The sequence below is a fragment of the Amblyomma maculatum genome, chromosome 10 (assembly GCF_055883805.1).
Source record: "Amblyomma maculatum isolate TAMU_Amacu chromosome 10, ASM5588380v1, whole genome shotgun sequence".
Taxonomy (NCBI): Eukaryota; Metazoa; Arthropoda; class Arachnida; order Ixodida; family Ixodidae; genus Amblyomma; species Amblyomma maculatum.
The window spans coordinates 178395843-178467931 of NC_139353.1; the positions used below are offsets into that span (position 1 = coordinate 178395843).

The window sequence follows — 72089 nt, forward strand, 5'->3', positions numbered from 1 at the left end:
AACGACTTCTGTACCTAAGAGATAATCGCCCATATTTTTTCTTCTATGTTAAAAAAATCCCACCAACGCCGATAGTCGTTGAAATGCAAGAGTGTAAGCTAATATGTATTGCAATTCTATTTCATACAGACCTCACCGAGGGGAATAGTTTGATACAACCCGGTTGTTCTACGACTAGTGGTTCGCCATGTACGCACCTGACTGCAAACACTAATTTTGAGCTTTGAAACCCCAAATGTCGATATTGGGATTCTTACATCAAACTCAGAATATATTTAGTGCTGGGCTTTTAAGCTCTGGTCTCTCTACCACAATCCATAAGGTTTTAGCGTGATGACATCTGTATATTAATATATATTTGAGCGCCCTACCGATCGATGTTCGACTGAAGAGGATTAGATGTCCAAAGCGCTTGCCCACCGAGTGGTAGTCACATTCTAATTTTACTCCTAGGTTCCAAATTTGGGTTCAACAGTTTGAACACGTAACGACGGTTCCTTTTTTGTACCACCCACGTCCTTCTGCTACTAGTTCGCCCGCCATACCCGGCACGGTGGCTGTATGGTTAAGTTGCTCGGCTATTGAACGGCATTATCCGGCTTCCGTCTCGACTGTGGCGGGAGGTAGGTCACCGCCGCTTGCGGCGGGGGCTAGCTTGCCACCGAATTTTTATCTGTTGTAGGCCGTCATTGCGGCGCGCGTCTTTCTTTCCCTCTTCCTTTTCTTTCTTCTCTATATTCTCTTCTATCTGCACGAGGCAGCGGAGGTGGCTCAGCTACAGAGCCAGTAGCAGGCCCGTGCATTTTCTTTTCCTTCTTACAGCTACAACAACAACAACGACTGTGGCGGCCGAGTTTCGACGGAGGTGAAATGAACAGGCATCCATATGCTGCGCAATGCCAGTACTCGTTAAAGATCCCCAGGTGGTCGAAATTACGCGAAGCATTCCACTACGGCTCCTCTTTACACTTTTCTTTCGACCTTCCTCCATTTCCTTACGACTGGTTCAGATGTCCACAGAGAAAAGTGTGACAGATAAATGCATCCTTGATTTCCTCTAAACCATTTATTAGTTATTTTCAAAGGTAAGAGATTACACTCCTTAAAACCTTTGCATCATCTGAAATCTGAAATGATATTCCACTTCACGCCTCGGGGTTCCCAGATTGTAGCGGCAACTATTCGGTCACTTAAACAGCCGAGGTAGTGCGGATAATATTCAACCATTATATGGAACGATTTGAACAGTTCACAAAATCATGAAAGTGCTATCAATAATAATAATAATAATTGGTTCACAGGAAGGGAAAGGCGCAGTATCTGTCACACTTGTGTCTGTGGACACCTGAATCGCGCCGTTAGGAAAGGGAGGAAGGTGGGAGTTAAAGTGGAGAGAGAGAAAGAGGAGCCGCAGTGGAGGGCTACGGAATAATTTCGACAACCTGGGAATCATTGACGTGCGCTGCCATTGCACAGCACACGGACGCGTCCTCGTTTCGCCTCCATCGAAACGCAGCCGCCGAGGTCGGGTTCGAACCCGGTTGAAAGTGCTATCAAGTAAACTACAATGAAGATGAGAACACAATTGAATATTTTAAACATGTGGTGCGTAAAAAAATTATTGATAAATATGAACAAATCGATCAGTTTGAGCTACAAAGACAACATATTTTATGGATTATTATAATTACTGGTAAATTTATAGCTGAGCGAAAGACACATTGATGGTAGCAATATCGTAGGAGATATCTTACTAGGAAGTCATGGAAACAAAAAGCTGCAGCTTCTGAGAGTTATATACTTCTACATCTAAATGGGAATTACGCGCGAGCAGTTTTGTATCACTCATAATTATTTTCATTCCCATCTGGTGTTGCTCCTTTTTCCACAGGTGGATTGACGTCATCTGCACTGGATGACTTTGATTTTCTGCTGGATCCTCTCTTAGACGAGGTATGCTTGAATGCCTTCTTTTTATGTCGTGGTGATGTTCCCGACTTCATTTTCTTCAATGAGGTTGTCTCTTTGGACGTCGACTGGCCGATACGCTTATCGCTGGTTGACGGACTCGCGCTGGCACTCTGCTCGTCAGGAGACTTCAAAAGCTGTGCAGCGTCCGAAGGAAGCCCCAGCTGTGGTGACTTGACCCCTGAGGGAGGTTTTTTTGTCTTCTTTTCTTCTGTGACGTCCGTTTTTTGCTTCGTTTGCGGTGCCTTAATTGCTGAAGGAGATTTCTTTACCTTCTTTTCTTCTGTGACTTCCGTTTTCATCTCAGCCAAGGGTGTAACAATGTTTGTAGGCGAAAAGGGCTCGTATTTCGGCTCAGCAGCAACCACAGGGGATCGTGCCTTTGGCACCGCGTCGTCTTCTATTGCCTTCCGAATTTCCTCAACGTCTTCTTTCGAAAACACTTCAGCGGGAATCTCTTCCAGGTTAGAAGTTATAACAGGCCCCTTGCATGGAATGGTCATTGATGAATCATCGAGGAGAAATCCGGGCCCGAAAGTGGTATCCGGCGTTATCGCACGCGAAGAGCGCAGTCCGAAGTGGCGGTCCAGCATGTCGTTGAAATTCTCGGTATAATGAGGGGTCGTCAAAACGTCCGGTGCAAAGGTTACCGACCGCTCCGTTCCCGCTGCTATCTCTCGAGGGTCTATGGTCTCCGCGACGGTCACTGTATCACCACGGCTACCTGCTCCACCAACGCTCGTCTGGCCGCTGGTGACCCCACTTGGTTGCTCGACGCCGAACAGTGCCGCACTCTTCGAGGCATAGCCGAAATCTCGGAGCAGAACTCGATACTCGTTGGTCGCCGCCTTGTCTCCGGGAAGCCGAGTGACTGCAGGAATCATCAGCTTCTCCCAAGGATAAGCGGTCAGAAGTGCGATTAGGTAAGAGGGAATGAAGCTGACTGCGAACGCGATGATCCATACCCCAAAGAGCTTTTCTATGGTGCTGAATGTAACATTTCTGTATCCATCAATACTCGGCTGCATCACCTCTAGTATGACTAGAAGACCCAGCTGTATAGGTATACCAATGGCCCATGAGATGCGTGTGAACAAGTTCGGGTAGTGTCCCACCATGGCGTGGTAGTCGATCATCATGCGGTCAAGTCCGTAAAGATGTACGCATACCAACACTTCGAGAAGAAGACAAAGCGCTGCGATTATCTCGACATTCGGCCCCAGGAGTTTCATAATGTATGGTCCTGGTGTAGTAGTGAGACCGAGCCCGAGAATGTAGAATAAGCAGCAGCCAAGGAAACAAAGTTCATTTCGGAACCATGTAAATTCGGGGAATTCAAATAACACCGCCTCTAGAAAAACTTCAGGGCCTATCAGCATGTAGCCGAGGGCGTGGGAAAGCAACCAGGTGAAGTACAGAGTACAACCGATGCCCGTACTGTCCAGAAATATCAGTGCCTCTGGCATCATCACGTGCTCAGCGTCCACTGCCTGGAGGATGTGCTCAATGTCCGTGTCCATAGCAGAAGACAAATAGCCGGCATGAGCAAAGAATAGTAGACCGTACAGCCCCGTAGATAACAGTTGCAGTATCACTCTTAAAAAAAAGAGAGTCGAGTGTGGGGAGTCACAGCAATTTGACTCCTTTCTGCCACTTTGCGACTCCTTTCTGTACGAAAGGAGTCGCAGAAGGAATCAATTCTTGCAACCCTCTCTAATGCGGGCGTCTGACTCTCCACGTGGCCTTAACGGAGTCACGGCCAAAGACGGCGGGTAGGGATTAACACGGCTGCTGAAAAAAAAAAAAGAACTTGTGAAAGCACTTTATTTTACGCTGTCTTGCCACTTGTTAGGCCATTGTTAGATTTTGCTTACATTTAGAATGCAACTCCTATGCGCCCGTTCTTGGCTTGAGCTGCGTTGCCGTCGGCGTAACCGGTGGGTTCTCATTTACAGTGCACGTAAAGGATCACAGATGGTGCCGTACTAAAAATGAAGCAGCGGAAGCAGCATACACAACCACGCAAGACATACCAAAGCATCACGGTGCGGAAACATGAAAAGGCCATGGAGATACAATTTAGGTATTGATAGCTTTAAAACACGATTTAAACAAAAAGCTCCCCTCGACAGAGCAAAGAAAACGTCTATTCAAGAAAAGACGAGTAGATGAATGGCAATAGAGAAAAGAACACAAAAATTCTTCAATTTTGTTCTCTAGGTAAGAAGCGTTTCCACTGGAATTTCGTCAGCCAACACAATATCAACGATTTCTCTGAAGAGGAGGCAAATCTCCCAATCCTCGTTGCCTGCAGGAATGCTTGAGCCCAAAATCTGACCGAATGTCATTAAAGAGGTCGCTAAATGAGTGCAATCCACTACTCCACTCATGCATTCTGGCACGGTAGAAAAACACTTAACGAGTTCACCTTTTACAAGATTAGCAAATTGCTTCAAGGCCGACTGAATTATGATCTCGATTTTTCTAAACAAACTTTCGCAGAGTAAGGGAGTTTCCTACTTTCACCAATATCAAAGAAGAGTTTAGGAATGTTTTCCTTCAAGAAGGTCACAAAGCCATGGAAAGACAATGACTCCGGCACCTCCTTGCGTCCTGAACCTTGCGGCGAGTATGGCTCATTTTGCAGAGCTGATAAACTGGCAGAGCGTTCATCGCTGGCCACCACTGAGGTGTCCGAGCCAGCAGCATCAGCACTACAGCTCGATTCTCCGAGTTCAAGTTTCGCTGCAGTTTGGTGGTCACCGGACGAAATGGTTTGCGATAAAGGCTGCTTCGGAAGCTCGCCATAACTTTGTAGTGTTTTTGACAACCATCGATGCCACACGCGATCATGAAACTTGGATCCGAAGAGTGATCATGTTCCAGATGCCACACGACAGTTATGAATTTACTGGCCGAAAACGGGCACTTAGGGCATCGAAAACAGCAGCGGAAGTCATAGTCACTGAAAGTTATCAGCGACACATCGGCGGTGAACACGCAAGGCAGACAATTGCGAATTTCCAAGCAACGAACGGGAAGGAACAACCACCGACACACACCTGGGGAAAATCGAGCACCGCGCAGCTTAGCGCAATTTCGCGGATAACACTGGCGCCGACGAGAGTGCAGTTTTCTGCGCGTTCTTACGTTAGCATCTAAGCCAAGCTGCAAAGTCTTAGCGCTCAAGGTCTGTGAACCGCGCGAACCGTGCGTCGACAGACCTGTTCCCTTTCCGATAGCGTAACTCAATCTTTTCGCGGCGCGATCAGCGCATCCTGTTCATGCGATATCCTCGCCTGCCAACCGTGCGACGCGCTTCTATGGAAAGTCGAAACCATGCCAAGGCACTGATCGGGCTGAAAGTCCAACGCGGTGAAGAAGAGAGGGGTGGAGGATGTGATCACGTTGAGGAGGGAAAGAGCACGCTTAAATCAAAGGAGGATGAATGCGCAGCAAACACCTCCTTGCCTACCTGCCCCTTTCTCCCTAGCGAAAAGGCGCGAAAACATTGCGTCAGCCGTGGGTTGTTTGCGCCGGTCACCATTTTCGGCGGTGGCGTGCGGTAGGCCTCGCTGTGGAAGTGCGGGCACGCAGTAAGCTGGGAGAAGTGTCAGATTCGCTGAAAAGGGCGGCATGGTGCCGAGCAAATTTCCATGCAGGTAGTTTGTTTGGTGTCGTGCGGGGAGTCGAGAAAATGATCACATTATCAGGCACCCAGAGGCTCGCTGACTTGGCGCAAGCCTTCTTGACAGCGAGTTCGCCTACTTGGTGGATGACCGCCTGCTGATTCAGGTGAGTGCTCGCTTTGCATGCTGTGCGTGATGTGTGTTCCGGATCTTTGTCAAATCGTGCGCACGGGAGACACATAAGACCATGATACGTTTGACGAGAAAAAAAAAAGAAAAAAAAATGAACGTGGTACCGTGTTTTGCATACCGATTACTGCTTGCGCATGAGCACCACGTACGGTCGTCAGTAATTAAAACTCGCTAATCGGCTGCGCGGCCATGCATGTTCTTTTTATCATGCCCTTGAGCATTAAACATGTAAGCTCAATCGTCGAGGAGAGATGACTTGAGGCCAATCACTGGCACTATCGTGTTGCAATCGTTGACGCGTGCGATGCATGTTTGCGATACCTTCTTTGTTCACTGCGGGATAGACTAATATAGAATAAAAATTAGTTTGTTAATTCCCCTTCCGTCTGTTAAGAAACGGATGATTTTTCGCCAGCGTACATTCTTATTGCAAACACAGGAAGGCGTCGGGCGCTCGTTAATTTGGGTGCCATTGGACTCGCAACGGTTAGTTTGTACAGGTTTATAGGGGAGCATGTTCTCGATCGTCGACGTGTCGCTCGGCGTTCTTTCTTCATACTCCTAAAGCCAGAACTGCACTGCGCACTCACGCCTGCGAAACTCTGCGGAAAGCGTGAGGATGACAGGGGAACCGCCACCTCTAGGCCTAAAACACTACAGCCGCATAGTTTCATTTTCGGAGCTTCGTTTCCATGCTCGTGGCTATGGCCACCATCAGCCGTGTGTGAGCCAGCCGGTGAAGCCGAGCTACGCAAATTTTAAACGCTAATCTGAGCGTCATTTTTCTTTCCGGCTCGCCGTCCACCGAGGCGTTGTTTCCATCGCGTCCGTACGCGTTGCTCTTGCACTGAGTGACAGCCGCACGCTAATTGTTGTCTTCTATCCTTGCGATGGAATTGTAAAAATGCAACTGCAGATTGTATTTTCGAAATGCATACATGCACTCAAAATTATGCCCATAGTTCAATTTTATTGCACGTGCATAGTGCGTGCTTTACAAGCCATTTGTTGAAAGCCAGTTGGCACTTTCAGAACAATAATTGTAACACGTGGCTAATGGCTGTTATCATAGCTTATCTTGTGCATCCTTTTTTTCTTCTCTCCCTCTCTCTCTGTGTATGCGCGTGCGTGCATGTGTGTGTGTCCACTGTATGCTGATGCTCCTTTTTTGTTGTGGAATTGGTGTAGGTTGGAACTGGCAAAATTTTCAATTGCTTTTCTCTTGCTTTTCTCTTGTGGCAGCAAGGAAGCAATGTCTAGCCAAAAATTAGTGCGACCTAAAATATATACTATGAACTGCTGTTTCATGGTTGACATGAGGGCCATATATTGTTTTAAGATCAATAGGAAAGGGCAACCCTCATCAGCATGACATCAGTATTTAGGTAATGCCTTTGGTGTCATCCTATGAGCTCACCATAATCAGTGCTCAATTTCAGGTATACAACTACCGATTCAAGTGTTTTGTTGACCTTGACCCTGTGGCCTTGACCCTGAGACAGTATTGGAGGACGGGGCATGGATTAACCGCCTTCTTGGTGAAGCTCCTCATGGCCCGCCTGTAGAAAGGTATAAATGTACTCTTTTTTTAAGGGAAGCTGTTGCGGGAGATATTGACATTTGTATCAAGTTATTCATCTATTCTGAGAGTAACTAGGATTTATGTACTGAATTAAGAAGAGAATGCTTAGAGAAGTGCATACTTCACAATGTTGGGTAACCTGAAACAAATAATGTCTTTCCCTTTTGGATAATGTTTCATGATCTGGTGTCATTGCTTGTCTGGTGACTTGCTTTCCAAATGAATTGCTTCTAAATTTTGAGGGAGCCTAGAAATGTGGAGCTGTTTGCTTGAGCTTTGTTTTTGATCTTATCAGTTAGTGCAATGGCCGTATCTTTACTATCACATTTCAGGCCTATCAACAGAGCACTCCATGTTCTGCCTCAGACAGAGAATAGGCAGGACGGTGCAAGAAGTGCGGACCAATACACCTTGTCACAAATGCCTTTATATATAGCTTCAGAAGTTCGAAGCGTAAAGCAGGGTGACATGCCTGACAAACTCGGGAAGAAAATAGTTGACTGGACTGCCTTTGACATGTCCACGCATCTAATGTAAGTGGTGAATCTCTGCTGCCGTAGTTGTATTTACCTTCCCCTGTACTGACTGCTGCCTCAGTTATATTTACCTTGGCCTAGAAGCCACTCTGTTACCAAAACAGATGGTTGGGTTTCCCTGCATAACACATCTTCCTGAAGTTAATTTCCTCCTTTTCATGCACACGAGCTGAAAATTTGCTTTTGAAGAGAAAGAACTGGGAAGAAAAGATTTGACAGACCACTTAAAGAGGACCTGCTGCATTGGGAATGTAACATCCCAGAATCGAGCCGTTGATATGTTGCTCATGCCTGCTGTGCGCTTTGTCTTTCTTGTGATTCAGCGGATTTGGTTAGTTAAATGAAATATTGGAATTAGTGTCACTAGTGGAGAGCAAACAACCTAGCCAGAGCTGAAAATCAAAACTCATTACCAGTCTGAAACAGTAACGTATCGAGGACTAATGACAGCCAAAACCAGGCCTCAGACGTGCACTTATAAGCAGATGGGTAATTAAACATAGGCCACTTAAGGCATGCAACTATCTAACTGTGGTATTTAAAAAATACAGCCTAATTTAGTTGGTGCAATTCAAATACTTCAAACTTTTTTCAGCTTCATCTTGTAAGTGCTTACACTAGACTGAATGTTTTTTGTGCATTGTAAAATTGATTCTAATAACAAATAGAGCAGGCAAATTCACCTACTTAGTTTTATTGATGTCAGCTGGTAAAATAATCTTTTGAAATATTGCATTGTAATTGTAATATGCAGCATTGGTAAGGTTATATTTGCTGTTATTTACATGCTGTTTTAGCACATATGCAGTTTATGCACGGCACAGCAGTTTAGTTTTTTATACGCAGTGCATGCAAGAAAGGATTTGCTATAGTTTCCAAAATTTTTGATGGAAAAGTGGAAAAGTGCATAGTTTTACTCTAGAGCAGTATTTCAGATATGAGCAAGCATGTTATTACCCACCCAATTTAGGACACTTTCCTTCGGTATTTAAGTCCTAAGGTATAGTAAAGTGACTTTTCTTCTAATTTTGAGCTTCCTAATTTCTTCAGTTTTTTGTTTACCCTGAAATGATTATGTTCTCTTTAAGTTCTACTTTATTCGCGTGTTGTTACTCAGAATAGTGGCCTTCACTGTTCTGGTTCAAAGCAGAATCTGATCATTTGAAGTGATTTCTGTTGTGTGGTGCACCTTTTGAGGGTCGGTCACCTGTTCTGTCATACGTGAAGTGATAGTATTACATGGGTGATGTATATTTTAGCTTCACATAAGCTACAGCCAGTACTCTGTTGCTATCATTGTTAATTACGTTTTAATATATTTCAGAATAAGGTATCTTGCATTGAAAAACTGAGTTCTAGTCAGTTGGTCTTTATGCAGGCCTCCTGATACTTGTCCCTGAGGAACAAATTCAAAAACATTCGAAAAAGAATGCAGCCTGGCTGTCCAGAAGTGAACGCACAAAAGGAGGAAGTCAAATTGAGGAAGCTCGCTTAATACACTCAGTATGAGAACTCATTCCGCCGCGAGGTAATGAGTGCACAACAGCATGTTCATTACTGTATACCCCAAATTTTTCGTCTGATTTTCAATCTGGCTTACACAGCTATGTATTCCAAGCATGATTTTCAGTGTATGAAGCATAGGCTTCCACACTCTGGCATCCTACAGCTCTTGTTGCACCTTTGAAGACTTACTCCGAAATGCAAGAAAATTATTTGCATGCTGAAGAACTAGTGCAGTATGCGCATTTTCACGGAGTATCTATCTGCTTTTCGACAGAACATTAGGCAACGCGTTGCATCATGATGCTTTTAATTTCAGACTGGGGTGGAATCCACATTTGAAATCTATCCCATTTTTGTGAATGAAACCGTAAACTTCATGAAAAAAGAACTTCAGAGGACAATGCCTAATATAGAATTGGTGAAGGACGCCATGGATAGGACTGCACCGGCAAGGCGCCGAGCTCTCGAAATTGAGAAGATTAACCTGAATGACTTCTTAGAGGTGTATCCAACGTTGAAGGTTGACAAAGAGGTGACGTTTCTAAACTAGCAGTGCACGAATATTTTGTTCAAGCAAAATGGGCAATTTTATGGCTCCTTTGTTCATTTTATATTTTAGAGCACGGGCTTCTGTATATATTTGTGGTTGATAAATACTACCATCCTGTGCATATACCTCTCCTTTTAAGGACTTTGTGAGCTTTGTTGAGAACACTGCGTAGGATGAGGGGACGTATATTATGGTGAGGCAGCCCAAAAGTAACTTAAAATAAAATGCCTCTGCTCGTACCAATTGTATAACTGGCTTAAGATGAGGGGACAGTGCAAACAATTGCAATGTGTTAATAGCATCAATGTGAACTTGAATTACCACGTTCGTATTGGAAACACAAAAAATAGAAGTCAGCTGTGCTGAGGTGTCTGTTGTTGTACAGTGCAATGTAGTCAGGCTGCACAGTGTTTTGGTTGGAAATAAATGTATGCCTGTTAATTTAGCTAATGAGGGGGCTGCGGTAAGGAAAATCTTGCAGATTCAAATTCTGAGTACAAGCTTTGCATCCAGATTTAGGTATTTTGGTCTGAATGTATTTTGCATTGTGGAGAAAATATATTGTTATAATTTACACCTGAATGTCATTCATCAAATACACTGGGCATGTATTTTTTGGATCTGTTGACAGAATATGTCAATTTACAGCTGCTGAGCGTACGTTTAGGTCTAACAAGAAGCATGAAATCACGATGCAAATTAAGTTATAAATAATAAAAGTTAACAATTCTCATGTAACTAGTTTGGCCAGATCTTATTCAAGAGACTGTTTAATATGGATAAACCCCTGTTGTGTGCCATAGATGTGAACAATATATTTTTTTTGCATTTCTGCTAGATCTGCAAAGAATTCTATCGACTCACGGGCATTTCTGTGGATTTGAAATTGCTGGAAGCACTGAGAGAAGACAGTGATGGCATTTTTCATGCGGCAAGATGCAAACAGTCAGTATTGTCCGGAAACTGCAACGTGATGTCTGAAATCAAAAATGCAGAGGTGATTGCCAAGAACTGTAAGTAACAGCCTCATATTTGAATGAAAAATGTAAGCAATGTTTTGTCATCAAAGAAATTAAGGTACCAGTGGTGTGTGCAAAAACCGGAATGTCTAGCGTACAAGTGCCTTTTATTTTATTTTGCATCAACATGAAATGACAAAGTGAAACTAAGCAATATCCAGCTGTGAAGCAACTGCTTTTCTGCTCCAGAGGATGCTAACAGTTGCAAGGAGTGTAAATGCACTTCTTTACAACAGGGTTGAAATTTTGGGGACTGGTGGCTTCAGTGAGAGATCTGAGAATTTTGGGGAATGGTGGCTTCAGTGAGAGATCTGAACACTAGTTTGTTCATGATGTAGCTTTTATGTAAAACAGTAAACTCTGCTAGTAAGTGTAGCATTCGGACAGAAAAGTTTGACAGACAACTAACACTAGCTCAAAATTGTGAAATAATATTGTTAAAAAATTTATCAAATGCCCTGGCTTTGTGATTCATGCATTGCTCCATTATCTTTTATGCTTCATACATTGCTTTAGGGAAGAAAATGCATAAATGCATGCACTGTTGATGTCTGTTCTTTTAATTTTAATTAAACATAAAGTTTTAAATTTGCTTCTTAACTGCTATGTACAGTCAAGGACAAAACTGCAGGATGCGGATTCACAAAAAAGAAATTATTTCTGCATTGCCTCGCTAGTCAGTCTGCTGATATTTTTTATCTAACTGGAACAAGCGTGTCCTTTTATGATTCAGTTCATTTTACTCGCCTGTTTCACCTGACTGCACAGAAAAATAATTTTTTTATTGAAACATGCATTCTGCAGAATTTTGTCAATGACTGTACATGTTTGCAAGAAGACTAAAAAGCTCTTCTCTGCCATTTTGCATGTTTAAAAATTTTTTTACTAAGCGTTTTGTATCTTTCTTTTCTAGAGTAAAGAGTGTGCACTATGTACACTGGTAAGTGTGTACATAGTGCACTGTATTGGTTACCGGTAGACAACTTAGAAAGTCAGAGAATATTTTTACATAACTTCGTGCTGTGCATAGTGCTATAAGTTCACACGACCTCTGTAACTTCTTTGGAGAAATATTATTTGTAAGTACAGTTATGTAAAAAAAATCTTAAAATTTTTTTGTGTGTTACTTTTATGAAAAGAAATGTACCTATATTTGTCCTTACACTAATGCCACAATAGCCAAAAAGAAATAGGAAACTCTATTTGGTGAAATATTGTCTAGGTATTTTGACAACTTCATTTTTCTCCATTTTCTTTCGTTTCTTCTTTTTCAGTGTGAATATTCTTACATAGTTGTACAGTAAATGCTAATGTTTGAGAAATATATCTAGCTGCCATAGGCACCATGCCCAAAATGTACCACAAATCATTTGCAGCTGTTTTGGAAACTAATGTGACAGAGTTAAGGGTTGGAAGCTTAAAGTGTCAAGTTTATTTCCATGATGTGACCAACAGAAAAGGTCACATTGTAGCTGCAGCAGAAAGGATAACATGAGCATGGTGACTGCTGAAATTCATCTTCCACTGTCATTAAATGCTCCTTATCAGATTACTCATCTCGAGTGGAAATGTTGGCTAGCTTTTTCAATACTTGAAGGCCTTTGCAGGCTGCTAACACCCAGAGCAGTTCTTATATTGTAGCAATTTTGGGTGTGTAAGGAGTTTAATTGGTGTGCTCGTTCTACATGTTCTGTTTATTCTTTTCACTTATTTTTGGGTGTGTAACGAGCTTAATTGGGGTGCTTGTACTACATGTTCTGTTTATTCTTTTCACTCAATTTTTTTGCAAGAATGAATGGCTAAAAAGGCGCCAGCCTAACAGGTTGATGTCAATGTGCATGAAAAACGATGTTTAACCTTCTGATTTTACCTGACCCAAAGCAATTTATTTCACTGACAGTGTAATACATTTTCATTTGGCAGGTACCAGGCAAGCGGTGTCCATACCCAACAGGGTATACAATGAGAGTAGATCGCTTACACCTGAAGCAATGCACGTGGCATTTGAAGACATTTTGCATTAATGTCCTTGACCTGACAGAGGGATTTTGTGTGGTTTTCTGTATGTACTAGGCATATAGCATTGAGTACGCGCCAGCATTGAAGCATATGTTTTGTGTGATTGAGCACCTGCTTGGAATAAAAAAAAGCAAAGTTGGGTGCAAGAGCCCTTCACTGCTAACAAAACTTAGAGCCCAAGCTGGCAAAAAGCATAAGACTAATTTAGTGTGTTTTACAGCTTTAATTAAAGTGCCCTCATAAGTGCAGTGCACATTTTCAGGGCCACTGGTTATTTTGCACTCTCTAAGTGGCATGAATAATCCCCCACCACTCCCCACCTTTGTGAAGACATTCTGCTTTCATGTGTTGGTGTTTTTTTCGTCTTATATGCTGTGTGTTAGACACACTCAGTATGTATAATCATTTAATAAAGCTGTCAGCTTTTTACAGCCTCGTCTTTTGCAGAAATATGTTCATCTAAGCATGCACTGCATTATGCAGACACTCGCAGAACTGCCACACAGTTAAATGGACGATCCTAGTAGAGTGGATTTTAGAACCATTCTTTTAATGATCACCCAAACACGTCTTAGGGGTTTAGCAAAAGGCTCAGAATAAGGATTGCCTTTAGCAGTTTCACATGAGCTATCCGACGCTCAGTGAATGCAATGTGCCTCCATAATGTGAGTCTTCTCACTCAAACAATGAGCGTCACGCTGAACCTCTGGGAAGCAGCCAGTTGACCACCCTGAAGGAGCCAACGCAGCAACTGTCAAAAGAGTCAACGAATGCAATGTGACTCTCTAACGAGAGTCTTCTCACTCTAAAAATGAGCGTCCTGCTGATTCTCTGAGAAGCAGCCAGGTGACCACCCTGAAGGAGGCAAGACAACAACTGTCAGAGGAGTCGACGATGGCAATGTGACTCTCTAGTGAGAGTCTTCTTACTCTAAAAATGAGCGTCCTGCTGATCCTCTGAGAAGCAGCCAGGTGACTACCCTGAAGGAGGCAATGCAGCCACTGTCAAAGGAGTCGACGACGGCAATGTGACTCCCTAGTGAGAGTCTTCTCACTCTAACAATGAGGGTCTTGCTGAATCCCTGAAAAGTGGCCTGGTGACCACCCTAAAGGAGGCAATAAGACAATTTTCTATGGAGTCGCACTTACGCTGCTTCGGCCAGTGGAGGGTCAATGTGTTTTGTGCTCGAAGGGAGTCATCGGTAAACCCCAAAAAGGCATCACATATGTGGCAAATTTTGACTACCCAAAAAGGAGTCGATAAGAACTCCTTTCTTTTTTAGAGTGTAGGGTCATGGTGATCGCCAGCGTTCCAATGTTGCTTTTGAATGGGTTGAAGCGCGCAACGCTCAAGAAGCAACCACTGAAGAGGCCAACGTTGCTGACAGCCAACTTGAGTGCGTCCCTCCATAGTTCATAATTCAGCAGTCCTGAGATCGGCTTTGCCAGCAGAAGACTTACGCCGCGACTGCTCTCCTTCAGACCAATGGAATTCGTAAACATGAGCGCCAGTGTAGTCCCTGATACGGCCACGATTGCATACACTGCATATTGTGCGTTCTGCAGGCCATTCCTGACAATGGCGAACACGATTAGCCATAGTACTGCCGTTGTGATGGTCATCTCCGGGTGCACAGCGTCGTTACCCTCGACCGAGAGACGGAGAACCCTGGAGTCGAAGAAGAGCTGCACTGAGCTGCTGGAGCCGTTAACACAATCGGCTGTGTTAAACGTGTTGTACTCAGCCTCGGGAACAAACACTGTCGTCATACCGTCGGTGACGGGCACCCCCTGCGTCTCCTGTGAGTCTCGGTAACGGTCCATTATTCGCTGCTGCAAGCTGTCGCACAGGATCATGTTTTTCTGAGGCGCAAAACACGACTCATTGGACCAAGTGTGATCGCAGTGCTTCCAAGGAATTGGAGAGTGCACCCAGTTGACCAAGAAGACGCTCGAATAGGCGCACCTTGTTGTGAAAGTCACCAGTCCGAGAGCGAAGTAGAAGCACATTGTGTAGCCTAGGCCCCTCATGCCGGGCACGGTGTCGAAGATACCAATGCATCCGGCGCCCGAGAACTGACTGAGTGTGGTCTCCAGTTGCATGATGGGAACGACCAAGCTCAGCGATACTACTGCGTAGGCAACGAAGAATGGAACACCACCATGCCGGTACAACAAGTTAGGCAAGACAAAAATACTGTTCTTGCCTACGAACACCGCGGTAAACGTGAGAAGCTGTTGGGTTCGGCTGGCGAAGATGGGGCGGTCTGTTGCGAGCATTGCTACTCGCCTGGAGTCATCCGCTGTAGTTCCACGAAGGCGATGATGTAATGTAGTGGATGGAGCCCAGCCTAGTTCTTCTTCTTCTTCCTAGGCATTACTTAATGCGACCAATATTCTTACTAAGATTAGGAAAAATTCAGGGGTAACAAGACGTCGAAGCGGTTTTTTTTTTCAAATTGACGTGGGCTAACTGTTGTCTTCAGCGGAGAGGTTGCCTTTCACAGAAGCACACATTATGAAACCTTGCAATTGGGTAATCATTTACTCATGCTGAATATATTAAGCAGGTGTGAACAAATTAAAAAAAGGAAACGAGAAACAGAGAGGAAAGAAAATGAAGAAAGGGATAATTAAAGAAACGAAAAGGCGTGCAGTTCTGTCATTATCTATGTCACCGATACTTTTAGAGCGCAGTTCGGTGGTCGAGCCGTGTAAGCCATTGTTGTCGGTTTGTTGTTGTTGTTGCGGCTGTAGGAAGAAGGAAACGAAAATGCACAGGCCTGCTACTGGCTCTGTAGCTGAGCCACCTCCGCTGCATTGTGGGGAGAGGAGAGAAAATAGAGAAGAAAAGGAAAAAGAAAAGGGAGAGAAAGACGCGCGCCGCAACAACAGCCGTCGTCTACCACCGAAGCAGTGGCTGGTGCAATGACGGCCTACAAAAAATAAAAATCAGTGGCTGGCTAGCCCATGCCGCAAGCGGCATTAACCTAGCGTCCCAGCCTCGTAGGGTTAGGAACTGCCATCCTTCACCACCCCGCTGCCTCGTGCAGACGGAAGAGATAATAGGGAAGAAAAAAAGGAAGAGTGAGAGAAAGACGCGCGCCGCAACAACAACCGTCGTCCACCATCGAAGCGGTGGCAGGTGCAATGACGGCCTACAACAGATAAAAATTCGGTGGCAGACTAGCCACCGCCGCTAGCGGCGTTGACCTACGTGCCCCAGCCAACCGAGCGGGAGATATTCAAGAGACTCAAAAGATATGTCCCATTAAGAATTTTCTAGAAGACGAGAAAGAAGAAACACGAGCTCTGCACCAGTCGTTTGTGGGAGTTTTTATCTTCTCTTCTGGTCGGGAGGAAAAATTAGAAGGGCTCAACGCTGCTGAACTGAATATGTAGCGAAAGCATTAGCTGCGAATGACCGAGCGTTCTTCTTCTTTTTCTTCTTCTCCTTCTTCTTTTGCTTCTTTTTCTCTATCTCTTTCATTTTCTTCTTCTCCTTCGGGATTACATGCGGCTCTTGCGCATGCGCATAACGAGCGGGGCGCACACGCCAGATTCGGCTCTGACTAGCGTAGTGTACATTTACGCTACAAAATAGATTCTTTTATAACTGCTCCTCGTTGCCGCGTTCCCAGCTGAATTTGTGCAGGCCTGTTTCTGCTTCTGGGAAAGAGAGCCATGGCTAGCCTTGACCGCCTAGTAAAGACCAGAGGTAGACTGCCAATTAAGACCCGTATAACTCGTGATATGGTCTTTCCAGTTGTGATGTATGGATGCGAGAGTTGGACTGTGAAGAAGGCTGACCGCCGAAGAATTGACGCGTTTGAATTGTAGTGCTGGCGGAAACTCTTGAGAGTTCCTTGGACTGCCAGAAGAGCAAATCAGTCGATATTGCCGACCATAAACCCTGACTGCTCATGGGAGGGTCAAATTATAAAGTTAAACTTCAGCTAAATTGGCCATCTGATGGGAAGAGAGGAGTCGCTGGAGAAAGATTTGATGTCGTGAAAGGGTGCGGGTCATCTGAGGAGGGGTAGGCAGTGAACTCGGTGGTTAGATGGCATCTTCGGTGCGCTGCAGATGCAGTTATGTGGGGTTAGGAAGATAGTGAGAGACCGGAAAACATGGCGTGATATGGTCCATAGGGTCGCGAACAGTCGGACACAACTGAACGACTGAACTGAACTGAACTTAGTGGCAATATTGTGCTGAGCCAGGCCACGCCGGGGTGGTGCAGTGGTAAGACGCCCGACTACTGTGCCGGAGTACCCGGGTTTAAACCCGACCTCGGCGGCTGCGTTTCGATGGTCGCGAAATGAAGTGGTGTCCGTGTGCTGTGCGATGTCAGCACACGTTGAAGATCTCCAGGTGGTCGAAAATATTCCGTAGCCGCCCCCCGCCCCTACGGCTTCCCTTTCTCTCTTTCCACTTTCACTCCTACCTCCCTTCCTTCCCTTACGGCGCGGATCAGGTGTCCACAGAGCAAGCGTGACAGGTACTGCGCATTTTCCTTACTGTGAACCAATTATTATTATTATTATTATTGTGCTAAGCCAGAAGCAATTCAAACTTCTGCGGTTTTTTGTCGTCGATATATATCGCTCAGGGGTGCTTACTAGAATTGCCGTTACGGGAAATTAGCTTGCGCTTGACTTCAGTGGCTGTACTTTCTCTTGTCGCTTCTATGCTGGAACCTGCCAGTGGGAATGTTCTAGAGTCCAAATGATTTACAATAGTATAGATTGGATTAATTGTTTGTCCCGTACTTTCAATATTCTTTTTATTATTCCTAAATGTTTTCGTTTTTTATTTATTTACTATTTCCTTTTCATACAAATTTAAACCTGAGTAAGCCTCAGTACCAGCCTCCAAAATCAGTCAGTTAACTTTATTTGCTCAATTTTCTCATCTGAATCCTGTAGTATGCATTATAGGAAGCTCTAATCGCCTTCTAGCTATGGTGAATTGTGCTTGTGGGTATATAAGTAATTTTTAGGAGGGAAACAACAACATATCTACCCATACATGTGTACTACATATGTACAGTCTTTGTCAAATATATACAGCCCAAGGCGTTCTCTTCTAAGACCTGTAACGCGGCTCCTGGTAGCAATACTGCAATATGAATGCAAGCTAGAGGAGAATGAGGACCAGATTTGCCATCTATGAGATTTCAAACGGTAGAGTGGCGTTACGAGCTCTGTTACGGGGCTGCAAAAAAAAAAGCGCTTGGGCTGTATACTTTTGCCAAAGACTGTACAAACGATCGCCTCTGAAGTCCTTCAAAACGCCTACACATCTGAGCTCAGATTTGCATAAAGAAGTGTCGTGATTGTGCTTAAAATTTTTTACGGTAATATATTGTTAATTACGGTCAATTTAAAGAAAAGAATTCGCATATACCTATCTATTACATCCACCGCCCCTTGTTGAAAATTTCTGATTTAAGGAGCTGCTCGAAAGTATATCCATGGATGTTTTGCTTATTCAGTGTCCCTAATGTAACAAAATGTAAACTGATCATATGTATAAACTGTAATAAAAGCTTGTGATTCAGTCCACGTCTCCATTTCCACTCTCTGTTTCGTTCGGCAGAAACATATTTAGGTTTTTTCTACTGAAGTAATATTTGTTGGGTGTCCACAGTGGTATTTTGCGCTTGAAGGCATCCGCTTGCGGTGAAATGTTTAAACTTTCAAACAAGCAGTGCCTGAAGTGAAGCTGACTTCAGAGCACCATGCTAAGCGATTCTTCCGTTCCACATTGGGAGTAGTGTGACATAAAACCTTCGATATATAGCTAAAATAATTAATATATATGTTATTCTCTAGAGTAAGCCTTGATTTGAATGAAGTAGCAAATAACCTCATTTCGGCCATGAGTCTGGTTCCCTCCCACTGACAAAATTTTCTTTGATATTTTGAAACGATAAAACCACTACGCCAGCTTTTTGAGCCGTCAGCGTCATGGAGGTTCACACTTTCTTGTGACTTTGAAAGGTACTGCGCATCTCTTTCCTTATAAACTAATTTACAATAAAATCGAAAGCTTCATTTCTCTGGCTTCACAGCTCCCCGACCCACTCACATCGTCTTGGTATCCGGCCAAGCAGGCAACCCCGCTAACGGGCAGCCCACTCAACTGCTCGAGCGCACGTCAACCGAGCAGGGCATACCGAAGATTGGGGAAGCACGCGGGACAGACTTCTCACCTATCATGACATAACACTTCACTACCGACAACAACGACTCTTATTTGCTCCACCACATACATCTCTCTTAAACCCCATCAAATAATTTGGCGACAGCTACAAGCCAAGACCTTTCCCTCGCCAACTTGGTTGGTCTTGGCACACCCGGGTCGGTATGACTCCGCATGCTTTCTATGCGGCGCAACTAAACCAGTAGTAGTAAAAACGTTTATTTTAACAGAGGAGTTCGGGCCACGCAGGCCCCTGGGCCCCCACACGGCCCCACTACACTCAAACGTTCATGTTCCTGCGGTTCATGACGTCGGCAGCTCGGTCTGTGGCGGCCTTTTGCCGGACCGGGTCCTCAGAGCGTAGCAGGGTCTCCCATTCATCCCAGGTGGTGAAGTTCTCCAGACCCTGCGTATGAGAATCCGCCGGGCACTGGAATAGAATGTAGGCGAGGGTGGCAGTGGGCTCGTTGCAAAGGGTGCAGGAGGCGTCAGTGAGAGTGGGGTGGTCACGGGACCTAATGTAAGGGGATGGGAGGGTTCGCGTCTGGAGGTGACGCCATAGTGTTTGGTGGTGATTGCTGAGGGAGGAGTGAGGTGGGGGGTAGATCTGTGTCTCGACCCGGTAGGCCTGAGTCATCTTTTTAAACGTGTGCATGCGCTCCCGGTAGAACTCTGACGTGGGGACCGCCTGTACCCAGCATATTAGACCTCGGGCTAAGCTGTTGGCGGCCTGGTTGCTAGGGTTCCCCGAGTGCGCCGGCATACAGATAAGCTCCACGTGGAGGGGCGGTTGGCAGTGGGCGAGGTCAGTATGCATAAAGCAGAAACATGAACTCGCCCACGTGCGAAATTTGGTATTTCAGTTTTTGAGTTTATTAGTATATATCTAGCTTCCGTGTGGGCAATTGCAAGGGCGATCGCTGCCTCCTCGTCCACTTCTGAGGAGGTAACAGAGCGGACGGGGAGAGTTGCAATGGACTGAAGGGTATTGTTCACCGCGGCTGCCGCCACCTCATCGCCTGAGCATGCGGCGTCCACCCATACGGCATCCGTCTCGGAGCTGTAATATTTGTGGAGCGCCTTTGCCCGGGCTTGGCGGCGGGGCTCGTGGTGTTGTGGATGGGAGTTTCGGGGAAGTGGTTTGACAAGAATGTTGGAGTGGATAGGGCATGGGAAGGAGAGGAGTGTGGGGTCGTTAGCGGGGATGTGAACATCGAGAGTTTGGAGGATGTGACGTCCGGTTCGAGTCTGTGTCAATCGGACATACTGGGTCTGTCTGTGGGCCTCCACAAGCTCCCCAACAGTATTGTGGAGACCCAGCTGAAGTAATTTCTCTGTTGAAGTGTTGAGGGGTAGGTGGAGGGCCGTTTTGAAAGCGGTACGAAGCATCCCGTCCAAGGTGGAGATCTCGTCACCTCTAAGTTTGATGTAAGGGAGCGTGTATAAGAATCGGCTGAGGATAAAGGCATGAATGAAGCGACATAGATCATGCTCCCTCATGCCCTGTGGTGGCCCGAAACTCTGCGGATGAGGTGCGAGATCGCACCTGTAACCCGCTTGAGTTTCTTTATTGTGAGGCTGTTTGTACCGTTGCTTCGGATATGAAGTCCCAGGACCCGGAGAGTGTCCATGTCCGTAATGGGACAATTATCCAAAACAATGGTTATGGGGGCTCTGGGAGGGTTACGGGTGGTGGGGTGGAGGATGAGGAGCTCGGACTTCTCTGGGGAGCATGAGAGTACGATGCTTCGGGCGTGTTCTTGCGTTAATGTGGCGGCGCTTTGTAATGTGCCTTTTATGTCGCCATCACTGCCGTGGGTGGTCCACAACGTTATGTCGTCGGCATAGAGGGTGTGCCGGAGGTGTGGTATCGTGGTGAGTTTCCGGGCGAGTGAGATCATTGTCGCGTTGAGCAGGAAAGGGGAGAGGACGGAGCCCTGGGGAGTACCGACCCCTTTAAGCGAGGAAGGAGGTGATGTGTGTGGCCAAAGTGGACCTCAGCCGTGCGGTTGTTAAGGAAAGTTCCGATATAGGTGTGCGTACGCACACCCATATCAAGACAGAAGAGGGCTGTCATGGATCGCGGTGTGATCAACTCGATCAAATGCTTTAGATAAATCTAAAGCCAGGACGGCCTTTGTATGGCCCGGGATAGCCGGGTCAAAAATGTTGGTGGTTAGCTGCAGCATGGCATCCTGCCCGGACAAATGCGGGCGGAAGCCGACCATGCAGGGAGGTAGAGGTCATTGTCGATCATGTGCTGAGTGAGTCTCGCTAGCACGACGCGTTCGAGAAGTTTTCCCAGACACGAATTGAGGTAGATGGGTCGGAGGTTAGCTAGTGTGAGGGATTTATTTGGTCTGGGAATAAATATAACTTTGGCATGACGCCAAGACTGGGGGAGGGTGCATTCCGATCAGCATTTATTAAAGTAGTCCGCAATCAGGGTGATCGATTGATCATCCAGTTTGCGAAGCATTGAGTTGGAGATTTTGTAAACGCCAGTAGCGGAAGATGTGCGGAGAGTCAGGAGGGTCGCTCAGACCTCGGCTTCCGTAATCTCAACATCGAGAGCAGAATTTGGTTGATCTGCATAGGGAGGTAGGGGGTCGGATGTGCCGGGTGATGTATGTGTTTGTTTTAGGTTGTCCAAAAGGACGTCCCCCGCTATGCCCTGTCCACTGTTCTAATCCACGAACCCCCCTCTCCGTCGTCACTATCCCGGCTCTCACTTCCACTGCCGCAGAGGAAGCAGCCATCGCCCTCGCCACTGCCAACACATCGGCCCTTTTCATATTTAGCGACTCTAAGACCGCAGTCCGCAACTTTGCAAATGGTAAAACCTCTTTCTATGCGCTCAACATTCTTGAGCACTCCCCCTCCCCCTTTCCCGTCCTATCCAACTCTTCTGGGTTCCGGCTACCACCGGGCACTCTGGAAATGAGGCGACAAATTTCATCGCTCGCGAGATGACCGACCGAGCTGGCCCACTCCACTCCGGGATGGACACATATGAGTCCCTCCTAACCTTCCGTGATGTTACACTTCACTACCGCAACTCCCGCTTATCCCTCCCTCCCCCTAAAAGGTAGCTATCTAAAATAGAACTGAATACTTGGCGTCATTTACAGGCCCACACGTTCCTCTCCCCTGCACGCCTTGCCCTTATTCACCCCGGTGCCGTCTCCTGGCAACTGAACCGCCCGCAGCTGTAAGAGGCTGCTTTGGCCAGCTCGGAGCCGCATATTCAACTGTGGCTTACGACCTGGGCAGCGGAAGTCACCGTCAGGCATGCCCTGGAGGCTACGACCAGCAGCCGGAAGGCCACCCACGGAACGGCGGCAACATAATATTGTTTGGCCTTCACTAAATAAAGTTTCACGACCACAGTCACCGCATCATGTACCTTGTGCGCGTAGAACCATGCCGAACACTTGCTGCGTACTAGGATGCCGTTCCGGTTACAAAGGGGTGACCGAGAAGGTCTCGTTGTATCCCTTCCCTGCTGCAAGGAGCTGTCGGAAAAATGGAAGCGTGCAATACCGCGGGAAAAAACTGGTAACATCACTTTCGGTTCTAAATTTGCTCCTGTTTGTGAAAACCACTTTCACGCCGCGGGCATCATTCGTGTCGTGGAATTTACTGTGACCGGCGAGTCGGTATCACTAAAACGAGGGAGGCCAGCGCTGCAGCCTTACGCTATCCCATAGATTTTCGAAGGTCTTCAAGGCTATTTGAGAATTGTCTAAACCAAGTAAGCGGTCCCCAGTAGCTCGGAAACATGAGAGACCACGGCGGGTAGTTATGATAACAGAGGGAGATAAGCTGGCTCAGCTTACATTTTACGCTACGTAAACAGCGGTATATGTTTGTGAAGAGCTAGTTAAACAGCCGTAGCGCCGAGGTGCAGCCGTTGCCATCGGTGCATTCCAAAAAAAGAGCTCTTTCGTGAACCGGGGCGTGGCACAGCGGTAAAGCGCTAGGCTGGAGATCCAAAGGATGGAGGTTCAATTCCTGAATGAAGACAAATCTTTGGTAATGAGGGGAAGTCGCACACCTCTTAAACGTTGCTAGGCAACGCCGGCAGAGCTTGGTGAGGGGGCTGCGCAACTGTCCTTGCCTGTGATGTCACTCGATCGCGGCCTACGGCATAAGCGAAGCTCGGCTCCCACCCTTGTATTGAAGCGTTTCTATTCAAACTCGTTACACACGATGTGCAGCGTCCTATCCCGCACGCCGTACCACGCAGACGGCGAGCGGGTTCAATTAGCACAAGCAAGGTGTTGCTGCCCGGCAGAGCAGCAGCATATTTGCAATGTATTGGCTGTTTTCGCCGAGCAAATTAACCGCGGAACTCGCCGAGAATTGGAAAGCTTCGGATGCTTATCCATTTCAGTTAAGTAGAGATTTTTTTTGCTCGTAAACAGTGCGCGCAAAACACGTACGAAGTAATGGCTGGAAACATCATTTCACTTTGGGATGATTCTTCACACTGATTGACAAATGAACATTGTTACTAAGCACAAAGCTCCTCGCTAGAGTCGAGGGACTTTTAGGTAAGCAGGGCAACAGTAGCAAGAGCATTGCGCCTTGGCATCGCACTGGTTTGCTTATCTTTGTATTATTCGCTGAAATCACCACACTGCATGCCTGTTGTTCTGTTCATGGGCGGCAGTCGGCGTTAACGTTCGCAATTTCATCACGAGTATTGCCGCTTTTAGCTTGCATTACGTTTGTAAGCTGTAGCTGTCACGGTGGTTCCGTTGTTAGGGTGACCTGCTCAGGCCCGCAACCGTGGCTGCGTTTCAATGAAAGAAAACTCAGAATGAAACAGTGTTCCATGCAGTGTGTATATAGCTGCTGTAAAGGTTCTCAGAGAGTCTGAAGCACGGCTTCATACGTCGATCGGCGATGCTTTACCCCGTAAAGCGCCTTCATAACAAGGCAGTGTCAGTACAACTGAAATTGCTCGGTATATAAAAGCATCCGTCCCTAATCCAGCACATCATCGGTTGTCAACGCCCGGTGTCAATCGTCATCACGAAATAGATTAAAATAATTCGAGCTGAGCACGGCGAAGGTTACCCATGAAAGCAACATAACCAGCAATTGGATTGGGAAACATTTATTTCGTCAAAATACAGATGCAGATGGTCCGCTCTAGATGGCCTTCAGTCACTGGCTGGCGGCGACCTTAGCGGCCCACTCGGTTGCCAAGGCTTGAATGCCTGTGTCCGAGCTGACCCGACCGGTGTCCCTTCGTTCAAGAGAAGTAATCTGTACTAGATCCTCTGGTGGAGGTTCTTTAGATTTGCCATTGTATGTAATCATACGTGGCTGTTTCGCCACAGAATCTGCACGTGGGCTGAAGTCATCCGGGTACATTTTTGGTAATGAATACGGGTTAAGAAAGGATCTTGTCTGGAGTATCCTCCAAGCGGTCTCCTGTGCCTTATCCAACGTTTTGTCAGGTGGTGAAAATTTATGCCGTTCCAATCTGTAATGTCTAGTGATATCGTCAAAATATGCTAGCCCATCCTTGGAGTAACCCATGGATGCGAACTACCCACTGACTCGGTAGTAACCCATGGATGCGAACTACCCACTGACTCGGTTGACGGAATTTCGAGCATTGTTGTGGGCCGCCTCATTTCCCGGATTCCACGAGTGGGCCGGCACCCATATCACCTCAATTTCTCTGTATGGTTGCCTGGTCAGTTTCATTATCAGCTGTGCCGCAGGTGAGATTCGCCCCCCCCCCCCCCCCCCCCCCCGCAAAGCTACGCATGGCAAATTTAGAATCACAGAAGATTGTATCCGCCTTGGCTAGTGCTACAGCTGCCTCTTCCGCCGTTGCCGAGAATTTTGCCACTAGCGATTCTGATGCTCGCAGCCGCCCGTGCACGTCCACCACCGCCAGTGCGAACGCTCCGCTTGATGCGTATTCTGCCGCGTCAACATAGACATCTCCTTCGCTCGTTGCGTGTTTTAGCTATTGCCCTAGTTTTCCTCCTTCCTTTGTGGTGGGAAGGGTGCATGCTATTTGGTAGTGGTCTGATCGTCAGTCCCTTCCTAAGGAGTTTGGGTAGCTGTGTTTTCGTATCCTTGGGTGGAAGTTCTAGGCCTATACCTAGAGGCTCAAGTATGGCTCTGCCTGCCTTGGTGCGCTTAAGCCGTTCTTTTATCATTATAAGCTGAGCCTCCTTGAGCTCCTCTAGTGTGTTATGTATTCCCAGTCCCATGAGCCTTTCTGTCGATGTGTAGTTCGGCAGCCCAAGCTGCTTTCTATTTTTGCCTAATTATTGCATCGGAATTGTTCTTTGCGCAGCATCGTGCTTTAGGTATGGCAGTGCGCCGACCATCCTGCTCAGGCGTTCAGTACAGAGCGCTCACGTAGCAGCTCACTATGCATACGTAAAGTTACCAATGCAAAAAATACGTGTTTGAGGATTTGTTTACATAGGTAAACACATATACGCATGCTCCAATAAAAAAAAAAAACATGTTTATGCATTCAATATACTGCCTACCTCGTCTACATACAAGGTAGATGCACCCCGCCGGGGTGGCGCAGTGGTTACGACGCTCGACTACTGTTTCCAAGGACACGGGATCGAATCCCGGCCTCGGCGGCAGCTTTTCGATGGAGGCGAAAAGCAAGGCGTCCGTGTGCTGTGCGGTGTCAGTGCACGTTAAAGAACCCCAGGTGGTCGAAATTTCCGGAGTCCTCCACTACGGCGTCTCTCATAGCCTGAGTTGCTTTGGGACGTTAAACCCCACAAACCCAACCAAACCAAACAAGGTAGATGCACAATGGTAGCGAAGGCTCCATAGACGCTCATATGTACAAAACATGGCGGCTCATGAGCTCCAGCGACCAATTAAATTTGGGGGCTATGATTACAAATGACGTCACGCAACGTTCACTTTGGGGCGAATTATAAACAAGATTTTTTTTCTGTTCTTCTTTTTTAAAACAACCGGGCTGCATTGATGAGCCTGCATCGTTTGAAGGTTATTGCCTTTCAGCGCTCGCCGACCTTTGCCATCTAAAAGTATTCGAGTTTATGTGGTTTACGCCCTTGTTTATAAGCAGTTGCTCCAGCACAATGAATGTGGTTGGCAAAGGTGGTGGCATAGAAAGGCAGCAACACTTCCAAACACTGACCAAGCATGCAAATTCATGTTGGAATGTTGGAAGTACTACTTTAGGTCATGCAAGTACTTTAGCCATGTACTTTCTTCCTAAACACTGATGCAATCGGGCAGTCGTGCCCAGTTCGCAACAGTGTATACCAAGGGAACAATTATGGTTTTCATATTCATGATTTATTTCATCAACCAAGCAAATACAGCAATAAAGCACAGCATTAAAAAATGCATGTCGCAGACAGCACAGACAATAGCGCTGTTTAAGCGGGCTAGTTATCCCAAAGATCACAGCAGAGGTATGGAAAAGGCTTGAAGTGTCTGCCACAAAACATCACCATATAAGAAATATTAATGTACAGAAAACAAAGCAATGACAGCTGCAATTGAAATAAAAATGTCATGAAATTAGGTGCATCAAGACACACGTGGAACATAGAGCACTGGGATTACTCTTCGCATTTAAATTCTTCGGCTGAAAGAATACAGCCGTTTTCAAGGCAGTTTAAATGCTGCACCAGTCCAGACAGCTTTAGCATCAACAAACGGGCTTATCACAGGCGCATTAGAGCATACATTGAGTCTAAGTGCAACCTCCAGATCTGCTCACCGGTGAACGTAAGCCGGGTCGCGATGTAATAAGATACTGACGGTTTAGTCCACGCTGCCGCAATGTGCCACAGAGCATCGCTTCCTCACTTTGTGCGGGCTCATCTTGCGATAAAGCTCTAAGCGCTTTAAACGAAGAACGAGAAGCGCAATACAATGCTGCAATGCTGGTCGCACGTCGAAGGGGACGAAACTAAAAAAAAAACACGGCTGTAGGGGGATATTAGATCTCACCAAACGGTGGCAGAGCAGAGACCAGCAAGGATGTCGAAATCTTCTCAAAAAGGGTATTTTCACATTTTCGAACTAATTTCATACGCTTTCCCGGGCGCGCCAAGTCTCGCACCACAGTAGACGGCGATAAGAAACCATTTCGTGCTCCGTCAGCTTCGTTTTCTCCGTTGCCTTGGTTACCTCTGGTTGCCTACTTCGCAAGAATCTAACAAGGCCTGGATAGTTTCTCAACGAAGCGCGATAAGAGTGTTGCATGTTTTTGTTTAATTAACAGTGTAGTAATAAAATACCTTACCTTATTCACAAGCAAAGTTATCAAAATGTCTATTCTTCTTATCTTGACTGATACGTTTTAATTTGTAGTCGCATAATTTCTTAATCTGAGTGATTGGCCCCCCGACCTGCGGCTATGCTGCGGTACCGCTAAACCGCTTTTGGGCCCAGCCTTTGCCACCACTATACTTCCTCTATGTTCTTACATATGCTACGGGCGCAGTCGCCCACGCACCAACACGAATCTACGATTATAGGTGCCGTAACGAAGACCAAACTCGAGTTATTCGCAACCTTTGAACGGGTAGACCGCTCTGCCGTAAAGGTGAATAACCACTCTCTTATCAGTGACAAAGTGGTTGCCGCCTATTCGATGAGCTTCACCGCGGCGGCCCACTGATTACGGCAACCTTCGTCGACAAGAAACCTATGCAAGCTTATTAAACTTCCCCTGTCAGTGTCTTTAGTCAGATGCCACAGTGACGCAACCAGTCGACATGGTGCTAGTTTTTTTTTTTGTCAGTAGCGAAGCAACACCCCCCCCCCCCCCCCCCCCTCCACTGTGGGCAAAAGCGACTGAAATGTTTTGCCTACCACGCGAAAGTCACTGACGATGACAGCGCCATCACATCTTCGTAACGTAGCCAGAGTGAAGAAGGTCTATAAGGTTCCTTGATTTTCCTATAACCTCATTTAAATAAATAATATTGTAGGATGGGGGTTTATTGAGATACTTGGACTGGGCAGATCACGCGCCTAATGCTTGGGCCTGCCTAATGACAGCTTTGTTTTTCTTATCGACTTTTAAACAGTTTGTGCGTGTCTCATGCGGGTGAGACCGGGGAATGTAGTGTCAAGCCCACGCAGATACTTGCAGTACTTAACATTGAATCGAGAAAGCTGGTTCATTGTATCGTACTTGACCCGAGGATTAAGCACGTTAAATATAGCACTGGCAGTGCACTGCATGGCGAGTTGCTTTAGACTGAGTGCACATCAACTCTGGCCCAGACAACCACGCACAAGTATTCCCCAAAAATGAGATCACGCCGACACCATACAGGAAACCTCGCCGCATAGGAAAGCTGTGTACAGCGCTGAGTGGATTAAATTTACCGGGATGCTTTTTGCGGCCACAGTCATAGAATGTGATAGTGTATTACCGCATGCGCCACTACCAGCAAATGATTTCCTGAAACCTAAGAAAGAATAAGGGATTTCTGATGTGTGTGATGTTAATATATAACGGTAAATTAGAACTGTAATTACTTTGTTTTCCAATGCCAATAAATTTCACCGTGTGAAAGAACTTTTACACACTTGACAGAATTTACAATAATCAGCGATTAATTTTCAGTAACGTTAAAGTGCAAGCAACGAATGACTCGCTGCGAAGACATCGTTATAAGCTGCGTATGGGCACTGTCATGTTCTGCGAAGCAATTTTACAGGTTGAAAATGTCTTTATCACTAATTATTTAGCAGTGACTAAATCTTATGCGAAGTAAAATATTACGCGTTGCTTCCAAAATAGGTGCCGGATATAAAACTATTCCGAAATAAATGGAGGTCATCTTATCATACGACTATAAAGGTGTATTTTAAACACTGATATTTAAGCCCGCATGAAGCTGTCTTGCTCCCCTTGAAACGACGAGTTTGCTCGGAAGACAGCACTTGGACGAAAAGAGATTATAATGATTATAATAGGCTACCAGTAAAGTACATATATCTAGGTGTATTATGTAATATTTAGGGTAACTATTAGGTGAGGGGAATATGTTTCTCAAACATTCGAGCATTTCTCAAAAGCAAAATGTGCTCACTAAAACTTTTACGGATGCACAGGAGCCTTCAACAACAACAAAAAAAAAAAGAAATCCATATTGGCCCGGGTTTAACGCATGAAAGCGGTGTCGGCTATGATGGATGATTGCAGAGCTGGTTTTGGTGTCGTTTTTGTTTTCATTATTAACACCACATTTACCACGTGGAATTGTTTACTGTGCAGTGAAATCCCGCAGCAGAGGAGCGCCTTTCGAAACGGTTGTGATCGAATCCCTCGTTCTCGAAATCAGCAGTCGAGCACCCTTACCATTGAGACACCGCGACAGAGGTTTAAAAGCAAAAAAAAAAAGTACTCACAACTCTATTGTGAATACAGAAGGCATAGTAGGCATAGAGTAGTCTGTTCAAACTACATTCTGCTATATGAAGCAGTCTGCGGTGGCATATGTTTTAGTAGCTGCGGTATTCCAAACAGAAACGGGAATATGCAATTTCAAAGCGTTTGCATTAACTTTTATTGACGGCAGCGACCTGTTTAGCTTTGACACGGCGGTAACGACAGTACCACTTCGTTTGAGACATTGCATGTCAAACGATCTCAAGCGCCGAAGCCCACGATGGATGATGTCCTTATCCAAGCATGACATGCTCGATACGGACAAGTATTTTTTTTAATGAAGCGTGGGGTTATAGACTGTCCATATTTATTTTGCAAGAGGCCTATAGGTAAGCAAAAGCTCACAGGAACCGCGAAACAAACAAAAACACTCCTGTACATGCCACATGCGCGCAAGTAAATCACTGCGGGCTGGCACGCGACGCGAAAACGCATCCACACTGAGTAGGTTTCGCCGCTGAGCCGCAATGTGGCGACTCTGCTCGATCTCGAGGCCAATAAGAAAGACTAATGAATATCTGGTTATTAGTAGATAAAAGAAAATAGGTGCCCGAATTTAGTTATTTGTGACACAAGTGCATGTACGTGAACCAGGATGTACAAGAGGACACGTAGTCGAGAGATGCTGCGCCTATCACGTAATACCCTTAAAAGCGGCGCATAAGTGTAGCTTCATTTATGTCAATTATGAAATTAATTTGTATTACATGCCCTCGTGCGATATGTGTCCATTTATGTGAAGTTTTTTACTCCTCGCCGGGGGGCGTAATGATATAGAGCAGGTTATAACATTATAACGTTATTCCCACGTCAATGGATAGAACATCACAGGCCAGACATGAACAGGTTGGTAGTAATTCGTGGACAGGTTCCTCACGGACACGCAAGATTGACCTTGACTTCAGCAAAGCACAAAGAAACTCAGGAACGACCGTATGAACATGCATGACTGTTTAATTCCACCAGTTATCAGCAAGCCTGCAGTGACCACAAATATTACAATGACACGGAAACAAAATCACTTTTGTTGATTTTGGACAGGCTCTAGGTTCATGCTAGATGTCCCATAGCATCAATTTTTGATACGTCTGTGTCAGTGAAATGGTAGTTAGGTCTGGACGTGATCTCACTCCTAACACTTACAGATTTGGCGACACATTGGTTTGCATTCCCTTTATAGTTGGGTATGAAAATAACTTTCGCTTTGTTGCCATGTTAATCAATGATACCTCCAGCTAAACTCTTTACTATTTTGCCATATAGCGACATTTTCCCATAGCCCCGCCGCATAGGCTGAGTGGTCGGGGCACTCGACTGCTGAATCCGGTTCTGGTACTGGCCGCGGGGTATGCCCTCGGAGGCGAAATGCAAGGCTGTCATCTACTGAGCGATATCACTGTCCGTTATTGAATCTCGATTGAAACAAATTTTGGACCCCGTCCACATGATGTTCGTCAGAGCGTGATTTGTTTTCGTACCTTGAAAGACAGAAAGTAAACCGCTTCCTAACAGTGCTGTATTGGATGGCTTTAAATATTGGTTTATCTTTATATTCCCAATGTACTGCTCGGACTTAGATGAATTCCACCGGAAAGTGTACTAGAAGAGAAAGTATGTTATAAATTGCAATACTTGTACACTGAATATAAAAATGTACATTTACGTTTAGGAATAACGAGATAATTTTGCAACATATTTATATGTAATATAGCAATTATGTGGTTAAACAAGAAAGAATAAAAGCCATGCAAACTGAAACACATAAATATGATTCTTAGCAGCGACATCAGGACAGCATCGCACGTAACCTAACCTAAGAACGCTTCTATTTAACATTGCGATTATGACACCCCCTTGTTGGGTGTTGCAAAAATGCGAAGCATTGACCAAGTACCAGTAGCTGCTTCAACAGCTGCTTTAATGATCCCTCGATTAATGTCTTATTTTTGTAGCGAAACTGATTGGGGGGGGGGGGGCACTAACTTGCGATTTCGCTGTGGCGGTGCTCCTAGAAGGCACAGACGACCTTGCGCCGTTGCCTACCACTTGCCGCACCTGGCGGACGCCACGCGCTCGCCACGCCAACTGGCAATCACGAAGCAACCAAAAGAAGATGATATCTCGTGTTTAATGCAGCTAGAACATAGCTAGACAACGAGACTAACCTGGAATTTGAATCAAGATGGCAAGTTTATGCCAGGCTGGTTTCCTCATCAAAAAATGTCGTCACAACCGAGAATTGAGCCTCCATCCCTCGGATCTCCATCCGAGCGCTTTACCATCTGCGTCATGTCCGCGATCGTAAGTAGCGCATATTAATTCTCCTTCTCAAGCGTGAGGATGATAGTCGTGATGATGATAAGCTAGTCAGCGGCGCATATCTGGAGAGAGTTGGTTGGTTGGTTGGTTTATGGGGTTTAACGTCCCAAAGCAACTCAGGCTATGATAGACGCCGTAGTGGAGGAATCCGGAAATTTCGACCACCTGGGGTTCTTTAATGTGCACTGACATCGCACAGCATACGGGTGTGCTCAGCATTGCACAGGATTGGATGGGACTAGATTAGACAGATCTGGATTGAATTGGACAGGATTGGCCTGTATATGACTGGAGAATTGCACTTGACTGAAATGAATTTGATGAGACTGAATTAGAATAAAATTAGATTAGACTGACTTTATTGGATTAAACTGGGCTGGATGGGATTATAATGGATTGCAGAGGAGTAGGTAGCCCAGAGCCAGGAACACATGATTTCGATACTTTTATCCTGGCTTAGCTGAGCTAAGCCACGGCCAATGTTTAACCATTTGAACTTAACAAAACCTAACAAAGCTTCTAATAAACATCGCCACCACATAGCAATACAGTATAATGTTTAGCTAATTGGTCTTAAGACATGATGAAACACGCAATTGAACAGACGACAATGCATACAATACACGCACGCACGTACACAAACATACATAGACAAGGGCGATGATGCACTGACAACTATTTCTTCTTCTTCTGCCTTGATGTATGGCACGCACCCTATTTATTCTTAACAGCGCACCTTCTTCTTTCTCCACTTCTTCCATGTGCACCTAAGTTCGTTCTTCACTGTCCACTGAGTAATTTAGGAATTCTTTCTATTTCTTCAGCAAGGGAACGGAAGGCGTAATAACACAATCCTCACCAGCCACAGATATTACCCAGGCTTCCTACATTCCGCGCCGTGGGTATTGTAGAAAAGAGCATGGCATCGACCAAGTGCTTAGGACAGAACATTTATTAGCGTACAGCTCGTGTTGTTAGAATAGCACGATCACTGATGTGGGTGTGTGACAAGTCGATGATTGAAAGCGGAAGAATCTATTCGTCGTAACGGCGCAGTGAGCGGTATGCCTTCCAGTGGTAGCAGAAGATGCGAAGGTTGAAGGCGTCGTGATAAGGAAGCCCTCTTAGTTTGAGAGCACAGTGACCGGTGCACTGGTGACGGTCTGGTCTAGCCAATACTTGACTGCAACAGGTTCCACACCAGCACCAAAGGTTTTTTTTTTTTAGTTGTGTCGGACTCTGACTACTCGCCGTTTGGCTCGTTTCACTCCAGTGTGCCACTGCCGACCATGTTTTGCAGTGGAATATATGTAAACCTGTGAAAGTTTCTAATAGTGCCGTGGTTAATGTAGAATGACAGGTCTGAATTGAATAAGCTTTCTAACCGCGTCTGGTGACCAGGACATTTTCAAGAATTTTTTGTGGGCATATGTCTTTCCGCATAGCGTATAGGTTTCTTGCACATAGTAAAATTTCCTAGTGAATTTCGTCACATTGAGAAGCGAGCAGTCCTTTAATGACGGCAAATGAGATTCATGCACGGGTATGAGTAGACAGCGACATTTGTGTTCAGCGCGTCGAAAATGGCACTCATGCTGCGGTACATTTCGATAAACTCGAGCATTTTCCATGTACACATTTTGTAGTTGAGTACCTTAATGGCGTGCTAGAGAAGTTTATTCTCGATTCTTACGAAGCGCGTTTGAAAATCCGACCACCAGTGGGCGCGATGCTAATTAGTGATGATAACAGGGTCCTGCGTGAACTACTCGGGGATGGATTCTCCCGCTTTTCTTTTTCTACAGGGTCCTGCCTGAACTACTCGTGGATGGATTCTCCCGCTTTTCTTTTTCTTCTTCTTTTGCCGCCCTTACACCAGTGTGCGTGTATTAGGTCAGCGTTTTGATCAGTTGTTGCACATTTACGGCTGTAGTTGCGTGGACTTGATCCCAGAAACTGTGTCAGCTGTATTTCCTAAACTCCTGCGGGGACGTCCCCTTTACCTTTATATTGCCCCATATTGTGAAATCGGCGGTCATCACCCCCGTCGCCTCCTAGCAATTTAAAGTATGGCAAGTCTTGGGTTTGCGCATTGAAATATAGGGTGAGATGGTCGATGGGCCCTAGGTGTTGACCGTGTTGTGTTTGAAGACCAAACTGACGCACGGCTAGGTTTTCGTAACGAGAAAAAAAAAAACAGTGCATAGACAGTATCTATCCACCAGCTGCAATCGCAGATGATAGCGATGTAAAATGCTTGCACCGCTGGCGTTGAGGTACCCAGCTGCTGCTGAGTGCTGGGTGGCGCCGAGTTCAGATCTTGAAATAAGTTAACAACAAAGGTCCTCAGTTTCTCTATTGTCTCTGGTGGTAGAGACAGTGCACAAGTTTTCTGCGCTTTGGAATTCGGTGTAATTCCAGCGCCCATTCTGGGCAATTATGCTGTATACTTTCCGCAGTTCGCTCTCCGGCAGTTCCTGATTGGAATACGTTTGCGTTTGAAAGAGTATCCACGACTCAGTCAGTTTTCGCAAGTATTCCACGGCTTCATTACGCTCACGGGAACATTCCTGGTAGCTTGATCCAGGGTGGCTTGATTAGTATACCTGGAGATATATTCGGTCACTGAAAAGTGTTTTGAAAATGTACACGACTGGCACCTCTTCGCAGTCCGAAGCCGCTTCATTCTCCTCTGTCGTGACTTCAATATCTGTGTGCCTTCGTCTTTCGTCTTCCATCTAAAATCCAGTAGAGAGACAAACACTTACTTTCGAGTGCGGGCAACACTTGCGTTTTATAAGGCCACTTACGCTGCGGTGGGGGTGATGCGCCTACACTCTTCCTCGGCTACGGGGATTATCTTTTATACCCAGCGCCAGTCCTAAAGATAACATCGCCTTACTCATTTAAATTTCAAACAAGCGCTAAAGTAAGAGTAAGATTACGCGTCTTAAGAAGAGAAGGTATATATTATTTTTTCTTTGCAAGTAGGCCACATCAGCGACTGCGGCTATTTTCTTTTTTGATACCACGATACCGTCTGGCGTGCCAATCGCTCGGAATACCAAGTAGCCGCTGCCGCCGCCACTGCTGCTGTCGCGGTTAAGTAGAAATAAATGGATCTTCACAGGTAATAGTTGCTCTTTTTTGATTAAAGGCACTGTTAACCGCTTCGTGTTTTTGGCCACGGCCACTTGCTCCGATTGTGCCAATGCTACCAGGTCTTTTGTGTGATCGGCTGCACTTTGGTTCTGTAGAGCTGAACAAAGCAGCCATGGCGCGTGAGGCTGTGATTGCTTTTATTCCGTTTTTGCTGTGGCGGAAATACGGGCCTTTGTTCATGCCACGCATATAGAGAGAGAGAGAGAGAGAGAGAGAGAGAGAGAGAGAAGTTTCATTTGTCCAACCTAGTGCGCGCTTCGGGGGTTAGACCCATAAGGTTGAGATAGTCGCATTATTTGCAGGCTTGTAGTTCATGAATCTCCGCGGGATCTTCGTCCAGTTGAACAATTTCTTTTTTGCCTTTTGGGCCGCAGAAGGGTTTCCCAGGCGTCTGTTGTTATGGTTCAGCCCTGCCTGGAAACCTCGCACATTCCCATATTATGTCACTTAGTTATCCCCTTTCATTAGATGTTGATCATCGGTCTGATCTTATTGTCAGCCATACTTGGTTGACGAGAACGTGGTTTTGGTATGTATTTGTCGGCAGCTTTCTCCACGATAGTGCTTGTTCTTTTCCCAGCTTGGGGTTTTGTGGTGGTGAGACCCTCTTGCTTAGTGTAGAGTGCTGTGTTATTTCTCTATGTTTGGTCAGATCCTCCGGTTTGTCTTGCTCCGGTGGCACTCTTCCAGCCCGGTGCGTGAGTTATAGGGCTAGTTTTTGTGCCGCCTTGTTTCTGGGCACGTCTTCATGGGCTGGCGTCCAGTTAAGGTGGACGGCTCTTTCAATTAGCTTTTGACTGAGGATTCTACCCGGGTCATCGCTATGACTCTTTAGGTGTACCTCCTGATTGCGCTTTTGATGTCACTACTTATGTTTATTGCCTCGGTCTGAGCAATAGCCAGTGATATTGCAGTCTGTTCCGCTGTCTGTATTGATATTATCTTTATGGATGTTACTGTGCACATTTCTAACTTACATTGCCACGTTTTCGATGTTGCCGAGGAAGGTTTCTTTTAAATCGACGCCGAATTCGTGGTGCTCGGCGTCGATTTAGAAAGCTTCAACGTCTTGGAACTTGTCCTTGCTTCCGCGAATGTGCTTGTTGGTTGTGGGCACCGCTAGTGAACCAGGTTGTACCTGATGCATGACTATCAAGCCCAGTCTCTTGCGGAAGTAATCATTGTCATCAGGGACCAGGTATTTGATGCGAGGAATGCGGGAAATAAAAACGCATGTTTTAAGAGCTTTAGTTAAAAATTTAAAAAGACTGTTGTTATTCGCGACCATGCCTTGTCAGTATGGTACTGAGCGGCTGCGGGTAAGGAAATGCGTTAGATTACAGTTCTTGGTAAGAAATTAATTCTAAGCCCTTGAGTCACATGTTGCGATTGTGGTCGTTTAAAAATGCAGGTAAAACTGGCAGACGTGATACGAAAAACATGCCGACACTTAATAGTACACGCATGATACATTGGCTGCTGAGGCTGGAAGCAAATCTGTTAAGCGCAGGTAGAATTTATAAGACAAAGCTGTGAAATAATGCTGAATTAAAACTGTAGATGTAAAAAGGTGGTGCCCATCAGACCGCACCCACTTATGTTACTACTTCACATTTAACTATCCGGATTTTGCGGACAGGCTTGTACAGAATCACATCTTTTTTTTTTTTTTGTTTTGACACCACAGAATTCTTGCGGCCGTGAGAATGCGTTTGGACAATGTCGACAAGATTAACGGCCCTCCCAAAACTGTTGTGAAATAAAAATATCTCCTCAGGTCCTACAAAGCTTCGCATAAAACTGTCGCGGCCAGTTCACTTGCTTGAACAAGGTTACACAAATGGTAGCACGCTTTGGCCTCTTCAATGTGCATTACGGTGTCAGTATGCAAGTGATTTGGCGGACGCCAGCTTGTGATTAAGTTTGATTTGTTTTGTTTCTGTTTTTGAGGTTTAATGTTGGAAAGTCACTGAGGCTGTAAAAGACGCTGTGGTGGAGATTTCCGAAATTTTCGACCACCTGAATGTTTTCTTCGCGCGGACTGACATTGCTTTTTGTCTTCATCAAAAAGCAGCCGCCCCAGCAGGGATTTGATCCCGTATATTGGGCCCAACAGTCGAGCTTCCTTTCCATTTTGGAATTGTTCTTTCCACTAAACCGTAGCAGCAGGCCTCATGAATAAATAAAGGTGGCACTTTCTTTCTTACATGCTCACAAACAGGGGTGCTAAATCCTATCCTAGACCTACCTACCTTTAGTATACTAAATCAAGCCCTCAGCTAGGGCTGAGGGGCAGCCTCCGTTTGCAAGCCGAGCCAGCGTTTCGACAAAGTGACTTCTCTTCGTTTGGCTAGCGCGATCGTCACCGGCGGAATTTTAAATACGAGAAAGGGGAGGAAGGGCAGAGAAAGGAGGGCGGGGAAAGAAATAGGGCGAGGAGTAAAAGAATGTGTACATTCTTAACTATTTGCCCTGGTTTCCTCAAATGAGGGTGGAGGAGAAAAAGCAAGGCAGAGAGAAGAAATGTGGATATTCTTTCACTCCTTGCCCTGCTTGTTTCTTCTTCACCTTCGTCCACTCCCCTCTTTTGCTATTCTTCTTCGGGATGATCGCGCTCCCCAGACGAAGTTCCTTTATCGAAACGTTGGCTCGTCGAAAGAACTGAGGCTCGTGCTCAACCCTTGTTCAGTGCTTTATCGTGCTATGTAGCCCTCTTCTTTCTCTCATCCTACACTGGATTTTCAGAAACGAAAGTATCGCAAGGTATTGGTGCCAGTAGTCAGTAGTTGTTTTTATCACTCATTATATTACTGCAATCTTTACTGGCATTCAAAAACCTTTAAACTACACAAACGTAAAAACAATATTGAAAAGACCCAAGTAGCTGGGCCTTTGACCGCGTAAAAAACCCAAAATTCTGATCGCACCATGTGCCTGGGATAGCCGCCAGAGCCGGTCGTAAACCAGCTTTGGACTCCGACACCAATGACACCCACGGCGATGTCTGAGTTACGAAGCTGTAGCCGTATTTGCTTCGTCGGTAATAAATCGAGGATTAATGGCAGAGAAGCGGTTTCAAGCGAAAAGATAGCTTATCTGATGAAGGTGAACCGTCACTATTATTTCTCCCCCTTGATTTTTTTTTTCCTAGCACGTACTGAGAGTGAAGAGTTGATTCGAACTGATTTCTAGCGTCCTAGCATACTGCAGAGCGGAGAGGGAAATTATAATGTCGCTACTTCGTCTTAGCACTCGGTCTCGTTCTGGCAGTGGCACGATTTCCCAGTGAGGGGTAGGACGAGCAGGAAAGGACCACATACTGAATGGAAGCAGAGAAGAATGATGGCAAAATATGCAAAACAAAAAATAATCACAAAATATTTATAGATATTCAGTCATTTAAACGCCAGTCACGTGGCTATCTGCCTCTTGAGGAATCAAACACAAGAAAGACCAACTTTGCTACCGCATTTGTTTTTTTTTAATAGCGACTTTAGAGCTGTAATATAGCAATCCAGCCTGTGCTATAACTTGTGCTGTTATCTAAGCTGTTCATTGACTCGTGATGTCCCGTGACTGCCATCTATATTTATTGCCGCATTATTTGAGAAATGCAAAAGGCTTTGGAAACAGGCTACGCCCCACAGCGGCGTCTAAGGAGAATGTGTGTCGTCATCTTGTTCTGGCTATTCACGATTTGCGCTGCACCATTTTGTTCTGGACACTCTCATTCACTCGCAGCCGTAAAATCCAGTTTCTCATCCTCTCCTTCCGAAAACGAGGGACCACTAGGTGCCCTTATAAAAGCTCTTGGAGCCCCTGTTGTCACGTTGATCCTCTGTTGGGGACCTATAGACTGTGTTTCGCTATGGTTTTTCTCAAATTGGGCTTCGGCCTCTTACTGTTTACTCTGGCTGCGGCTGTGCCTACCAACAAACGTCGGCGCGATCCTGCGGACAATGTCAAGGTGAGTGCACAGCTGCGTTTTAGACGTTCAAGCTCTTAAGTATGAGTTCAGGTGCATCGTATCCCTATCCCACATAGATACATCTGGCGCCATATATATATAACACGGAGGTCTAATTATTAGGAAAACTGTAGATGAGTGCGATTTGAACAAAATTTAAGTTCAGCAATTCCTTGAAAGCAGTGAGCAGGAATTTTGCTTTAAGTTCAGTCGTAATAGATGCACAAATACAAAGATAAAAATTCAATACCTTATTAGTACCATCGCAAAAAAAGGACCAAACGACGTTTTTGCAAAGTAGCCTAGCCAGTGATTTGTAAGCGCATAATAAATTTAGTTTTTTTATTCAAATGTTTTCTCTTTCTGTCTAGTTACGGCTTCGCGTTCCGTAACAGATAATGTTTGCGTAACTGTTACAATAGACATGAATTTTCAGCCACTAAATTAATTCTCACATACGGCTTCAAAATACACTGATTCTTTCCAGTAGTCATTAGTTTTGTATACAATGAATTTTCTAGAAGATATTTTTTTACTATGTATTTCTAAATTAACATAAAAGATGGGGAAGAAAATTATTGTGACGACATTGAGGACCGTCGTCGAACATGGTGTGAAAACATGGAAAGCACATCAAAACGTTATTTGCTTTTCATTCTTTCTTTTGGGGGAAGTTCGCAGCTAAGAAAGCTTAAATCGAGCGCGCACTAGTTGTGCTCATTCTTCTTCTCAGTAATGGTACAGGAGGATGCGTCTATGTGCTCAGTTGAGTTGAAAAAAAAAAGAATCATTTCCCACTTTGTGCAATAAACGAACAAAGAACCGTCACGGGCTATCGCGGGTTGACGCAGTTTGCAGAGCTAACATCGGCGTTATGCAATCGCAAAGAGAGATAGCATAAATAAGGTGATTACAATGTTGTGATAAATCCCCAAACTCCCAATAAACAGGGCGAACAGAATTGGGCTTCGGTTATTCGATATGCGTTCTCATGAATGCTGCACAGCGGAATGCCTTTCATGATCTTATGGAGCGTTTGCAGAATTTGCTATAGCAGGCTAAATACTGTTTCGAGTCTGGCTTTCGCCCTGACTAATGAACAGCAACTACGAAAACCTGGCATCCAAGCTTTAGTGATCAGATTATTGCCGCTATGCCGGCATGAATTTATTTGGAGGCCACGTTACACTTTAAATCCCCCAAATCTTCTCACATAAAATAATTTTATTTGAATTCAAGAAACAGAGGGGATTTCGTTTTGTCCTACCTACCAGCAGATATTTTTCTTTCATTCTGGCACATGACTTACTATCAATAATTCTTGGAGCACGAAACGATATATTTGGAGGTATTGTGGCTTTTATCGTCCTTGCGAGGCCAGGCAAATGCTACAAAGATTCCTTCCCGTCTCAGTGCATTCCCTAATCCAGTTCTAAGAAACAGCCGGAAAACCGCTTAGCCTCCCCATCGCTTAAACGCTATTCCTACGTGGGCAACGAGAAAAGGTTGCCATCAAAATTTCTATTTCACTGAATGCTTCAGTTACAAATATTGTTTAGCAAACTTGCCAAGGGTTTCGTCCCCATGGCACGACGTAAACGTGGAGCTCTTCTGAATAGATGACGTCACTAAGGACTTCGAGGACACAGGCGAACCACTGTGAATCACTAAATACAACTGGTCAGTGAGACTGCTGGCGACAGCGTTCATTTCACTGAATCGAAGATAGGCTGCAGCGGAAGACAGGACTACGTGCCCACGTTCCGTAAAATGCTATGACAAACGTTTGCCAGGCCTGTTGATTGAGATCCTATGAACTTAGCTTCATGCAAAATCCAACATTTTTAACGTATCCACTTCGTTATTTTTTTTTCTCCTGACAGCTATACACAGCGTTTCCAAACGTCGTAGCCGTCTTCACGTCGAGCAACGATACCTCTTTCAAATGCCTCTCTGCAACACGCACCGCCTTAGATCCGAAAGCCAAGTCAGCCACCTACGTCTGGCACTTCAAGGGACACAGTGGCCACAAGAGGTGAGTGGAGGCGACTTGTGCCGTCTGTGAAGGCGAGTGTATTTTCGTAACTCGAGAAAGCAATGTGCATGGCGCATCATGCTGCGACTAAACTGAGAGATGACGCCAGCAGATCAGGCGTCTTTCCTCACGTTGTGCGAACCCTCGGCACAGCATTTATTAAGCCGCGTGCGCACCGCTTCAGACAACAAGAGGATGAAGGAGCGCATCAGAGGGAACCCTGTTTTTGATGGCCTTGCATGCATTTAGCTGAAATAAGTTAATGAGATAAACTGTCTGCAAAGAACAATAATCAATGGATCGATCAATCAATAAATCAATCAGTCAACTGACTCATTTTATTTTGAGGACATTGCCTACACTGATGGTGGCTAACGGCTTATGCAGCCTGACGAGGACACTGGCCTGTCTAGTTATTAGAGCATGCGTTGTGATACACCACAAAATGCATTTTTTTTTGCCTGGAATTCAGAAATAAGGCGAGCACCCAGAAACGAACATTTCTCCAGTTTTTAGGTGAAATCTTTTCGCTCAGGCAGCCGTGGTGACAGCTCAGCCCCTGAGGCTCCTGGACCCTTCATGTTCTTCGTGCACCTGGACGTTTTCGCATATTAGTGCACAAGCACTGCCTGCGAAGACCGATTAAATTAGGCCTCGTCACTGGTTATTCTCCTTTATGCTGTAACTTATTAGCAAGGAGAGCCTGATTGCCTTATCTTTAACGCGGATAGTCATCAACAAATGTGATTTATGTTACGATCTTTAATTCCTGCTCCGCCGGGGTGGCGCAGTGGTTACGGCGCTCTAGTACTCTTCCAAAGGACGCGGGATCGAACCCCGGCCTCGGCGGCCGCTTTTTGATGAAGGCGAAAAGCAAGGCGCCCGTCTGCTGTGCGATGTCAGTGCTCGTGAAAGGTGGTGTCAGATGGTCGAAATTTGCGGAGTCCTGTACTACGGCGTCTCTCATAGCCTGAGTCGCTTTGGGACGTTAAACCCCGCAAACCAAATCAAACCAAACATTTGCTTTTTTGTTATTCAGGTGTACATGAGGTGAAGAAACCCAGAGATATATTTGCATGAGATAAGGCTCTAACAGTAATCATTTGCTAAACGGTAGTTGCGACGGGGAGCATGAAAGTCAACAATGTGTAAGACAATTGCTCAAAGCACATCCCCCTTCACTGGTTTCAGGAATTTCTACTCGTTAAGTTTTATAATTGTTAAACCTCAAACCTAATTTCTTTTGGGGAACTGTGGTCAGTTTATCTGGCAATTGGTCTGTATTTTCTACCTTAAAACGCGCACAATAGTTCCACCACCTCTGATTTTCTATTGTCAAAAAGTGTAAGTACTACGTGGCAGGTTGCATCCTTTAAGCTAGCGTAATATTTTCCGGAATGAATTTCCCTTGTACTGAATACTGGTGTCTACACACAAGTATGTGTTAGTTATAAATATTTGAAGGCGCTCTAAGGATTGCATCTTCTACATCACGCGTATAAAGCCGTTTTTTATGTCCTTTATCGTAGTCATCTACAAGAAACCAAGGCAAACCCGCAACCAAGTGTCTTGCCAGCTCCTATCTTCTCTGTTAAAAGCAGAGGCGATGGTTATAATTGCAATATTTTGGTAACTATGAAGAAAGAAGAGCGCTGCTAATGAACAAAGTTTAGTTCAACCCAAGCCATAGCAGACTGAATTGCTTCCTTGATTGCCTCGGTAATACTGCTGGACAATTCGTTGTGGACAAAGCGCATTTATTGTTTGAGCAATTTGTGCACATGTGTAAGTGATTCACTTTCCTTTTTTTCCCGAATTTTTTTTTTGCAGAAAGGACGCCACCTTCGAGTTATTCCGTGGAGACACTCCGGGCCAAAGTTCATATTATTTGAATGGAGGTGACTGCGTTTGATTTTTTCCGAGATTTATTTTGTACACTCTGCTTCTGCTGTTCTCAGAATGGTCATTGTACAAATTAGAAGAACGCTTCCGCTATGGTAAAACCGTTCTATTTATTGTGATGGACATAATACTGACTTTATTTTTATGTCATTCGAAAGTTTAAAATCGGTAGGACCATCTACATGCCTACATATTTTACCACATTGTACATATTAGTGACGGGAGCTTTATTTATTAAATTGACTAAAACCATACCTAAACGACCTCAACGCCTTTTTTTTCCTTGTAGAACAAGACCAAATTGTAAGCAAACAAAGAATCATGGATGCCATATAAGTGATAACGTACTTGTCTCTCGGCCAGCTCTTCTTCTCTGATTTGTGTGTATAAATTTCATTGCCTTTCAGATAAAACTCGTGAATATACTGTCATCTACGAATACACCGACTACAAGAACTGCACAGTGATCAAGCTTCCCTACGAAAATCATGAGCGTAAGTCCCGTATCAATATTATTTTGAATGTTTATATAAGGTTTCAAGCTTGCACTTGAAACGACTGTTCAGCATTCTCCATCTTCTCAAAAATTGCGAATAACTAACAGTGTGGCCTATTCCCCAAATATACCTTGAAGGCTATAGGACTCATTTTAGGACTAAATTTTAGTACAGGCAACTGTGAGTGATCCATGAAATAGTATGCTAACAATTCAATAGTGAGCTTGGAATGGTATGTATTGAAAAACCACGACAGGTCAACAGAAATCCTAATATATAAATCGAATCACTTCTTGTAGGGGCTGACATGTTAGCGGAAAATGGCGATAAGGCTGCAAATAATTTGTTGAAGTGTTTTATTTTAGGTTAAACATTCGAGTACATGGATTACAGAAACATAAAATAGAAATAAATAATATTTATAGAGGGTAGCACAGATTTCAAATGAAAAAAAATTACAAAACTCTGGATATATTGAAAAACACAGATTAGTGTTGTCCGTCATTCTGACCAACCTGTCAACAGCAATGAAGGAAAAAAAAAACTGGAAATAATGCACCTACTGAGGGCAGTCTGGGATTAAAATGCAGGCTGAATGTAAAATTACAAACGCATTTCATGCTGAAAGTTACCTCATGACTAAAAGGCGTTTCATTGAAGTTGATGAGTGCATACGCAGCCGCTTCCAACGTTTCGTAAGATGTTTCAGCATTTGTTCGCCTAAAAAAAATAATCAGAAATGAATTTCTGAATGTAAACATTGTCCGTGTGGTTAATATTTCAATTACCTTCTTTGCAGATTGCATGCTGTGGGTGAGAAGATCGGTGGCGCGCAACATACCGAGAGACTGCCTGGAAAACTACGAAGAAATATGCGACGTAAGGGTACCTCTGGATGACAGGGACATCTGCAAGGACGATGACGAATAAAGTTCGGTTCATTCCGTCAAGTGACCGCTCTTCCGCATAAATATCAGCTTTCGGTGATGATTTATGTCTTCCTTCTCTGGCAGTGCTTATTGTCAAGGTGGCCTCGGTGAGCCTGAGACGTCATGCAGTATTGCCAAGACATCCAAATCCGCTGCTTGGAAAGTAGTGATCGCGTGAATGCGAGCCAGGAAATCATTTTTTACTCTTCCTGTTAGTTGCAGTAGCAATATTTCTCTCTGCAATATTTTCAAAAATTTACCCGTAATTTTTAATAAAGATTAATAGCTTGTTTTCAGAGTCCTAAAAAGAGAAGAATAAAAAGACAACACTACAGTAAATTTGGAGCTGTTGTTTTTTCTACACAAGAGAAATCTTGCGTTGTTCCTAATCATTGCGTTTTGTTCAACAGCTACAATAATAAACCATATATTCATTGTTGTTTTTTTTTTCGGGACACCTATAGTTCTCAGAAAGCATCTGGCTTGAGGCTAACGCGTTAGAAATAGGTATTTTTCACCCATTGTGATGGGACATTTTAAGGGCATTTTTGACGTATAATGATATAGCACTATTGTATCCTGATAACTGTAGCTTAACGACAGCTGAAGTTAATGTGCAAAAGGAGACTAAATGACTTTGCAAATTTGTTGCATGCTTTTCTGCTCGAAAGTTGAGTTAATTAAGGAGCGAAAATATTCACTGAAATTTGAAATGCATTTATATGCTGCGTCAACATCAGTACCTTCTAACAGACTGCGTGGAAACGTGAGAGCCTTTCAGAACGTCACAACGCGGCAGGATGGATATATTCCACCCTTCAGTTTTTCGGTAAGCAGACTAAACTGAGAATTCACTTTAAAACGTATATCACTGAAATATCAATCTGACACCGATTCAGCTGACGGCGTACTTGGGGTCATTGAACCAGTGAAGGCATGAAAATACGCAGACGTGCTTTATGCCAAGCCGTACGCGAGCTGCACTATCAACGGGCTTCTCGTGGCCGCAAAAGGCGCGTCTAGAATACGAAAATAGGTGTATTGCTTCACTTCCCCTTCTTGAAGTGGGTACAGCCGTATTCTTCATTATATTCGCGATCTAGCTGCGTATCGCACAGTAGGCGGGGGATCATTCATTTCGTAAACAAGACACGTGTATCGGCGTCGATTATTCAGCCGTCTTCCCTTCGGTGGCAAAGACTAACGCCGACTTGCTCCTTTCTTAATCCGACCAAAACGCCATTACATGGGCGGAAGGTAATTAAATGAACAAAAATGTGTTCTGGCTTGAGTGCGCAGCTCTGTGTATCGTAGACCAATTCAGCATTGGCTAATATCATCATTTTGGCTTGCCTTGTAGGAGAGAGTACTGTTTCGGAGCACAAAAAAGAAGGCGTCAAGTTGTAGCTATTGCTTTTGCAGGAGACTCAGAATGTTTTATTGAAGCTTGAATGACACACATTCGCTGATGTAACATTTTTGTTTTGAAATTGTCAATAGTCATACACATGAAAGGTAGTGTACATGGATTTTTTTAGCCTTGCTTTAAATTCATTTGCTGCGTAATAAACTACAAAGCTTCAACCATGGCTCTCAGCACAGTATGCATAAAGATAGGCAATGCTAATTACTTTTGTAATTGAATGCATGAGATGAAAAGCTATGTGGTGAAAAGCTAAGAAAATATCAACCCAATTTCTTTAGCGCCTAAATACATATACTTTATGCACGGTTATTAGATCCATACCGCATCTAAATAACCGTGGATGTCAGTTTTGTACGCTATTACTAAAAGCCCGAGAAATTTACAAAAAGACAAGTGATATTTGAAACTACAGTTGCGCGCTACAAATGCGGTGCAATCAAATGCGGAATGCATGAGCGATAGCCGCGCTCCATGGTGCTAAAAATACGACCGCTATTATTAAGAGCAGCAAAATGTGTGCAGTTGGCGCTGGTATCGAAATTTAAAGCAACACCATTGATTATGTCGTCTCTAAAACGAAAAAATCCAGGCCCCGCAGTTTCTCATCAGCAACACGGGAGACAAAACACTCGGAAGCATTCCAAGCTCCCGCATGGCATTTCACATCTTAGGTCTGTGCGTTCCGTGACCATACCTTGCTTATGAAATTCTCAAATTTTCTTCGGATTGAAAGACAAAATGCAGCTATTTCCTGGGAGTTCTGCAATGTGGTTAGGCCTGCATATCTCTAGAAGGCAAAAAAAAAAAAACGCGTACACGCCCGCCATTTTTCTTAAGGATTATGGGCGCATCGAAGATGTTACAATTTTGCTGTCATCCTCTGAACATAAATGTGCTTTGAATTCCACAATTGAGAGCATTGCTGTCGCTGCCTACTATAGAATCGTACCATTGGTTCTAAAGAGCGCTATTTCTTAAGTAAAGGTGGTCGGGTTACGCGGAATAGCGGATGCGCTCATTGACTGTTCACCGTGAGTGGAAGGCTAGAAGTAATGTTCGCCACTTGTCGTCTCAGAGCCGCCCTCATTGCTTTAGGCTACTTACATACATCGAGAGACCAGCACTTTCTCATGACCTTTGTTTGGGTGCTTGCCCTGAGAAAAATGTGCTGATGATAGGCCGACACTAACCACACTTCCAAAATGTTTGGTTTCATATATGTTTGCCACTTACTCTATTGCGAAGATTCTACGACAAATCTCCGATTCGAGCATTCGACCCCCTCCGCTTTTGTAGGGAAAAATTATGAGAACTTACACAATCAGCGCAAGCAAAGCCTAAAATTATTTTTCCCGAAAGAACCTATTCGTGACGTGGACATAGTAGGAACTAATCGAAAAGTCATTAAAAAGCGCTGATTATTATTTGAAATAAAATCAACTGTTTTAGGAAAGCATCCATGAAAAAAAAAATGCTATTTTCACAAATTGAGGACTTCATCATAATTCAGATCTTGCATATGTATATGATGCAATTATTTTCTAGTATTTAAATAAAATCCTATTTACCTACAATCCTACATCTAAATAAAGATGTGAATTCGAAGACGAAGCAGAAGCTTCTGTGCGCTGTCGCCAGTGGAATCGCTATCGGTACGGGAACTATTCATAACGGGCTTCTACATCGCCCAGTACCTCTAAAAATCCCCATATCCTACATTTGGTGAAGTGGCGGGTTAGAAACGTCGGTTCTGGAGCTCCGTAGCCGCACTATTCTTGCAGCTGCAATGCCAGACGACTTCCAACATCAAGGCATGCAGGCCGGTCCAACTTCCATCTGCGCCGGCTTCCTTCGCCAGCGGGACCCGGCTATCTTCAGCACTGGCTCACTTCTTACCAACGGGTGAGCCTCTACAATAAATGGAACAACGAAACTAAACAACGTCATAATTTATCTCACAGGCATGGCAAACTTGTGGTACCCTAACCATGAAAGCGACATCCATACGTGGGCTCCATTTAAACAACGATCGCCGAAGTTTTTGGTCGTCCAGCTGTCAGGAAATAGCGCGCCGAGTAGCGCTTGCGTGAACGGAAGCAGCCTGTCGGTGAAAGATTTACAAGATATATATCGAAGAAATAATCGACCTCTGCAAGCGCGTGGACGGGAATATGTCACAGGCCGCAAAACTCAAACACGTCTTGAAAAGTATCAATTATTACGCCTTCCAGGTGTTATCAGCGCGCGTTTGCGCACCGTCAGTGATGTCTTCACGCTTTGCCAGAGCTTCGAGGAGCTGCGCAAGCAGAGGGTGTTGACGCGTCAGCCCCAAGCACAGGTTTAATCGCTTGCCGGACTGACGCCTGCAGCCGACAACCCATGGTTACTGCAGCAAATTAAAGCACTTATTCGTGAAGAGGTGGCACGTGAACTTTCCCTGCTTCCTAGCCCTTAAGAGCAGCCACACCATTTGGCCCCGGCATTGCGGCAGGTAATCCAGGAGCAGGTTACTGAGACGCTTCCACCGGTACATCCGCCATCAGTCGCCGCTGCTGCTCCTCTCACGTACGCCGACGCCGCTCCAAGACCTGTCGCTGCTCCTATGACCTATGACGATGTCACCCTAAGGCCGGTGGCCGGTCCTTTGACTTACGCCGAAAGGATTGCACGACCTCGGTCGCCCACCTACACTGTACCGTCAGTGCCTTTGCAAGCGCCAGTACGCTATTTTCGCCCGGCTCCTAGACCACGCTTTACCTGGCGCACGACAAACAATCGGCCGATTTTCTACATTCTCGGGCTGGCTGGGCATATTTCCTTTTGTTGCCGAAATCGTCTCCCGGCATCACCACGCACTAACCAAGGGTATGGGTACTGGTCTTCGACGCCTCAGTATTCCGCACCTACTGAGCCTTCTTCAGGAAGCCGTCATTTCTCACCAGACCGCTCAGCCATGTCCGACTGTCGTTCACCGTCGCCGCGACGCCGCTCTATCTCTCCGATGCGTCGACCATTTACCATTTATTCGTCCTCTCGAGCTGAAAAAAAAAACAAAAAAAAGCAGAGGGAGCCCGGACCAGCAAAAGCTTTGTCAGGCTTAAAAGCAATCAAAAATAAAGAAAAGGGAGCAGTAGCTCGAATTAAAAAGAAGTTTTTTTTAAAGCGAAAAAAGGTATTAAAAAACAAAAAAAAACAAAATGAGGTTCATGTTGCAAGGTGGTCCACGCTGGCTTAAGAAGAATAAAAATAAAAAAACCAGAAGGTAGCATCCAGACCTGCAAATGAAACAAAAACAGGAACCAGAACCAGAAAAGAAGAGAACAGCAGCAAAAAAATAACAGTCATACAAAATGACATAACGTACGGAGAGAGAGGCAGACGTACAAAACCCGAACATAAGAAAAAAGGGAGACTGAGGTAGAACAGTAAACAGGACAGTCCCCAACAAAGAAATAAAGAACGGGTGAACAATAGAGAATTTCAGTCCTCTACGGCATTGTATTCGTGGGTCTACAAATTCACAAAGAGAGCAAAAATACTAAATTAAAGAGGAGAAGAATCAAACAAAAGAAAATTGAGAAAGTGCCGACAGCACAGACAAGCGGGAGGGGATGAGAAATAATTGTAAAACATAGACAAAACATTAAGAGGAAAAGCTCCTAAATCTAGTCGTATGCAAAAAGACGTCCTTCACTAAACCAGATTATATTATCCGCAAAATACACGGGTAAGAGAAGCAATTATGACAATGGACCTCAGTTCACTTCGCCCGAATTCACCACCTTCCGTTCAAACAGAGGCATGAGTCTTTCATATTCGTCTGTGTACTATCCCCAAGCGAATAAGCAAATAGAGCGGTTCGATAGCACATTGAAAAACTTCCTTCACGTCACCCCTCGAAATACGACCACTCCGGCAAGCAGTCACCGAGTACCTTGCCATTTATTTATTTACTCCGCCCGCCACCCCAGGGGTCACCCCTGCAGTTCTGCTGCATGGTAGAATGTCCCGAACCAGGCTTGATGGTGAGGTTTTTTCAGCACCAGCATTTGCGAAAGACCTAGTCAAGGAGTTTGAGAAACTCCGTCGAAGGGTCCGGCGTCAAGAGCAGAACATCAAACATTACAACGGACAACGGGAGAGCTGCCAAGAAGACGAACATAGCCGTAGGCGATCTTGTCCGTGTCATTAAACCGCCGGTTCGTTTCAAGGAGACTGCGCCTTTTTTTCACCAACAAAAGTGACGAACAGGAAGGGACCAGCTTCTTTCAGACTTGGAGATGGCCGTACGTAGAATGTCTCCAAAATGTATAGGGTTACATAGCCTCGGCATCCTGGTGTGATGCATCCTGCTACTCCGCGGCCCCGGTCTCTTAGTGTGCTGCATTCTAGCACGCCGCAGCCCCGGTCTCCTGATGTGCTGATGCCTACCACGCCACAGCCTCGGTCTCCTGGCATACTGCAGCCTGCTGAGCTGCAGCCGCCTTTCCTCAGAATGCAGGCTCGGTCGCCTGGCATACTGCAGCAGCAACCTACGAGCCCATTGCCAGCGTTGCTGCGGCGTTCAAAGCGCCCGACACGAGAGAGCCGGCCACCGGCCTGGCTCCAACACTACCACACGTATTAGTTGGGTCTGACGTTGTGTACGTACATAGTCTGTATTAGTGTAAATAAGTAGTGTGCATGTTTCGGGGTTTCCTTACTAATACTTACTAATCCCTAAAAATAAGGGGGGGGGGGACGTATGTTGTACTCCGTTTCGTTATAGGTTTGAATTCCTTATTCCCCAGGGGGCGCTTCTTTGTTCGGGACAGTTGACAGTTGACAGCCGTGTGGTGCGGACGCGTGTTTCATCGCTCCTCCGATTGCACGTGGCTACCGGAAACGGACGGACTGGCGACAGCGGGAGCTTCCGAAGCGTCAAATAGATGAGTTCTTTCTTTTATTAACTTTATTTTGTTTTCAGCTAGTTAGGTTAGGTGCAGCCAAAAGAATAGACTTTAGCTCTTGGTCCTAGCAGCCTGGTTTTTTCGTGCCGGCAACTAGGTTTTCTTGGCGTTCATTATTTAGCTATCTTGTTTAGATAAACATTTTTTTTCTAGGGTATTGGCATTCACAGAATTGGTTTTTAACGCGTGTTTGCTAGTCGTTTCTTATGTCTTCTTTTGGCAATTTGTATATTTGTATTGTTCAGTCGATGAGCGCTTAAGATGTGCAACCAAAAGAAGGTAAAGTGTACTAAGTGTGAGGCGCAGATTAATCTCAAGGAAACGCGTTTTGACTCTGTAGGTGAAGCGGAAGGCAGCGACTTTTTGTGTCGGTGTTGCGTACTGAGTGCGCGTCTAGACAGATTTGATCAAGAAAGGGGCAGTTTAGTGCCTCGTGTGGATGATTAAAAAAATGAAGTAAGTTTGTTAAGAGCGGAAAATCAGAAACTGCTTGGACAGCTTACTCAAACTGAAAAATAAAGGGGCCGACTTTATCCTTGGAACCAACGAGGATGAACATTCCAATGCAGGCCACGTGGCTAGGGCCAGCACTGGCATGGAAGGCATAAGCAAAGTAGGTCACGAGGATCCGAACCGTCAGAGTTATTTAGAAGCAGCTAAGACGCCGGAAAAAAGGAAGAAGTAAGGAAGAATGAAAATCCCAGAGATAAGGACACTGATAATCGAAAGCAGGAGCCAAAAGTTGGGAGAGGGAGAGAGAAGGCCCAGGTACTTATCGCCGGAGGTTCTAACATGAACAGGTGCAAGCGAGATACCTTGGAACGTGTAAGGGGTGATAAGAGAGTGTTGGTTGGAGCCTTCCCAGGGAGAACAATGAGGGCAGTGCTAAAAGAGAGTAAAAATAGGCTGTTGAAGAATTCCGCAGAGCGCAGTATGGTAATAGTAGCCGCGGGGCTAAACGATGTCCTAAATGGTGACGCTGCAGGAGTGGTGGAAAGTTTAGCTAAGAGAGTTGACGAGATCAGGGAGATAGCACAGCAGACGCAGATAGTTGTATGCACAGTACCAGAGGTGCTAGGATTGAACGGAAAGATGGAAAAGGACGTGGTGACAGTTAATCAGGACATAAGAAAGTTAAGCCTGGAGAAGCGTTTCGAAGTGGTTGAGGTAAACAGGGAGGTACATAAAGCAGGTTTTGGTAGGGCTTTTCAGCGAGGTGGCATTCATTTTAACAGAAGGGTGGGAGCAGAGATCGGCTGGCGCCTGGCAGGCAGGGCTGTAGCTTTTTTAGGGGGTCCGCGAGGACTCCGTGCATAGAGGTAGTTAGAAGTGAAGCAGAAGAAAGTGTAATAATGGAGGCTGAGCCCCCAAAAATGGCAGAGTAGGTCGAGAAAGAAAAGTAGAAAAAAGAAATTTAACACTAGGATTAGCTACATAAACATACAAGGAGGTAGAAAAAGAGCGAAATGGCTAGAGATAGCACAGTAGTTGAAGGATGACAAAATAGGTGTGTACGCTCTTTGCGAGACTCATCTCAGGGATCTAGAAGATCCGCCGTTTATAGAAGGCTACGTCTGGGAAGGGTGCCACAGAACGAGAACGAAAAAAAAAAGGGTGGAGGGGTAGGTATGTTGATACACCAGGGAACAGATTGGCAAAGAATTAAATCCTCTTGTAAAGAACATATCTGGGCTTCAGGAACAATTGCCGGCATAAGGACATGGCTAGGGGTAGTTTATTTAGGAACAGGACATAAATGCAGGCAACAAAACAGGGATCTTGTTGAATGTCTCAGTGACGATATAAGCCAGTTTGGAAACGGGGCCAATATTATTTTACTGGGTGACATGAACGGCCATATCGACGATCTGGATGGATACACGAATTGTAACGGCAAGCTTATGCTAGATTTCTGTGAGCGACACGATCTAGTTATAGTAAATAGAGAAACAAAATGTGAAGGCCAAATCTCGTGGGAATTCCGCAACAGGCAGACGACCATTGACTATTGTGTAATGTCGCCGGAAATTTATAGCAAGGTCACAAAAATGGAAATTGGCGAAGAAGGGGAGTGTAGTCTGGGAAGTGATCATAAACGTATTAGTCTGCAGATGGGGCCCTTGATGAAAAGAGAAATGGAACTTAGACAAAACGTAAACGCAAAATTAAACGACGATCAAATAGCGCAGATTGCAGCAGACATAGAAGAAGCAATAGAGAAAAGCCCCATGGAAGACTGGGATTATGAACAGGTAGAACTACTCATAAGGAGGAAAATTCAGGAGGTTAAAGTAGCAAACCGCTGGAATGGAAAAAGGAAGCCACGGAGCTGGTGGAATAAGAAAATCAGGGAAGCTATTGAACAACGACGGGCTGCTTCAAGGGAATACCGAATGGCAAAGAAAGCACAGGTATCTCAGGAGGAAATCGACCAAAAATGGGAATCATATCGACAAAAGAAACTTCAAGTGCAGTCCCTCGTCCAAAGTAAAATAAGACAGTGCACCGATCGCTGGATGGCTGATATACACGATGCCTCTAGAGGCGGAGCAAGAAAATTCTGGAACCATATAAGCTGGCTAGGGAAGGAGAATCAAAGAAAGCTAGATCGGATTCAAGATAACGAGGGAAATTGTTTAAAGGGAGACAACGCAGTGAACTACATTACATCAGTTATAGCCGAGTCATTTAAGAGCGACGATAGGGCAATTTCTGCAAATCAGGAAGCAACACAAGGTAGCAGAATACAAAGCAGCTTAGAACTGACCAATATAAGCTGGAAAAAGGCATAAAAATTTTTCCTAAAAACATGTCTACAGGAATAGATAGAATTCCGATCAAGCTGAATAATGAACTCGGTCCAAAAAGTATGGAAACGTTGTTAAAAGCTCTGGAAACAGTCATAACGAATAAGTAAATTCCGGACAGCGGGCGGCAGAGTTAAATGAATTTGATTTATAAAGGGAAAGGAGACAGGATGCACATAAAATCCTACAGGCCGATTACCATAACATCTATTATGTACAGGTTAGCCATGCAGGCGGTGAAATTAAAGGTGCAAGCATGGGTAGAAAGTAACAAGATACTCGGAGAACTTCAGAATAGCTTTAGAAATAGTAGGCGCTGAGATGATAGCCTGTTCGTGCTTACCCAATGCATCGAAATATCTAGAGTGGAAAATAGACCTTTGTATTTGGCCTTCCTGGACATAAATGGGGCGTACGACAACGTAAGTAGGGAACTCCTGTGGAACATATTAAAAGAAGAAGGTATCGGTTATGAGATAATAGAGTTCCTACAGGAAATATACCGGGATAACAAAGTAGAAATTACGTGGGAAGGAATAAGAAGTACGGAGGATGTCGAAGTATGCAAAGGATTAAGACAAGGCTGTCCTCTATCACCGGTGCTGTTCAGGCTTTATATGAAAAACCTGGAACGGAGGATACAAGACAGTAACCTAGGTTTTAACCTGTCATGTAGATTAGGTGGAAAGGCGGTAGAGCAGCGCCTCCCCGGTTTGATGTATGCAGACGATATTGTGCTGCTAGCTTAGAGTCTGGAAGAATTGCCAACTCTAGTTAAGTATTGCGGAGGCGAAGGGGACGCTCTAGGCTTCAGTTTCAGCGCAGTTAAGTCGGGTCTGATGATTTTCAACGGCTCAACTGATCAGGGTCTTAAAATACAAGGCCAGAATATAAATATCTGGGGATATGGGTAAACGAAGGATTGGCATACATTGGAAAGCATGAGCAATCACTTAAGGCCAAAGGGCGAAGGAATGCCGGGATAATGAAGCATAAGGCATTGTGGGGATACAATAGGTATGAGGTTTTGAGGGGTATTTGGAAAGGAATTATGGTGCCCGGACTTCCTTTCGGAAACGCGGTTTTGTGCCTAAAATCAGAGGTACAGTCGACATTAGAAATAAATCAGAGGTCTGTTGGACGATTAGCACTAGGTGCCCATTGCAAAACTACAAATGAGGCGGTACAGGGAGATATGGGCTGGGCATCTTTCGAAGTACGGGAAGCTCAGAGTAAAATATTATATGAGGAACGCCTGAGGAAATTGGACAGTAACAGATGGGCAGCTAAAGTAGTTAAATACCTGTACCTAAAAAGCGTTGACTCACAATGGAGAAAAAGAACTAGGAAACTAACTAGTAAGTACGCTAGTAACATTAAGGACGGAGAAATAAAGAGCATTAAGCAACAGGTGAAAAACACAGAAGGTAAAAATTGGATAAATTCGATGGAAAAGAAACAGAGTGTGGAATTATATCGAAAGTGGAAAATGTAGGTCAGGAAGGAAGATTTCTTTGATAACTCAAGAGGCAGTGCCCTACTTTTTGAAGCTAGATCAGGGTGCCTTAGAACACGCAGCTACAAAAAGAAATTTAACAATGGAGATGACGCATGTGCTGTATGTGGAAACTCCAGTGAAACAATTGACCATATTATACTCGAATGTAATGGTATCCATCCGGAAGTTGGTGCAGGCGCAATCACTGTTCCTGAAGCTCTGGGGTTTAGAGATAACAGTGGCCGGGTGAATAAACCGGCGATGGAAACTAGCAAAAAAACGACTGGAAGATTGGTGGCTTAAAAGCAGGGAAGTGACGTAAAATTAGTAATGTAGGAACAAAATTTAATAAATAGAATGATGGTTTAGTTAAGCATTCTAAATCAATAATTGAGATATAGGGAGAAAAATGGTAGCTACTACTACCACCCCGTTTCAAAGGGGACGCTCCTATATTCCATCCACCCATCCATCCATATACATGTGAGTGTATGTGTGAATAAACGGGTTGCGTTCATTCGGGACGGCTGGAGTCTGCTTCAACCTTCGAAAACAGTGCACCCATTTCAAGAAAGGTGTGTCAGCATCGAACCTGCTTTATATGTGCTCACTCATCATCCCCCTCGCATTGTAGTTTGTCCTGCTGCTGCCGCTTTTTATTTTGTTTTTCAGGCCACAGGATAATCGATTCCAGGCTGCAAGATACACTCCAAAGAAACGATTTTTTTTTCACTCCTTGGCCTAATTTTTTCTATTCCACCCCCTCGCTTTCCCCTTCCTAGCTGTTCTTCTTCTGAGGAGAAAGTATATTTAAACCCCTGCCAGTGACGGTCGCACTGCCCAGAAGACAATTCCCCTTGTCGAAACGTTTGCTCGACTTGCGAACTGCGTGTCGCGAACTGAATTCTCACTTATTACCGCTTTAGCGCATACCGTGGCACCGGCGACACCATGCTCAGAAGATATGTACCGTCTTTGCCAAAAGAAACCAGGCAGCATGATTTGCTTTTTGCTTGTATCTTAAAGCCAACATGGATTTCCAGAGGATCCCAGCTTGCTAACAAGTGAAGACAGGAGCTCGCCTTTGTTTTGCACTAATGTACAGCTTCAGAAGTGGTATGAATTCTCTGCTACCCGACTGAGAAGCGGGACACGCAGCCTGGTTACTTTTGGCAAAGGCGGTACATCTCTCTTTCTTCGGGAGGGTTTTTACTGAAAGGAATGTCTTAAATGTTTTATGAAATGGTTAGAACACCACCTGACATCAGGAACGTTTTACTGAGGTAATTTTATGTCGTCTACGTATAGGACACTCACACACATTACTCATAATTCTTTTTTTGAGAAATAAAGCCAAACCACTGTGTATACTGAGCGGAGGGAAACTCACAGTCAATCACATTTTAATCTCCAGAAAGATATTTTACAGTATTTTATAATGAGGACATTCCATTTCACCCTGCATTAAGTTTAGGTGAACAAGCATTTGTCGATTCTTTTCTAGTTTGTACATTTCCTAAATGCCAATGCTTTAATTCACATATGAGTACCATAACTCTAAGCACTTCACGTAACAAATCATCCTACCTTGCTTTTGACGCAATATAGCTATAGTTGCTCTTGCGCCATAGAACCTCCTATAACTAACTAACTAAGGAGAACACCACCTACATGCAATAGGTGGGAAGTTTTGAAAAGTCAGGAAACTAGTTTTTCCTGAGTTCATCGGGCATTCATGCGGCAGTGTGAGCAGCCTGAACGGATAGAACTATGACATATTAATGTGTCTTTCAAAGCTTCAGGACTGATCAGATCTTTCCTTGCGCTATGGAAACTTTTGACAACTCCTTTGACTTAGAGAACAGGAAAGAGGCAGTTTCACACGTGGAAGTGGAACCGAAATTTTTCTATCAGCGCGAAAACATTATTACTGATAAAAGCATCACCCATTTATCTGCTATGTAATTTAGATAGGTGTGCAGAAGTAAGATAAGTGCATTATATTCACGAAGAAATAGTTATTTACACCAGTCATTTTGTTTCCGTTTTGATCTAATTTACCAGAAAAAGCAACGAATCATATCCGTAATAATCTTTGTTGTGGTCCAATTTGACGAATGGAAAGAAAACGTAGCAGGGGGCGGCAGAAAGTTAGATAGGCGGATGCGGTTAAGAAGTTCGCGGGGGTCAAGTGGATGCAGCTAGCACAGAACCGGGTTAAGTGGAGAAATATGGGAGAGGCCTTCGCCCTGCAGTGGGTATAGTCAGGCTAATGATGATGATGATGATGGATTTGACAAACAGCGACAGCGTAACAGCTTAAAACAAAGGCATACTATGCAGGAGCAATTTTCAGAGAATATGCCTAAGCTTGCATAGTTCCGGAAGTCCGAACAGAAATACTCCCTGCATTTACCCACAGCTACACTCACCAGAAACGCAAAGCGCTTGCATTTAAAGAGGGATCTGATTCATATATAAACGACAAACACTCGAAACGCCGTCTGTGCAGACACGCGTGTGTCGGTGAAAATCTCCCCGCTCACCGTCAGAATGTTTCGCGTTACCTGCTGCAGTGATGAGGACATTGTTCCGCCATGCGCTCTCCAAGGCCATCCCGTGACCTTGTCCCTACAAAATAAAGCACTCCTGTTGCGGTTGCCATGCCTGCTGGTCGTCCATTTCTTCGGCATGGTCAACGCCAGAAAGCGCATTTATGCTCTTGGATGCCCGGTGCCAAATATGGAGGTTTTAAATAAAAAAACGTATACCACTTTCGCAATTAGGAACAGGTTGCTTGAACGACCGGCGATTGACACGGGATATTTGCTGCTGCTTTACTTCAAGCCCGAGCGATGCGCGAGCCGCGAACCGAAGTGGCTACAATGCCACAGCTGTCATCCCAAGTGCAGGGCTATGGGTTGAAGAGGTCTAAAACACGACAATGCGTGCGGCTCGAGAGTTGGTTCAGCGTTACAAATTATCCTCTAGCTGCAATCAGAGATGTCTCTTTATTACAATTTCAGAAATGACGCGCATGTGCTGTGCGATGTCAGTGCACGTTAAAGAACCCCAGGTGGTCGAAATTTCCGGAGTCCTCCACTACGGCGTCTCTCATAGCCTGAGTTGCTTTGGGACGTTAAACCCCACAAACCAACCAACCAATGAACTACAATTTAAAGCCACTCAGGTTCAAATAAACCGGTATGTATGGTTGAAAACAAGCTTTTCAACAACTTCCGGTGTTTTTTTTCTTAGTCGCAATCAGTTTGCTCAACGGTAATAAATTTAGGTAATAGAAATATTCACAAGCAAAACGGCTTATACCTATACCCTGAGAGCAAGTTTATTCCCCCTAAATTCAGAATATCTACATTTGTTGTCAATTCAAAACAAATTGTAGTTCACAAACGCACCATGCATGCATCATTGAAAGGCAGAAAATGCGCAGAGATGATTAAATTTCTGCAATATTTTCTATTTATATTTTTGATCAATTTTAATCAGTTGGTTGGTTGGTTGGTTGGTTCATAGGAAGGGAAAGGCGCAGTATCTGTCACACTTGCTCTGTGGACACCTGAACCGCGCCGTAAGGGAAGGGATGAAGGTGGGAGTGAAAGTGGATAGAGAGAAAGGGGAGCCGTAGTGGAGGGCTACGGAGTAATTTCGACCTTGTTTCAGAATGGTATAAGATTTCAAAATATGCTATTGTGCCCCCGATAAAAAATTATAACATCTCCATTTAGGCTATTCATTTCTAGTGTTTTGGTGACAGCATTCTTTGAAGAAAATGAGAGTGTAACGCAAGAGCATGGTGTTAAGCGTGGAAATAGTAATTAGGGTCAGAAAGCTACAGGGCGCTCAGACATCGAGCCGATTGCCCTTGAGTGACGTCTTGTTACTTACTGCCTTAATGCCAATTATCGACCATATTTATGAAGTGAATATAAGCTTATTATGCAACATATATTGCAACGTATAGATATAATTAGCCCCAACCAGAAGAAAACAAATTTGTAAAATTAAACACATCGACGGCACTAATTTGGAATGAACCTTCATAACTAAAGAAGCTCTACGTCTACTAAAGGTGGGATTGATCGGCCGGCCAGATGTGTAGCTTTACCTATCCTAATGAAGCAAAAGACGCTTTGGGACTTATGTATTATTAAACAGCATATATTTCCGATTTCGTCTTTCTACAGGTGATGAATGCTATACATTCCGTAAAACTTTGTCTTTTTTTTGTGTGTGTCCCAGCTACTTTGATGCCTTTTGTTTAATTGTTCTACCTGATTTGCTGGAATATTTCTTCTAATATACAGTTTTTGCTCCCCAAATTTTGTCTGGCGCTCCTAAGCTGGCATCCTAGTCGAAAAAACTACAGAAACTTGTCAAAAATACTACAAAAAAGTCTGTAGTTCTGTCGTAAACGTCAAATTTTTCGGTAGTTCTGTAGTACTTTTCTCTAGTTCTATAGTTTTTCTGTAGTATAATTCTATTGTCTGTAGTTCTGTAGCACTTTCTTGTTGTAACTACAGAAATTTTTGATGTTACTACAGAACGTTCTGCCGTCGCAACAGGTTTGCCGTCAAAACCCGCACATAAATACTGTCGTAACAACAGAAAATTTTCTGTAGTTTTTTTCGACTGGTATGTGTAAAAACGTTGATGACACGGCGCCGATACAGACGACAATGAAGCTTTCTGGGTTCGTCGCCATCATCTATCGCTGGCACTTGAACCTCGAGCTGGTTTGGTTGGGCCCGTTAGTGTGCTACGCAAAACGATCGTCTTGAGCTACCGGTCGTCGCCTCAAATCCCCCGGAGAAACCAATAAACCTTTCTTCATATGGCATACACAGGGATACAAAGAATCTTTCCTTCGCTTCTTTCTCTCATCCTTCCGGGCGCAGTTGAGGCGGAGAAGGTACGAAGCCTTCACATCAATCAATTACATCTCAAATTAAATATGTACCTTTTAGAGAAATATAATAAAACACACACTGTTGTTTGCAACTTGCAACTAATTTATCCTCTCTCTTTACTCAGTGAGCTTATTTTGTTCGGTTATTGCTGTTCCTACACTTCTTTGTGACATATTTAACTGCTTTTTTAGCAGTTAGAAGGTCTTAAAGGCCGTAAGTGCTGAAGTGGTACATGTGCTATGCGGATGATGTGCGAAGGTGCCGAAGCCCTGAGAAAACATTATGTTTTTTAGCACGTATCATCCGGCAGCATTGCTGCGTTTTGTATTTTGCCTGCAGCAAAATACCGCATCCACGACGGAAATCCCATGCAACGGCGACCTTGGGATTCCTAGCGGAACGGCAAAGCCTCCGTGCATTTTCAGCGGGTGGCTTTCTCGTCGCTTTATCCTTTGAAAATGGTGTTGCGAAACTTGTACTTTAGCGCTTGGTAATCTATTTTCTCATCGCGATTGAACAGATCTCTTTATCTCTCAAATCCTATAATTCATTATGCATCATCAGCCAGACTATACCCGTTGAAGGGCGAAGGCATTTTCCATTTTCATCTAACTAACCCGATATTCTGCTAGCTGCATCCACTTGACCCATGCTAACTTCTTAGCCTCATCCGCCCACCTAATTTGCAACCTCCCCGTCAAAGCAAACCTTCCCTTGGCATCCAACTAGTTGCATTTAGTCCCTCGGCTGTCCTTTCTTCGCGCTAAATGTCCTGCCCATTCCCATTTTTTCTTCTTACTTTCAACTGAATGTCAGCCACTTGAGTTATTTTCCTTACCCAGTCTACACGCTTCCTATCTCTTAACGTTGCACCTATCATTTATTGCTCTATAGTTCGTTGCATTGTGCTCCGCTTAAGTATAGAACTCTCTTCGTTAACCTCCATATTCTAACAACTGTTATACACTTTCGGAAAATTCATTCGACCTCATTTCCACCACTCCGTTACAGCGTGTTCGCACGCTGTTAGTATTTTCTATGACGCAGATTTCCCGCTTGTCTAGTTTCTTTTACTTATACGTTTCGACTTAGCCAAGCCAGCTCTTGGCGCATAGTGAATTTCTAGGTTTGCAAGCGCTTTCCTTTTATATGCTTGTTCATGCGAGAGAAGGAAATATCTGCTGCTGATGAGAGAGCGTGCGTTTTTTCCATCCTGGTTCCTTCAACGAGGACGTTCGCTTTCTTGAATTATATGAATATTTTGGGGGCTCTGCGTACTTTACACCAGCTCCCCTCCTTTTATGCAGACGCTGTTATCACTTGACCACGGCTGTACGTTGCTAGCTTCTTCATACTATATGTACCGCACTGTTGCCCCATGAAGAGAGCAAGTACCGGACGACTGCACCGCATTCCTACCGTCCTCCCGACCTCATTTTCTTAAAGCTCTTTGGTTTTTGTCAGAAGACAAGTCCAAATCATCCAGCCGGGCAATGGCTGTAATGAGAGCAGCCTAACGTGCAGAGACAGAGTAGATAATGAACGCTGATTAGAAAAAAAAGAACGCTGAAAAGCGGGTAGCGGTTGACGGCAGAACTGCAAAGTATGCGATGCTGTGCGTCCGCCATCTTGTCGCCACAAGAAGAACAAAAGACGGCAGTGGAAGCTTTAGTGTTTTTAGACTTTAGTGAAAAACGCAAGAAGACTCTAGGAAAAGTAAATGACACCGTCCCTCCTGTGCTTGCATTCTTAGCCAACGCTGTCAGTTTGAAGGATTTTTAATTATAAGGTACGGCAGCGGATGGTCTCTCTTGATTTGGGAGCATTTCAGACGCAGTGTCTGACCTGTCGAGTGCCCACGTTAAGCTTTCTCATGGCGTAAACTAAAAAGTGCTCATGTTGACGCAGAGCCCAAGTGGAGTGAGCTATGGGTATTTGGCTCTCTAACAAGGAAACATTTCTTACACCTCAGTTATAAACATCAAATTCAAACTTGCACGGACAAGGCTCTCTTCACCGTAGGCTGAAACAGGAGCCTCGATTACAGCAAGTAGGGTAAACAAGCATGACTGAAACACGGCACGCAAACTTTAGAGCAAGAGGACGAATCACGCAAGATAGGTATTGTGCCCCTATATAGAAGGTGCTTCAGGTATAATAAAGCAATTGTTTATGAAAGATGACGCTTCCTAGCTCGAGGAGCCCAACTGAGCATGTTAAGAGTCACGTGGCCTAGTCTGAAGCATTATTTGATCTTAAATTTTCAGTTGTTAGTTAAGACTAAATAGTTTTTCAACGGATTTTTATTAGAACATTCTAATAGCGTCCTGAAAAACAGCCGAGTGAAATATTGACACTAGGCTGCCATTTACCCACAGCAGATGTCAATATCGCGTCAATAAAATGCATATTGGCGCATTAAAAATGATTCCGTGTGACACGGTACCTCCTCATAGTTCCGAGATGTGTATGAGGGAACATAGTATAATTTCCGTCTCCAGCGTTTTCGCTGATGATGGTGCATACGCGAAATCCAACAGCTTGAAAAGAGGGAGCTTTCTTATATTGGCGAAGTATTAAGAGCAAAAAACACAAGGACGTACGCTTCAGACTTCGCCAACTTGAGCAAGCTCCACCAACTAGCCCAAAAAAGAGCCCTGCTGATAGCTTTCATTTGAACCGAAAAATTAAGCCTATGTATATCGTTTCCCTTAAGGAAATACCACACCAATAAGGTTTACAGATGATCTACAATTTTTAACTGACGCTTTATTACTGACGCCAATAATGAATGAGGCTGCTTATTAGTCTTTACTGATTATTGAACTTTGGTTAACAAAAACCACAACGCAGGCTAGGCGAGGTGGCTCTGAGTTGCTCCTAAGTTGTTTCACTTGGCCCTGACAATACGTGTCTATTAAATCCTAGGTTACTTTTACCTGCGACCGACATTTCAGAGTGGAATAAGAGCCAAAATATTGTTTAAAGCAAACATAGGAATAAATCACATAAACATTATGTGCTCATATAGATTAAATTACTGACAGCGAAATTAAAAATACAAAGAGCGCACGATAACAAGTACATGCACAAGATTAGGATTGGTGCGCATAAGGTACTTATATATATATTGTTACTTAGCGGTAATCGCTAGTCGTGCTGAGGATGATGAAGTGCAACAGACCCCGTGAAGAAGACGACGCTGAGGGTTCTGAAATCGGTGCTGTCATCAACGTTAGTTGTGCGGACAGCTTTCGGACACTGTACATCTTTCCCGTAAGAATATATATACCGGGTGTCCCAGCTAACTTGAACCAAGGGTTACAAAATAATATATTTGGGGTAGGTCAGTGAAACCAATTGCATACAACTGCCAGCCTGTTTGCGCACTACAGGCAATTTTTTGTTTTGCAATTACTTAATTAGCTAATTAAGTTAATTTTTCTAATTTATTAAATATCGACTTTAGACCAAAAATGTGAATTGGAAAGTTGTAGAGCACCTTCAGAAACCCCCCTTCCATTAATTGCGATAAAGAAAGTCTCACGTGTATCTTTTTTTCCGAGCTCAGAAGAAAGCCCGCGAAATACAAATAATACCACGTGACTAGCGCATTTGTGCGCGGCGATCGTGGTGCTCTCAGTCGTGGTTTGAGCGAACGAAATCAGCTGCGGCCGTGACCGATGGTCCCGTTGCAGCGGCAGGCAGAAATGTTGGCGATGGTTCGAGCAAGCTCGAGCTCGCCCGTCGCCACCGCGATTTTGGCCAGGCCGGCGCACCGCAGCAGCCTACATCACGACAGGCGGATGGCGATAAAGAACCGGCAAATGAAGGTGCAGCGCTAATTTTAGTCGAGTCACATGATGTCATCTCGCCCCTTTACTCAAGCCTGTATGCGCAGATTCAGTGGCTGATACCTTATCGCTCATCCGTTTGTCGTGACGTTCGTTGATGAGAGAGAAAGAGGCCTTGTTAAAATGTCGGTGGTGTCGGCTCGCCGCTCTCGCCTGCTACTGCACCGTCACGTGAGCTGGCTGTCTGACGCGGGCGAAGAAGCCATCGCAGGCATATCGGCCTGCTGCTTTAACGGGGTCAAGAAGACACGGCCGCAGCTGATTTCGTTCGCTCAAACCACGACTGAGCGCACCACAATCGCGGCGCACAAATGCACTAGTCACGTGGTATTATTTATATTTCGCGGGCTTTCTTCTGAGCCCGGAAAAAAAGATACACGTGAGACTTTCTTAATCGCAATTAATAAAATGGGGGTTTCTGAAGGTGCTCTACAACTTTCCAATTTACATGTTTGGTCTAAATTCGATATTAATAAATTAGATAAATTAACATATTATATAATTAAGTAATTACAAAACAAAAAATTACCTGTAGTGCGCAAGGAGGCTGGCAGTTGAATGGAATTGGTTTCACTGACCTACCTCAAATATATTATTTTGTACCCTTTGGTTCAAGTTAGCTGGGACACCCGGTATATATATATATATATATATATATATATATAAAGGAAAGAAGCCAACAGTCGGCGAGGCCAAGGAAAGCATTGGGGATTATGTTTTATGTCTTTTTTTTTTAATTTTTACTTGGATAATCACAGAAATGAACACTCTCAAGGTTCGTATACAGACAACATAAATACCCAAGCAAGTAGCAGGGGGGACAGCGGCCGATGTAGCTCAGTGTGAAGAGCACCGGACGCGATATTCGGAGGTCGTGGGTTCGGTCCCCACCATCGGCACGTTGTTTTTTCTTCTACTTTGTGTTTAATTATCTTTCACCTAAGCAGATTGCGTTACTCATTTCTGTGATTATCCAAGTAAAAATTTAAAAAAAAAAGACATAAAACATAATCCCTAATGCTTTCCTTGGCCTCGCCGACTGTTGGCTTCTTTCCTTTATGTATTATAACGAGCACCCTCATTTCCCCTTCATTTATCTGCTTATATATATATATATATATATATATATATATATATATATATATATATATATATATATATATATATATATATATATATATTGCTGTTTTCAGTAAGAACGGTAATGGAATATCCATGGCCAAGGTACGACGCATTGTTCTGCGAAAAATATCGCATACCCACACAGATGGAAAACGTTGTTATTGTCATTTCAAAAAGTTCCAAATTTAGAGGCCTGCAACTAACAGAGAAAAAGTTTGTCATCCAATCTTTTCCACCCATACTCTATGTAGTTTTTTATTTTATGGGGAGTATTTCAAACTTTATTTTGATGCAGTTGAATAAGCAAAAAATCGCAAATATTGTTCCAGAACATTCCGCTTTGCAGGTGAGGTGGACCGCAGGTTCACTGCGTGTTCGCTCGCTTTTTTTCTGGGCTACATAGCTCTGTCGACAAGAATGCTCGTCATCTCGGCTAATTTGTGCTGCTGCTATAAAGAAATGTCAATTTCAACCTAAACTATCATGCTGCAAAGCGTTTTGCTTATAATTATTATTATATGTACGTTAGAAAAAATGGTCTTCAAAAATTAATATTACAAGGTAGTGTCATCAAAACGAAATTAAATATTATAATTAGGAACTGGATTGTATAGCGCAGCACTTTGAATAAACAAAATACAGAATACAAAACAAGTTCAACTGTTCCTGCGTTCTATTATGAAATTGCCAGAAATAGCGAATTTATCACACTTTAAGCAGTCATCAACACTGCCAATAAGCAGCAAAACAACTTTATAAGCATTGAGGAGGCTTTGTATATTTGCATAAGTTAATATTAAACTAAATTCTGGAAATACTAAATCGAATTTTCGATGTCTACACCTTATGGAAGCCACAAGCCCCTGTATACAATAAAAACATAATTATTTCTGTATTTCTAGTTCATATAGCGCAACACATTTTAGTACCTGATGTTTAAAAGGACTTAGAATTGCCTTAGGAGACTTCGATAAAAATCGAAGATCCAGTAATTTTGTTAAATTAGAATCAAATTTTTCCATTTTTCAATATTTTTAATTATGGCAGATTTCAAAATAATATAACGAATAAACAAGCCTCGAGCTTCCAACTTTCGCGCTATGGAGAAATAGGCACGGAAAATGCAGAGAAAAAGTTTCAGTGGCAACCCTTCATTACGTCGGACTGGAATGTAACGCTGAATATTGACAATTTTCAAAACGAGTGCTCACTTTTATAAATAATTTTATAATTTTACATACAATAATGCAACATTATTTATGCGGTAATACTTTTAAGGTACTGAGGATGCTTTAAAAGAATTTTCATAAATATCGATGATAATATTTTTTAAATTGGAATGAAAGTTCTGCCTTCTGCTTTTTTCGAATTTGGGTGGAATTTGGAACGTTGTGGAGAACATAACTATCGGTATAGAGCGCCCAATATTAACCTGATTTAAGGAAATCATACGAATAGTAAACAGAAAAGGATTCAGTGCTAACAACATAATGCGTTATGCCCGTATTTAAGGTTGAAATTGGACTTCCTTGTAGCGCATTGCTACTGGAGCAAGGTTTGCGATGTTTTACTTAATCAACTGTATAAAAATAAAGCAAGATTAAATACTTCCTAAAAAGTTTTGGGTTTCGTAACTATATTGGGTAAAAAAGGATGAATGACGAAGTTTTAGTATTCTAGCAGCAGGTCTCCAAACTTGCAACTTCTTGAAATGGCAAAAATGGCATTTTCCACCTGTAGTGGTATAACATTTTGTTTTCCGCGAAAACTGCATTGTATCTTGAAAAACTAAAGCTCATTCTTTTTTGCGTCGAGACATTTTCCCACCACATGTAAAAATTCTTTTGGAAACAAAAAATGGTCAAATGGAATGCGATGATCGTTCTTACCTGAACACACCCACATGTATGAGCCAACAGTCGGCGAGGCCCAAGATAAAGTAGGGGATTTGTTTTTTGTCATTTCCCTGCTCACCTAATTAGTGCAAGAGATAAAAATTACAGTAGAAGGATAAACAACACACCGATAGTGGGAACTGAACCCACGACCTTCCGAATATCATGTTCAGTACTCTTATCAACTGAGCCACATCAACGACTGTGCGACCTTCTACTTTCTTGGGTATTATTTTCGCCTGTAACTGAATCTTGAAAGGGTTACAGGCGACATTAATATCCAAGAAAGTAGAAGGTTGGACAGGGCTCGATGTAGCTAAGTTCGTAAGAGCACCGGACGCGATAGTCGGAGGCCATAGGCTCGGTGCCCATCATCGAGGGAGTTGTTTTCCATCTATTTTGATTTCTGGATATTTGTTCCTAATATTTATTGCAGCGCTAAATAGGGTAAATGGCGAAACGAAAAAAAAGAAAAATGACCTCGCCGATTGTTGGCTTCTGTTCTTCATATCTCATAACGAGCGCCTCATCCCCCCTCTCTCTCTGTGTGTATATATATATAGTCGCAAAGAAGACTACGTTGACACGACAAGGTCGTGACGGCAAGGCAAGGTATGCCATGTCAGCGTTTGATCCGATCGTGAACCCAGGCACGTGCCGGAGCCGGCACCGCGGGACGATGACGATGGTATGTAAAAATGAAAGACGATCAAAGATCATGATATATATGGACAAATGAAAGAAGGTCCATGGAGGGCTCACAAAATCTGCCCGGAGGGTCGGAAGCGACCAGCCTGAACGCTCCTAACAAACCGATGCACCGCGGCGCACAAACGGCTTCAAGCGAGAAAAATGAACAATTTCAGTTCCACGGTGGCATCGATCGGCTGGACGATCATCAGATGTGACTTGTTAGTTCACGGTGGAAGTTTCATTGATGACATTGCAGGGACCAAGATAGCGGCGCTGAATAGATAGATGGATTTATTGAAAGGAAAAGGCAGAGAGGTTGGCCCGAATAATTCAAATCTGGCCTGCTACTCTGCACTGGGGAAAGGGAAGGAGAGAAGAAAGAAGGTCATGGTTGGTGACGATGTGGGAGAAGGCATATGAAATATATATACAGACACAGCAGCTTGCTTTACAAACGCGAATCAAGTCCGCTGGAGCTCAAATAACGGCAAAGAGCAGGCACTGCCTGGACGCCCTTCACCTTGTCCTGCCAAGCGCCGAGCAGCAGCGGCGCTGAAATTTATCACTAAGGTCAGGGGTGCGCAGTGGTATATAAAGCAGTACTTCGTCACCAGGACGAAAAGAAACCACACATTGCATAGAATCGTAGCACCTCTTGTGGTCTTCCTGGCATTCTTCTGTGTTGAGGCGGGCATGATGACGGCATCTGGCCACACGGGATAAGAACTGGGCGGGTACTAATCAGGAGTAGTCAGGCGTGGAGAAGAAGGAAGTGTCGAGAATTGTATTTTGAGGACGGCCAAAAACGAGGAAAAATGGAGAGTAGCCGGTAGTCCGCTGTACTGCTGTATTATAGGCGAATGGGGCAAATGGTAGAATAGCGTCCCAATTTCGGTGATCCGGTGTGATGTACATGGATATCATACCAGAGGGTGTGATGAAATCGCTCTGTAAGACCGCTAGTCTGGGGATGGTAACTTGAGGTTGTCTCGTGGACTTGAGGTTGTATTATGGAGGGTGAATGACGCATTAAGAACTTCCGTAACGACTATCGATAAGAAGGCCGCCCCGTGGTCACTTAGGACCACCAGAGGAGCGCGATGCCGCAATACAATTGATCGCAAAAAGAAATTAGCTACCTCTTGAGCTGAACCAGTCGGTACAGGGGCTGTCTCAAAGTAGCGGGTAAGGTGGTCGACAGCTGTTATAATCCAATAATTACCCCCCTCGGAGAGAGGTAGGGGACCATATAATTCGATGCCGACTACGGCGAATGGCTGGCGGGACAGGAAAGGAGCTGTAGGAGGCCAGCGGGTTTGGCCGCTTGCGACGTTGGCACAAATGGCAGGAAGCGATACGTATTTAGCTACGGTAGAAGAGGCCAGGTCAAAAGAATCGTCCTTTAATGGGGTCATATGTTTTGTCAAAATCAAGATGACCTGCAGTCGCGTCACGTGGAAAGCAGCCAGTATACGTGGGCGAAGCACACGCGGCACGACTGGGAGCCAGCGAGTTCCATCAGGGCAATGCATGTATCGTAGTATGCCATCTTCGAGCTTGAAATTGCGAAGCTGTCGGGGAAGCCTAGCATAGGGGGGTTTCGAAGAGCCGATAAGGTGGTCGATGATGGGCCGCCGGCAGTAGGCATCAGCTAATTGCTGCGAGCGGAGAGCGTTTTTGTTCTCATAGCTGTCAAAAGAAACGTGGGATATGCGTCGGTGGAAGCGACGATCGGCTGTGGTCAGAGGTGGTAATGCATTGTGAAGAAAAACAGCAGTCTGATTCCGAAACTGGGCAGCGAGAAAGAGTGTCGGCGTCTTGGTGTTGGCAACCCGATTTATAAACGACGTCGAAAAGGTATTCTTGCAGGCGTAGAATCCAATGGCCAAGTCGGCCTGTGAATTTTTTCAGTGAAGATAACCAGCAAAGAGCATGGTGATCGGTCACAGTTCTGTGAAATGCCGACCATAGAGGTAAGGGCGAAACTTTTGAACAGCCCAGACGACGGCAAGACATTCCTGCTAGGTAATGGTGTTGTTTTTCTCAGCTATAGTCATAGTCCGACTGGCCAGGACTATACGTTCTCACACGAAGTTGCATCGCGCTGCAAAAGGACAGCGCCAAGACCGCGAACACTGGCATCAGAGTGCAGGACGGTAGGAGTGCTGTCGCTGAAATAGCCAGGAACGGGATCTGATGTGAGGGCGTGCTTTAGGTTGTTAAAAGCGGTGTTCCACTGTTCAGTCCACACGAAAGGTCTGCGCGCTTTGTGTAGTTCATAAAGTGGCGCAGCAATAGTTGCAAAATGCCTTATAAATCACCAGAAATAGGACGCCAGGCCGAGGAAACTGCGCAAATCACTAGTCCGTTGCGGACGAGGAAAGTTCAAGACCGCGATTATTTTTTCAGCGTCTGGACGAATGCCGTCATGGCTAACCAGATGTCCCAATATTTTAATTTCCTTCTGTGCAAAGTGGCACTTCTTGGTGTTGAGCTGAAGGCCCGCTGAAGCAAGACACGTGAGGACTTCATTCAGGTGCGTGAGATGGTCGTTAAAAGTTGCCGAAAAGATACTAATGTCGTCCAAGTAACATAAACCGGTTCTCCATTTTAGGCCACGAAGTACAGTATCGATCATTCTTTCAAATGTCGCTGGTACATTACAGAGGCAGAAGGGCATAACATTAAGCGCGTAGTCGCCCTCACGCATAGGTATTTGCCAGTAACCTGAACGGAGGTCCAAGATCGCCAGAATTTGGGCGCCTTGGAGGGAGTCATCAGGTAGACATCTTTGGGGGTGATTTTGTTGAGTGCGCTATAATCAACACTAAATTGTACCGATCCGTTCTTTTTTTTTAACTAATGCTACTAGGGAGGACCATAGGCTTTTTGATGGACAAATAATATCGCGACGGGGCATGTCATTGGCATTTTCTTCAATCACTTTTCGTTCCGAGAGAGAAACTCGGTAAGGTCTTCGGAGTACGATCGAGTTACCTGCAGTAATGATGCGGTGGTATGCAACACTAGTGCGTCCCAGTGGTGGGGAAGTGGCATCAAAAATGGCTTGGTGGGCTTGGGGCAATTCCAGTAATTATTGGCGTTGGTGCTGCCTGAGGTTCGGATTTATTGTCTTCGACAGCATGGCAAAAGAGACGTCCGATGAATCACGTGGCTGACGTAGCGGAGCGGTGAGCACCATGATGGACATGGGGTGAGCGTCCACTATGCATGGCAGCGAAGTTCTTTTAGTCAGCACGAGGGATTCACGGAATATGTTCGGGGCAGCTACTATCACTGAGCCTCTGCGGAGTCGTACAAGGCTTGATGTGAAGGCGATTCCACGTGCAAGATGACGATGAGATGGTGCGTTGAGTACATCCCCCTCGGTGATGTGTTTAGAAACAACGGTAAGAAGTTTTTCGCCCTGTGGAGTCAAAACAGTATCAGCTGCGGCAATGTGGGAGAGATGTTCTTCAGAACTGTCAGTTGAAAAATTGCTGTCTGTTATATGGATGACATGGTCGCCACAGGAAATTTACGCTGAAGCGGTTGACAAAAAATCCTATCCAAAAATAATCTGGTGCGCACACGGTGAGAGTACCGCAAACTGCACATGGTTGCGGACGCCGTATATAACAACTCGAACTGGGCACTTTGCTGACGGATGCTGAGGGACCTCATTTGCTCCACAAAGTTAAGGTCCATCATATGGTGTCGCTACTTTCCGCAAACGGTGACACAAAGCAGCGTGAATAGCAAAAATTGCAGCCCTTGTGTCAATCAAAGCTTTGACAGGTAATCGTTCAGCTAAAATGGAAATCATATTGTACGTGCGAAGAGGAGGACTTTTGGTAAGTTTGTAAAGTGCAATTTCACCTCCGGAAACTGCATCACTCAGTTTTCCGAATGACGGACAGGGAGAGTTGTTGCTGCTTGAAGTGGAGACACAGAGCGACGGTATGGGGAAGGGGACCGGCGTCGGGATACATGGGCCCCACTTGATTCTGACGAGGGTACCGGCTGTGGAGAGAATCGACAAGGTGGTCTGGTAATAGGTCGTCGCTGATGATATAAAGGTATGTGACTTTCGAAGGCGTCGTAACCACGCCGCTCGTTCTGAATGCGCAGACCACAGAAGCGGGATATATGTTCTCGAATTCCACAATAGTAGCACACTGGGTGCGAGGGGCGCCAATGTGCGTAATAGGGTGGCGTAGGCTGAGCCGTCATAATGGTGTTGATGTGGCTGTAGGGCACTGCTTATCGTGGTGGGGGAACAAAATTAGGAGGGGAGGCAGTGACGTGAGCGTAAGTCGGCGCTGGGTGAGGTGCAGGAGGGTCAGGTGCGACAGGGTGGATGATAGTTGCCAACTCTTCTTTAATGATAGAGCGGAGGCCGGCGTCATTAGAAGGAGACGAATGATCGCACCCGTGCACCAGAAAGGG

At 44.7% G+C, this 72089-nt stretch overlaps 2 protein-coding genes, 1 long non-coding RNA gene and 1 pseudogene across 3 annotated transcripts; 2 read left to right on the top strand and 2 right to left on the bottom strand.

Annotated features, from left to right (window-relative positions):
* The first annotated feature begins 5208 nt into the window (after positions 1-5208).
* Positions 5209-13685, top strand: LOC146178018 (uncharacterized). Its single transcript, XR_014701419.1, has 5 exons — positions 5209-5763; positions 7229-7358; positions 7704-7904; positions 10802-10976; positions 12906-13685. It is a non-coding gene; the product is annotated as an uncharacterized LOC146178018 (long non-coding RNA).
* Positions 13686-14242: 557 nt separating this feature from the next.
* Positions 14243-15280, bottom strand: LOC146178019 (sodium-dependent nutrient amino acid transporter 1-like). Its single transcript, XM_084581667.1, has one exon. It carries the CDS (start codon positions 15278-15280, stop codon positions 14243-14245), a length of 1038 nt encoding a protein of 345 aa, XP_084437793.1.
* A 17650-nt stretch (positions 15281-32930) lies between these two features.
* On the bottom strand, positions 32931-36285 carry LOC146178020 (uncharacterized; annotated as a pseudogene).
* Positions 36286-39006: 2721 nt separating this feature from the next.
* Positions 39007-44469, top strand: LOC146178021 (uncharacterized). Its single transcript, XM_084581668.1, has 5 exons — positions 39007-39105; positions 40989-41140; positions 42971-43038; positions 43450-43536; positions 44339-44469. Exons 1-5 carry the CDS (start codon positions 39007-39009, stop codon positions 44467-44469), a joined length of 537 nt encoding a protein of 178 aa, XP_084437794.1.
* The last annotated feature ends 27620 nt before the right edge of the window (positions 44470-72089 follow it).

Excerpts from the sequence above, each read along its gene's own strand:
- LOC146178019 (XM_084581667.1), bottom strand. The coding sequence starts at position 15,280 with ATGCTCGCAACAGACCGCCCCATCTTCGCCAGCCGAACCCAACAGCTT.
- LOC146178021 (XM_084581668.1), top strand. The coding sequence starts at position 39,007 with ATGGTTTTTCTCAAATTGGGCTTCGGCCTCTTACTGTTTACTCTGGCT. Across the intron at positions 43,039-43,449 it reads TTCATATTATTTGAATGGAG|ATAAAACTCGTGAATATACT; the intron begins GTGACTGCGTTT and ends ATTGCCTTTCAG. Across the intron at positions 43,537-44,338 it reads TCCCTACGAAAATCATGAGC|ATTGCATGCTGTGGGTGAGA; the intron begins GTAAGTCCCGTA and ends CCTTCTTTGCAG.